The sequence below is a fragment of the Phodopus roborovskii genome, unplaced genomic scaffold, assembly GCF_943737965.1.
Source record: "Phodopus roborovskii unplaced genomic scaffold, PHOROB, whole genome shotgun sequence".
NCBI classification, from domain to species: domain Eukaryota; kingdom Metazoa; phylum Chordata; class Mammalia; order Rodentia; family Cricetidae; genus Phodopus; species Phodopus roborovskii.
The window spans coordinates 369052-441140 of record NW_026125791.1 but is presented as its reverse complement, the minus strand read 5'-3'; the positions used below and the strand labels follow the sequence as shown (position 1 = coordinate 441140).

At 37.6% G+C, this 72089-nt stretch overlaps 1 protein-coding gene and 1 non-coding gene across 2 annotated transcripts; both read left to right on the top strand.

Annotated features, from left to right (window-relative positions):
* The first annotated feature begins 43888 nt into the window (after positions 1 to 43888).
* Positions 43889 to 67248, top strand: Cysltr1 (cysteinyl leukotriene receptor 1). Its single transcript, XM_051178658.1, has 3 exons — positions 43889 to 44500; positions 62651 to 62736; positions 65882 to 67248. The coding sequence occupies exon 3, from the start codon at positions 65908 to 65910 to the stop codon at positions 66928 to 66930; it is 1023 nt and encodes a 340-aa protein (XP_051034615.1). The 5' UTR covers positions 43889 to 44500; positions 62651 to 62736; positions 65882 to 65907; the 3' UTR covers positions 66931 to 67248.
* Positions 58028 to 58191, top strand: LOC127217685 (U1 spliceosomal RNA). Its single transcript, XR_007834110.1, has one exon. It is a non-coding gene; the product is annotated as a U1 spliceosomal RNA (small nuclear RNA).
* Positions 67249 to 72089: the final 4841 nt, after the last annotated feature.

Here is a 72089-nt window from a genome sequence, read left to right as displayed (position 1 = left end):
GCTTCTGGAGCCCCTCTTTCTATTTTATTCACTTATTCTGAACAATACAATAGTGTAGTTGGAACAAACATAATCACAGATTTCTCTCTAGTACTGAAACAATAGAAACAATCCAAAATGAAACTCCTAACTTATCAGAGCCAGGGTATCATCCAGTGCTGAAATGATGAAAATGACTACAGACACAAAAATTAAGCAGAATCTTTGTAAAGAAGGTTCCAAATTCAGCTTATGAAGACTGGAATAAATAAATATCTGATATTCAACTGTCCAGATGACATCCCATGCTATCAAACATTAAAGGAGTTCAAGAAACTGTGATCTAATAGAACAATGTAAGGGGCAAGGAACTATTAGATCATAACCAGTATGAGAAAACGTCAGAGAATTTTGAGCAGCCATTTCAAAGAAACTCAATGGGCTTCTAGAAAACATGAACATTTCATTACTTTACCAAAATATTTCACAGAAAGGCAGAAGAAAGTTCAAAGAATAAATGTAAAGTCCTTAAGTTGAAAATTATTTTCATAAAAATTAAAATGCCCCTATCCTCAATGCTCAGGGATCTACATGGAAGAGGAAGTAGAAGATTGTAAGAGGCAGAGGTGAGGAATGAGTCCAAGGAGACAGTGTCCTCCAGACCCAACAGGACTGATACATACAGGAATTCACAGAGACTATGACAACATGCACAGGAACCACATAAGTTCAAACCAATCAGATCACTTGTACCCAGCTATTCCAAACTTCTCTATTGCTCCCACATCCTCTACTCCAGCAAGGATTTCCTTTCACTTTCTTGCTTTCTACAGTTACTCCAATGCTATTGAATGATCCTTTTGTACACTGTAAAAATTTGTCACTCAGATTGGTTTAATAAAAAGCTGACTGTCCAGTAGACAGGCAGGAATTATGGGGGACAACCAAATTAGGAGAATGATGAGAATGATAGAAGAACAAGGGTACAGTCAGAGGAGATGCCAGCCTGCCACTGAGGAAGCAGGATGTGTAAAAAAAGGAGGTAACAAAACACGAGCCACATGGCAAAGTACTGATAAGAAACATGGGTTCATTTAAATGTAAGAGTTAGCTAATAACAAGCCTGAGCTATTGGCCGAGCATTTATAATTCATATTAATTTATGAATCAATTATTTGGGAAGGGGCTGCCAGTTATTTGGGAGTTATTCAGTACAAGAAACTTCTGTCTACACTGCAATGTATGTACTCACAAGAACATGTGACAGCTATCTTTCTGCATCCAGGTTATCTCACACTGTATGATTTTTTTTTTTTGTAGCTCCATCCATTTACCTGAAAATTCATTTTATTTTTCTTTACAGCTGAATAAAGTGCAATATTGTATATGTATCACATTTTCATTACCTATTTGTCAGTTGAAGGATATTTAGGTTTTTGCCGTTTTCTAGCTATTGTGAATAGAGCAGCAATGAACATGACTTAGTGAGTATCTGCAGAGTAGAATGGGCATGTGCCATGGTGTAATATAGCTGGGTCACTTGGAGGATTTATTTTTAACTTTTAGGAATTTGCCTCATTATTTCCATTGTGGATGTACCAATTTGCAATTCTACCAACAATGAATGAAGGTTCCCTTTTCCTGACACCCACTCCAGCATTTGATGTCAGGTGTTCTGTTTATCTTTGTCATTCTGACAGGAGTGAGGTAAAATTTCATGGTTGCCTTCACTAACATTTCCATAACTTCTAGAGATGACGCATGTTTTTAACTATTTCTTAGTCATTTCTTTTTATTCTGAGAACTCTTTGTTCAGGGCCTGTGACCCATTTTTAATGGGTCATTTGTTTCTTAGATTCTTTGTGATTTTTTTTTAATTCTTTATATATTATGGGTTTTAAGCCTCTGTCGGATATAAAGCTGGAGAAGATGCCCTACCATTCTGTGGTCTTCCTCTTCATCCAGTTGGTTGATTTTTTTTTTTTTTTTTTTTTTTTTTGAAGCAGTGTAGAAGCTGTTTCATTTTAGGAAACACCACTTTTCAATTGTTAGCCTCAATTCTTTGTGTGTGTGTGTGTGTGTGTGTGTGTGTGTGTGTGTGTGTGTGTTATTTTAATTTGGAACAAGCTTGTTTTACATAACAATGCCAGTTGCTGCACCCTGCAATCCTCCCCTGTTCCCCAAACCAACCCCCCTTCTGCTCCCCAGGGAAGGTGAGGCCTTCCATTGGGAGTCTTCAAAGTCTGTCATATCATTTGGAGCAGGGCCTAGGACCTCCCAATGTGTCTAGGCTAATGGAGTATCCCTCTATGTGGGATGAGCATGGGCTCCCAAAGTCCATTTGTATACTAGAGATAAATACTGATCTACTACCAGAGGCCCCACAGACTGTCCAGGTCTCCCAACTAACACCACATTCAGGGAATCTGGGTCTGTCCTATGCTGCTTTCCCACCTCTCAGACTGGGGTCCATGAGCTCCCCCTTGTTCAGGTCAGAAGTTTCTGTGGGTTTCTCCAGCCTGGTCTTGATCCTTTTGCTCATCACTCCTGCCTCTCTGCAACTGGATTCCAGGAATTTGGCTCAGTGTTTAGCTGTGGGCGTCTGCTTCTGCTTCCATGAGATACTAGATAAAGGCTCTAGGATGATATATAAAGTAGTCATCTATCTCATAGGGGAAGGGCACTTAAGGTAGCCTCTCTACTATTGCTTAGGTAGTTACTTGAGGTCATTTTGTAGATTGCTGGACATTTCTCTAGTGCTAGACTTCTCTTTAAACCTATAATGACTCCCTCTATTTTGGTATCTCTTTTCTTGTTCTCCTCTGTTTTTCTCCTGACTCAATCTTCATGCTCCTCATGTTCTCCTCTCCCTTCCTCTTCTCCCCTTCTCTTTCTCCTAACTCCCTCTTCTCTCCCCCTGCTCCCAATTTTCTCAGGAGACCTTGTCCCTTTCCCCTTCTGTGAGGGACCATTTACGTCTCTTTTAGGGTCCTTCTTGTTTCCCAACTTCTCTGGTTGTGTGTATTGTAGGCTGGTGATCCTTTGCTATATGTCTAAAATCCATATATGAGTGAGTAAATACCATGTTCATCTTTTTGTAACTGGGTTACCTCACTCGGGATGGTTTCTTCTATTTCCATCCATTTGCCTGCAAATTTCAAGATTCCATTGTTTTGTTTGTTTGTTTTTCTGCTGAGGAGTACTCCATTGTGTAAATGTACCACATCTTCTTTATCCATTCTTCAGTTGAGGGGCATCTAGATTGCTTCCAGGTTCTGGGTATTACAAATAATGCTGCTATGAACATAGTTGTGCAAGTGCCCTTGTGGTTTTAATGTACATATTTTGGGTATTTGTCTAAGAGTAGGATTGCTGGGTCCTGTGGTAGACTGATTCCCATTGTCCCGAGGAACCACCATACTGCTTTCCAAAGTGGCTGCATGAGTTTGCACTCCCACCAGCAGTGGATGGGTGTTCCCCTTTATCCACATCCTCTCCTGCATAAACTGTCATTGGTGTTTTTGATTTTAGCCATTCTGACAGGAATAAGCTGGTATCTCAGAATTGCCTTTTGCATTTCCCTAATGGCTATGGATGTTGAGCACTTTCTTATGTGTCTTTTAGCCATTTTAGATTCCTCTGTTTAGAATTCTCTATTTAGTTCTGTACCCCACTTTCTAATTGGATTATTTGATGTTTTGGTGACTAGCTTTTTGAGTTCTTTGTACAATACCAAAACATACAAATTTGATATGTGCTAAAGAATTACAGAGAAAAGCCTTTGTTTTCTATAATTAGACTATTAAATTTCTATAATTGCATAAAAGTTCATATGTACTAACAGAGAAATTCATAACATACAATATTCCTGAATCTGAGCCAAAGTGTTTCATGCAGCATTGCTGGTGTTGGCACAATGTGATGGTATGAGTAGTACAAAGTGTGATGTTGTGTGTTTAGAACCAAGGCTACAGTGAACTTGTGTGGTACAACATAGGTGAGTGCTTGCCAAAACACCACCGGCCAGTGCACATTCAGAAACCTTTTACTGTTGCCAGATTTTCACAAGCCCAACATTTAGTTATGTAACCACAGTTTAAGAAGATGTGCCTTAATCTTATCTAGAAACGTCCTAACATAAACACACAGAGGTGTGTGGGCTCCTAATCTCCCACACATCTCTCAATCCAATCTAATTGACAACTGAGATTAACCATTGCATGAGTTACAAAATTAACATAGTGAGGAGTTCCTTATGAATAAATAGTTACTATGAGTTACAATGGATTGAGCTCTTAAATTCAGAGACAGAGAATGATTAAACTTTGTTTTTAAATAACAAGACCCAATTAAATTGTGTTTAAAAGAAACTTTGAGCAAGGAGATGACTGGAACCACTAGGAAATAAACTAGGAGGTAGTTGGAGAGAAGTCATACTCTGAAGTGGGTGACTGTAGAAAAGTCCTGAAGTTTCCATTAGCAAAGAAAGAAAACTTTAGAAAATTAGACAGAGTCTGCTCAGGGGTTCAGTCCCAAGTAAGGAGCACTAAGCTTCAAGTGCGGAATGAATTCGGCTTCAAAGGGTGAGAACCATGGCTGAAGACAAAGAGATGGTCTCAGAAAATACACACAGTGCTTTCAATACCAAATAATCTAGAGAGGAGAGGGGGAGAGAAACAAGTAGTTTGTTCAAGAGACAAAAACTGCATAAAGGATAAAGACCACAAGTAGGGGTGTGAATACTCAAAAAACACAGTTAACACTGGTCTCATTACTGAACATATTTGCAGTCCAACCAGACAGAAATGCTGCAGTCAGCATATCACATGGGTGCTGGAAAATCCTCTCTTCTCACCTAAATCAGTGGCAAAAAGTGTTTTTTAAAAACATTTCTACTGAGGCAACAGATGAGTAGGGCAGAGGCAAATCCCTCCCTGCATGGCATAACCTACACTAAAAATCCAGGCCAAGGCTCAGGGGACTATAGTCTGAGAGGTAAGTAGCCTACTGAGTCCTTCTAGCTAGGGAGAAAGGAAAACTGAGTCAGAACCAGGTATTCTATATAACAGAAATCTGGTCTGAGACAGGAGTGAGACTTATCACTTCCCCAAAAAGGAATAAGCAGTGGCAAGTGCTAAAAGGAGGTGCCAGGGTCTAAGTGTTGCCAATGAAAAACTTTGCAACAGTCCTAATCTAATATCCAGTAACAGAACAACAATCTGTAATAACACACTGACAGACCCCAAACCGACACTTCTGGCTACAAGTCAAATAAAATATGGAGTAAAATATCACCTAGTATCTGCTTTCAGTAGAAGACAGCAGCAATATAAGCAGAGAATGAAACCTAAGGTAGCATAGAGACAAACTCCACATGTCTACCCAGCTAGATGACAACAAGAGAGACTCTTCACTGTAGTCTATTTCGTTCAATTTTTATAGGTACTTTCTTTCTTTTTTTTTTTTCCTTCTATTGGTTGGTAATTTTTTTATTTATTTTTTCTTATTTACATATCGATCCCAGTTCCCTCTCTGTCCCTCCCTCCCTCTCTTCCACCCTTCCATGCCCCCGACCACCCTCCCATCCCATTCAGCCCCACTCCATAGGAAGAGTGATGCTTTCCAGGAGGGATCAACAAAATCTGTCAAATCATTTGGAGTAAGGACTAGGCCCTCCCTTCTGCCTCTAGGCTAAGGTAGTATCCCTCCACGGGGAATGTGTTCCCAAAGTCCTTTTGTGCACCAGAGATACATCCAGGTTCTACTGTCAGAGGTCCCTTGGACTGCCCAGGCCTTCTAACTGAGACCCATGTTCAGGGGGTCTGAGTCAGTCCCATGCTAGTTTCCCAGCTATCAGTCTGGGGGTTCATGAGCTCCCCCTTGTTCAGGTCAGCTGTCTCTATGGTTTTCTGTAGCCTGGTCCTGTCCTCCCTCTTTGCATCTGGATTCCAGTTTGGCTCAGTGTTTAGCTGTGGTGTCTGCATCTGTTTCCATCAGCTACTAGATGAGGGCTCCATGATGGTGCATAAGTTAGTGACTAATCTCATTATCAGGGAAGGACATTTATGGTAGCCTTTCCACTGTTGCTCAAAATGTTAGTTGGGGTCATCCTTGTAGGTCTCTGGACATTTCTCTGGAGTCAGTTTTCTCTTGAAATCTATAATGGCTCCCTCTTTTATTCTCTCTCTCTCTCTCTCTCTCTCTCTCTCTCTCTCTCTCTCTCTCTCTCTCTCTCTCTCTCTTGCCTATTCCTCCCCTGAATCAAGAAAAGGGACCATAACAATGGACACTGAGGAAATATAGTTCCTTTCTTCCCCCCTTTGAAACAGGTTTTCCCATAGGGCACAGATTGGCCTAAGGCTTGACCATTCCTTGCCTCAGACTACTGAGTGAATAGCTAGATGGCCATCTGGTTATAGGATGCATATAAAATACTAAACAAATATGAACCCCCCTACTAACTACAGCTTGTGAGGGAGCTGACAACTTTTCCAGCTGAAACACTCAGGAGAGCAGACTCTGCACCTTGCCTGGGCAGCACAGTAGAGCCAACCCTTTTGGAGGAGTGTGGGAGAGGCAGCCCCGAAGTCGTCAGCATGGGCCAGCTGTCCCCACTACTTGTCTGTCATGAGGCTGTATGGGCAAGGGAGAGAGATGCGCCTCATTATCCCTTGCCCTTCATCTCCCACGCAATAGACAAGGGAGTTGACCCTCTCCTTTACCATCTACAGCACTCAGGAAAGTGGATTCTGTTCCTCACCTAGTCAGCACAATAGAGCTGACCCTGATGACAGAGGCATGGATTAGACAGCCCTAAGTGACCCTCCCTCCTCTACTCCCAAACTCTCCCCTCACCTTCCCTCTTCTCCACATCCATTCCTCCTTTCCTTTCAGAAAAAGGCATTCCTCCCAGTGATATCAACCAAACATGACATACCATGTTGCAGTAAGACTAGGCAACTCCCGTCATATTTAGGTTGGACTGGGTGAACCAGTAGGGGGGAAATGGTCTCCAAAACATCTAAATGAGTCAGGGACAACCTCCACTCCCCACTCTTAGGAGTCCCACAAGACTAAGCTACACAATCATAACATATAAGAAAAGGGTCTAGGTAAGACCCATGCAGGCTTCCAGATTGTCAGTTCAGTCTGTGTGGGTCCCTCCTGCTTAGTTGATTCTGTGGGCCTTCTTCTCTTGGTATCCTCAACCCCTCTAACACCTACAATCCTTCTTCTCCCTCTTCTGTACTTTTCCCCAAGCTGTGCCTAATGTTTGCCTGTGGATCTCTGTACCTGCTCTAATCAGTTGCTGGAAGAAGCCTCTCAGATGATTATTGAGCTAGGGACTGACATAAATGAGTATAGCTGGGTGTCATTAGGAATCATTTCATTGATTTTTTTTTTCTGTTTTGCTGTCATGTTTGGTTCTATCCTCAGTTCCTAGCTCTCCAGGCAGTGTCTGTGGTGAGCTTCCCCTTGTGGCATGGGTCTCAAGCTGGACCAGTCATCTGTTGGCCACTCCCACAAGTTCTCTACCACTTTTACCCCTGCACAACTTTCAGGCAGGACAAATGGTAGGTCAAGGTTTTGTAGCTGGTTTGGTGTTCCAGTCCTCCACTGGAGACCTTGCCTGGTATAAAAGGTAGCTGGTTCAGACTCCATATCTCCCATTACTAGGAGTCTTAGCTAGGGTCGTCCTTGTAGAGTTCTGGAAGTTTCCATTGTATATGGCTTCTCCCTCTCGCCTCTCCAATTCCAGTCATTTCTCCCAGTACACTGTCCGTCCATTCTTCAATATTTTAACACAAACATATATTCAAATGACAATTTACTGTATTAAAATCTTGACAACTTTAACAGAAAGCACATGAGATACTTTATATATTGTTAAATCCATATTAATTAAAGTTGGCCCTTTTGTAAGCTTCATTAAGAATAGATAAATATTTTAAATTTAAATAAGTAAATGGTAAAAATTCCTATGATTATATATTGGGAGATATCATATTGTTAACCTATCAATACTACCATAGCAATTCACAGATTTAATGCAATCCATATCAAAATCTCTGAAGACATTTTATCATACTTCATTCTAATATTCATATTAATTCTTGAAGTATGCTAGTCAAAACAATCTTGAAAAGGAACAGTTTCATATTTCATAGTTTCTTATTTCAAACCATGCAACAAGCTGCATTAATTATACCCTGATAATATTGTGATAAAAGTTGACATATAACACAGTCCAGTAGAGTCCAGATATAAGTATTCATATATGCAGTCAAATAATTTTCATCAGTGTAGACATCTGGACAGTCACCTTCCTTCCTAGGACATTAAAAAGGGAATTTATGTACAGATAGGTACAGAATGGAAGACATCCTTTCCTGAACTTCACAGGCACTGCACTCACAGGCCCACAAAACCACACACGTGCATGCACACACATATATGCATAATTAAAGATAAATCAGTCTCTTTAAAGTAAATTATTTCATACAAATAACAAATGAAAATTAATGTCAGTTATGAGTTTATTAATTACTTTGTCAATGTAGTTAGTTTTTGTTGCTGTGAAAATATCCACAAAATATAATTTACGGTCTTCTGGATTTCATGGTTAGTAAATGAAACAAAATGGTAGAGCAGAGAAAGACTAAAGAACTCTTAAAAAAATATGAGCAGGAAGGAGGAGAGGGTGTGGGAACTGGAATTGAAATGTAAAACAAGCTTGTTTCAAATTTAAATTAAAAATTATCAAAAAATAAAGAAATACGAACACAAAGAAGAGTGTGAAAAAGTAGGAAAGTTAAATAAAGAAAATAGTAGTCTATTTGAAATAATACTCTAAGCTATTATAATATCCATCTAATAGGAGTGTCCGGAGCTTTTACATTGCAATGTGACATCATCATGAAATGTGCACCACTCATAGCTGTCCTGAGATATATGCAGTCTACAGACTACGATTTAGACTCACCTAAATGTTTATTGCCTTTATGACTCTGTTTTGGTGTTTTGGTGTATGTTATTTTGCCTAAATTTCACTGTACTATGAGGTCTCCCTTAATTAAAAAATGTGTAATGAAAACAGATAAAGAAGAATGAAATTCTATCGCCAGTTCTGCACCTAAAAAAGCCATTTGGCCTGAAGGAAGTCCCTTACACTTTGGATTTCTGTTCTGACCAGTTTTTTTAGGGGGGGTGGCATTTGGCTTTGATATTTCAGATTTATGGCTTGACTTTATCCTGGATATTGTTTTACTTTAAGTGTGACTGTTGGGGCCATGATGAGCCAAGTGAGCTAAGTTGATGCACTACAGACTTTGGAAAAGTTACCAATAACCATGGCTAAGCTTTATACTTTGAAAACTTGCTCTTGGGTGGGGTTGAGAGATAGATCAATGGATAAAATGCATGCTACACAATCGTGACTACCTGAGTTCCAGTCCCGATAACTCATATTCAAAAGACAAGAAGGAGGGTCTGGAACTCCAGCTCAGAGGGATCTGAGGCTTCCTCTGACCTCTGCACACATATTCTCTCTCTCTCTCTCTCTCTCTCTCTCTCTCTCTCTCTCTCTCTCTCTCTCACACACACACACACACACACACACACACACACTAAAAAACAAAATTCAGAAATGTTTTGAGGAAGGAATGGGAAGAGGTAAATTATAAAACTATTTTATAATCTCAAAACGTAAAAATAATTTTTAAAAAGAAAAATACTTTGAAAAATAAAGTGAAAAGCAATAAAGGAAGATACACATAATTAGCCACATGTCTTCACATGCACAAATGCAGGCTCAGGTACATGTACATGCATGCACACATAATTGGCTCTTAATCTGTGTATTAAAATGGTATATCATGACTTTCCTTAAGTGAAGAATTCTTTTTTCCACTATTTTGTTTCCCATGAAGATAGGGGAATGTTCTTTTGTGTTCTGTTACTTCAGGTGTAGTGGAAATTCCAGGGATTAGCTGGATGCTCCAGCTCCTGTGGTCTCTCTTGAATTTGTAAGTATATTGATAATACAGCATTAAACTGGAACTTATTGACTAATCCTAGAAAATTCTGACATCAGTTGTAACAAAAATGCAATTACACTTCCATAGGTTTATCTGCTCTGGTCTCTCAAGTAACATGCAATTAAGGAAACTTTTCATCTTGGAATCTGCTTGACTTCTATATAAGTGACTTGACTAGTATGTATTTTTTTTCCAAATGTGATCCTATTGGTTTTCTATATAAGCATACTGCACACAGTATTGGAGATTTAATGCCAACTACCATAAATATTGGTCAGAATTACTGAAATAACTTTGTCACAATGTGTAAATCATGCTTAAATAGTCACAAATTAAGGAAAAGAAGGGACAGATTTGTTATCTACAACCTTATACACACAGGATTCATAGCTTTTTCTCTTATTGTAGGCATATGTATATATGTATACATATTATATATATGAAAGAAAATGAGAAGGAATGACTAAAAGGAACAAGACACCAGGGAAATGTACTTCTCTTTGTTCTTAATATAAACTCACTAATTCAATAGGTGCTGACCACAAATGGTCATCTAAATTTAAATTAATATTAAATAAAATAAACAATATCTTATTCTAGCCCCATGCTGTGATAAAATACCATGACCAAAAGCAACTTGGGAAAGAAAGCATTTATTTTTTCTTAAAATTTAGTCAATCATCAAAGGAAGTCAGGGCATGAACCTGAAGATAAGATCAGATGCACAGGCCATGGAGGAGTATTACTTCCTGGGTTAATCCTTATGGCTTGCTCATCCTGCTTTTTTAAACAACCCAGGACCACTTGAGCAGGGATGGCACCATCCACAGTGTGATGGCTCTTCGTATATCAGTCATTAATCAAGAAAATACCCCCCCAAAAAAACTTGCATATAGGCCAATCTGGTGGAGGCATATTCTTAACTGGGTTTCCCTCTTTCCAGGTGACAGATAGCTCTGTCAAGTGACAAAGAAAGAAGAAAAGAGTGACCATCACAATTGACCACTTGTGAACTTGACACACAAATACATCACTATAAAATCATAACTTTTTCTTTCTTGTTTTCTTCAATATTTTGTGCAAGTATCACAATATTAAACATAACATGACTTTAAAAGTCCCACTGCCTTTAAATTTTTGAAACATTTTAAAAGTTCAGCCTCTAGGGCCTGGAGAGATTTCTCAATGGTTAAGAGCACTTGCTGCTATTTCAGATGATTGGGGTTCAATTCCCAGCACCCACATGGTAGTTCACAATAACCTGTAACTCTAGTTACATGCTTGAAGCAGGTACACTTGTGGTACACATATGTACATGCAAGCAAACACTCATACACATCAAAATAAAGAAATAAATCTATTTTTAATTTCAGCCTCTTTAAAATAATCCAATATCTCTGAAAGTCCAAAGTCTCTCAACTAATGACTACTTTCAATAAAAAAAAATAAGTTCTATGCTCCTTATTAAAAGAGGAAGGAACCAGAACACAGTTAAAAGCAAAAGCCAAACCAAAATGTAACAGTAGAAATAACTCAGTGTATGAGATCTAGGGCTCACTCACTGATGATCTTCTGGGCTCCAAAGGGCTGAGATGGTCATCATTGCAGCACACACAGATTACCACATTGTTCAGGATGTCTCCACTCCACACCTGGTGCCCTCTTTAGCATCTCCAATATTCAGGAGTCTCCACTGCAACTGACACAGCTCCTTCACCAATCTTGGCCTTTCACGGTGCCACGCCTTAGTTGTCCTCCATGAGTACTTCAATCCTACAATGCTCATGCTACCGAAATCAGTAACACATCAAAATCTTATACAGATTACCAAGTTTAGTTGACAGCTTGAAATGAATTCCTGGGCCCCTTTGAACAACAGCTCTGTGTGTTGACCCTGACAAAATATTCCCAGATATTTTCAACTTAATGATGCTGATCTCTTCTTAATCATGGCAAAATTCTGGTACCCAGATAACTAGCAGAACTAGAAGAAGGAGGAGGAGGAGGAGAAGGAGAAGGAGAAAGAGAAGAAGAAGAAGAAGTGTGCCACTGGGTGTGAGCTTTGAGGTTTCAATAACTCAAGCCAGTCTCTTCCTACTGCCTGTGGATCCAAATACAGAACTGTCAGCTACTTCTCCAGAACCATGTCTGCATGCCACCATGATTCCCACCATGATGACAATGGAGTTAACCTGTAAAACTGTAAGCCAGCCCCAAGTAAATGCTGGGGTTTTGTTTGTTTGTTTTTGGTAAGAGTTTCCATGGCCATGGTGTCTCTTCATAGAAATAGAACATAGACTAAGACAGGTGTGATGTTTTATGTGTGAACAAAAAAGGAAACAATTGATTTGCCTGAGATGGAAAAAGTTGTTTTATGTCTTGAAAATGCATAGCACCTTTGTACAAAAGATATGGGAAGAAGGAAATTCTCTGTATAAGGAAACAGCATGTGTAGACACACTGTGGTGCTCATTAGCACTCCAGTGATGTGTTTATTATGGTTTAAGCATTTTGTGTAGGAGTAGGAAACTATCAATGATTAAAGCTGAAACTATGAAAATATGAAGAGACTTACAATCCCAGAGGCAACTATGCTTTTCAAAACCTGTCAGTCAAAATTGAACCACAAAAAAATCAGAACACGTAGGGATTACATATTATTCCAGAAAATTATCTTAAACAGTAATTGCAACAAGCTAGACAAGTTCAAAATATATTGGGAAGTCTTAAAATCTTGGAACACAAACAAAAGCTGTAATCAACAGGTTGAATTCTACACACAAATATTCTAACAGCATGAATGCTCTGATAGTATTAGGCATGTGCTACATTATGTCCCCATTGTTCTATGCAGTTCACAAAATCTTGAAGTCATTTGAAGTCATTTTTGTGCATTTTTCTTCATACCATTGAGAAATTCTTCCTATTTCTAACTTCTACCAGAAAGATTTTTGTCTTGTGTATACTTTACCACTGATGAAAAACCTTTCACTTCCTCAGGACAGTAAACCAGAGAAGGAAGGGTCTCATGAGGAGTAGGCCTACTATAAATATGAGTTAGATATGAAAAGAAGAAGCAGCTGTCAAAAATGACCCATTGCTCAATCAATACACTGTGTGTGTGTGTGTGTGTGTGTGTGTGCGTGTGTGTACTGATTCAAAACCTTTGTACACATGAGGTAAATATCCTACCACTAAACAACATTTGTTACTCCTTAATGGTCTTTGATTTAGTTGGCCACTAAAACATCAGCTGATTTATAGACAGAATGTCTATTAAAAATCTTATTCAGATGTAATTTACACTACTTGACATTTTGTTTAAAAAGAGAAAGAAGAAGGAAAGTGCTGTAAGTGAACAATATTTATCAAATGTTACAAAGCATCTAATTTTCTTGTCAATTTAGCCTGAGGTGAATTGTCCTGGAACTAGACAGCTTTGTCACCAATGCTTGCTTTAAGAAAAATTATATTGATGAAATGCAACCTCTATTCTACTAAGGGAAATTTGGCCATTAGTAAAGATTTTGATTTCAATTAGAAGTACAGGATCAAGGCTAACCATTTAAAAGGGATTGAATATTGTTTAATTTCTTGGGAAGTTATTGTCAATGGCAGTGGAATAGAATGGAAATAATTCTCATTTATTTTAGTGCTTCTAAAATATTGCTGCATAGGTTTGGAAGGTTCCAGAATAGCTAAACTATAGGAGAATAAGGAAGCCCTGGGTTTTATTTAGAATTTACATTTACATGAAAATTACATGAATTACATGAATTACAATTACATGAATAATGAAAAATTATTAAAATCTTTCAGGTGATTTCATGTACCTCTTCTCCATTATCATGTGAGGTTGTTTTGTTTTGTTTTATTAAAAGATAATGATTTTGAGGCCAGCCTGGGCTATACAATGCTCAGTCTGAAAAAAAATTAAAAACATGCTCTCTGGATATCCTAATTTGAGACAGCACTCATTGGGAGAGATCACAAATCAGAGTTCCCTGGTTTAACAGTAGTCTGCATTTTAAAGCCTGACCTGACATTGTTGGATAAAAGACAATAATTTCTATAAGAAAGAAAAATACCATCAGTGGACATGTAAAAAGAAAGGAAGTTTACTGGGGTAGAGATTATCTGTTTAAATCTTTAACATCGCCTTCCTTCTGTTAGATTTGGGTCTAGTATTTTCTTGTTCTCAATAAAGCACAAAAGCACTGTTTTTGCTATCTTCCTCCTCTTTTAATATAATAATTTTCAGCTAAAATTTCTAATCCAACACTGATTCTCACTGATTTTATGAGCTGTGTTTTCATTAGTTTCTAGAAATTTTCTAATTTATATTTTAACTGACAGACACAAATCCCTTAGTGTGGAAGGAAGTAGTAAATTACAAATATGATTTCCTTTGCTCTCTCCAATTTGTAAAATGAGACTAAAGGTTGAGTCACTACTTCTCTAAAACCACACTGTACAGAGGTTCCATGGGCACAGGGTGAGTCAAAGTTTCACAGAATTTCTACTACATTGAATGTGTTTGTTTGGCTGCCATCCATCTCTGGTTTCTAGAATTTTTACAAAGGCATTTGGTCCAGTTGTCAGTTATTTTCTTAATATTTCTGTGGGGGTAGGTGAAGTCAGTATCCAGAGCTTACCATAATTCTATCTTGATGATATCAATGTCATCTTATTGGGAATCATGAGAGGAAAAACTCACAAATTCGGGGTTGTTGGGGTCTTATTATTATGAACATTTTCTTCTTTACCATCTGAGTTACACAATGTAAAGAAATAGGTGAGTAAGTACTGTAATCCAATATTTATAAACTTAGGAACAAATAAACTGCATATTTCACCCAAGGGCCTACTCATATGGATATTGTAATGATAGTAACTCAATCAGCAAAATCTATAAGGTTATTAGCACGTCTTTCTGTGTGTTCACAAACTCCGATGCTTGAAGATTACATAAGGAATTGGTACTTTCAGATTTAAAAATACATTGACAGTTGTTCAGATACATCTATATATTGTACATATCTCTTTGCCAAGCTTGGTTCCCTTGGAGTTTCCTTTTTATTTCTCCTAAATTGTCCTTTCGTATATGAGTAATGTGTCATTGACATAAAATATTATTAATTTCTGTTTGTTTCCATCAAAGAACTTTGGGACAAATTTCAAATATCTGAAAAAAATCATTTATGCCTTTCCAGATGTCAACTGCTTCCATGAAGAAATGACTCCACCCATCCTTCCCTCTTTGCGTTATTCAAGATGTGACAGATTTAGCCATGTTTCATAGTTTATACAATATGAGCTAAAGAGAGTGTTATTTGAGCTAGCCATTGGTAGTACATGTCTATAATCCTAGCACTTGGGAAACAGAAACAAGAGGATCACAAGTTATTACTTTTGTTTTTCTTTTTCTTTTTTCGATTTTAATTGAACTTTTGGTTTATTTTCTCTTTTATTTTAAACTTTTTATTCCTTTTAAATACCAACCACAGTTTCCCCTCTTTCCCTTCCTCCTGCTCCCCCCTACCTATCCCTCACTCCACCCCCATTCACTCAGAAAAGGTAAGGCTTCCCATGGGGAGTCAACAAAGCCCGGCACATCAATTTGATGAAGAGCCAAATCCCTTCTCCTGCATCAAGGATGAACAAGACATCCCACCAAAAAGCCAGTTCATGCACCAGTGATAGAGATGATCACAAGTTTAAGGCCAGGGCAGTATCCATAGCAACTTCCAGATCAGCCAGAGATATTTAGTGAGGCCCTGTCTCAAAAAAATGATTAATTCTTTTTTAAACATACTGGAGAAGAAATTTTCATGGTTTATATTTAAATGTAGTCTAAGGAGTTTTTTGTTAGCTATGATGACAAAAGAAACTAGATTTCTCAACAAGATACAGTCAGTTCTTTATTTTAAACAGTTTAAGATTCACATAAGTGTCCTGACATTTCTCTAGGTAATTGAGATAAAGAAAAGGGGAAAAAGAAGGAGAGAGAAAGACAAGGAGAGTTATCACCACAAATGGAGAGTTTTTCATTCCAGCTTGCCTCCAAAAGAGAATAAGAGCCTATGTCTTGCCTTTAATTGCTAGTCCTTTAAGATATTTTCAAGATGTTGTGCTTTGATTTTGCGTGTGTCAAAGCATAATTTGAAGCCAAAGAGGAAGAAACTCCTCCTCACAACCAAGGGAGGGGGTGTTTTGTTTTCAGTACCCTTCTTCCTCTTCCTTCCCAGAATCTGAAAGGCTCTGCAAGACCCATAGCTGACCTCAGCCCAATTGAACTTATCTTAAACTCTTGGCCAAGCTTCTCTTGTTCAAGTACAAAGCTGTTGGCATGACATGTACAAGATTCTGACATTTTTTTTTTCCCTTGTGAGACTTTACTTTCTTTAAAAGAGAGGAACATGTCCGGTTTTAATTTCAGGTTTGAGGAGCAACCAAGGTTTCTGCCTAATAGCTACATCTTTGCTTCCCCGTTATTAACTGAGACTTTATCAAGAAATACAAGTTCAGTATAAGTTATCTTTCCTCCATTCACTCACCTGAGATGGAACCCAGAAACTAATAAGCATTCCCATGAAATATCAATGAAAGGTCACATAGAAGAATTAAGACCTTCCTAAGTCCTGCTTCAAGGGTTAGGACCACTAGAGGCCTGAGTGGAAAGGGGAAAAGCCCCAAGGAGGAAAGCATAAAGGAGAGTATGTCTTATAATTTTTTGGATTTTTTTTCTTTCTTTAAAAGTGTCATTACAGTTTGGAGATGATGATTTAATAAAAGCACTTGTATTGTCATCTGGCAGACACATGATTCAGAGATAGATGAGAAAGCCCAGAAGTTGGAGAAGTACTCCAATGTGCACTCCCCAATGTGCTCCACATCATAGTAGCTTTCGTTTCTGTATCATGCAAGAACAAATGATACCTGCAGTATCATCACCCAGCAGAGGGATGAAGAAAATTAAAAAAAAAGTCTTTGCACACTTCTCTCAACCCTTTGTAATTTAGAGGTCCTAGTTGCTTATCCTGTGATGTGACCAACAGATTCCAAAACATATACACTCAAGTGTATTCATGCACACACACACACACACACACACACACACACACACACACACCTGGTCTATGTCCTGTAGTCTATGTCTCATACCTACTAACCCTTGTTCCCACTGAGTTATCAATTCCTACTTAAAGCATTAGATGGAACCCCTTTCAGAAAGTATATCACACAGGTTTAAGAACAAATAAGCTTTACCACCTCACAAAGTACTGAGAGGTCATAAGAATGGGGAGAAAACAACAATGAACAACCAGAAGTCATGGACTGTCTGATAGATTTGGACCACATTATGCAAGTAAGAATACTACAATAGGCCTATTTCCTCATCTGGGAAAAAAGAAGAAATATGAGAATTATAATACTAAGCAGCAGAGGTAGAATGCTATGTATTTTGTTAATTTCTTAGCTGAATTTTTCTTGTAAAATAAAACATCACTGATTATTATTATGTCAGGGATAAATATCACTGGGCTACATCACTTACCTACTTCCCCATTAGTCAATGAGAACTATTTCTTAGTGAATAATCTATGGGACATCTATCTGTACATCTAAAACAATGTCAGGAGACATCCTGAGGTTGACTTTAAAAACTGATAGCTCTAAACCCTTGCTTCCTATTAAAAAGTAGAGTGAGACATGAAATGATATGGTGATGGGAGATCCAGAAATCAAGGGCTTGAGCAGTTAATTTACCAACACTAGGGAAGTGGTTAAGTAAAGTGAAGTAAATGAATGAGCTGGAACATGCTACATTTTCAAAATAAAGATGATACAGCATTTTACACACTAATATGATGTAATCATGAAATCATGTCAAATTAAAAATCAGCTGAGCTAAAAGCCCTGCTTGGTGGTGCATAGCTGTAATTCCAGAACTGAAGAGGCTGCAGCAGAAATTCAAGAGTTTGAGGTCAATGCTGGGGAAACCCACAGAAACAGCTGACATGAGCAGGTGGGACCTCACAGAACCCAGTCTGACAGATAGGGAACCAGCATAGCTTGGAAGCAGGCTCCCTGAACATGGGTCTCAGTTAGAAGGCCTGGGCAGTCTATGGGACCTCTGACAGTGGAACCAGTATTTATCCCTACTGCACAAATGGACTTTGGGAGCCTATTCCCTATGGAGGGATACACGGGGGAGAACCTAGGTCCTGCTCCAAATGATATGACACTTTGATGATCCCTCATTGAAGGCTTTACCCTTCCTGTGGATGGGGGGGTGAGATGGAGGGTCGTGGGGGGTATTGGAGGATGAGAGCGAAAGGGAACTGGAATTGATATGTAAAATAAGATTTGTATTAAGAAAAAGACAGGGGCAGAACAGGGGAGGAAAAGAAAGAGTATGAGGTTAGTGTGAGCTACATAGCAAGTTCCAGGCCATCTGGAGCTATAGAAATACAAAAAAAAAATCAGCTAAAAAAAATTAACAAAATCCAGAGATTTTAACAGTTTTGTATTAACTTTACACAAGTTAGAGTCATTCTGGAAGAGGGAGCTTCAACTGAGAAAATGTCCCCACCACATTGGACTCTAGGTGTAGGGTTCTCTGCAAATGCCAAGGCCAGCAGATTAGTGGTCTGTGTGAGGCAAGAAGGAAGTTGGGCTTTCTAAAGTCCAACTCCAGACAATTAATTTTAGGTACAGGTAAGTTCAGTACAATTTGGAGAAAGGTTTTCTGGTGTAACACAAGCCCATGTGTACAAGAAGGCATAATTATATCTAAACTTATCAAAGTGCATGTATTATCTTAAGGGTCTAGGGTGGAAGATTGGTCATATAGATAGCACAGAGGTCACCTAGACTATTAACCACCTCCATCCTGTTTATGGGAGCCCCTGGCCATACAGATAGTATAAAGGTCACCTAAGCTATTAACTATCTCAATGCCTGCTTGTAGGAGCGAGCCTGATAGCAGAGAGGTCACATAGACTATTAGCCACCTTTGGTCCTGCTTATGGGAGTTGCAGGAACTAACTATGACCTGGTCCTACAGAAAACTCAAAGGTCACCTAGGCTATTATTAGCTATCTCAATTCCCAGTCTTTTGGGCAGAAAACAAGCTATACATCTCATTCATTGAAGAAACAATGGTGTGTGTGTGTGTGTGTTATTTTTTTCTTATTTTACATATCTATCCCAGTTCCCTCTCCATCCATCCCTCCCTTCTTCTCTCCTTCCCACCCCTGTCCCCCCTGACCACCCTCCTATCCCACCACCACCCCACTCCACATGTAGGGTGATGCCTTCCTGGAGGAATTATCAAAATCTGTCAAGTCATTTGGAGTAGGGACTAGGCCCTCCCTCCTGCCTCTAGGTTAAGGGAGTATCCCTCCATAGGGAATGTGCTCCCAAAGTCTTTTTGTGGTGTGTGTTTAACATTCCTAGTTTCTCTAGTACTTATCTGTGAGTCCAGGGACCTTTGTGCTCCCAACATCTAGGCAAGCCTGTGGTGTATTTTTTTTATTGATGTGGGAGAGCCCAGCTCACTGGGGATAGTACCACACCTGGTGTGGTCCTGGGTGTTATAAGAAAGTGAGGTAAGCAAGTCAGTAAGCAGCCCTGATTCATCAATTCCTGCCTCCATATTTCTACCTTGAGTTCCTGTCCTGACTTCCTAGATGGCAGACTACAAGCTGTGGGATGAAATCAATCCTTTCCTCCCTAAATTGATTTTGGTCATGCTTTTTTATTGCAGCAGTACAAGCCCCATGTATGAGACTACCCTTGGAAGGCTGAAGGCTAATATAAATAATAAAAACACATTTGCTTATACTTGCATTAAAAGAAAAGGCATACTTTTATTGATGGTAACTGAGCAATGAGAACTGAATGGAACAATGAGAACTGAGCAGTTGGAGAGCAAAGATAAAAAGAATTGCCATGATACAAACTAATTTTTTTTGTTTAATTTGTTTTAGATTTGTTTCATTTATATTTTTATGTGTATGAGTATTTGACTAAATGTGTGTATGTATAGCACATGTGTCCCTGGTACCCTCAGAGGTCAAAAGAAGGGGTCAGGTTCCCTGGAACTGGAGTAAGGCACCATGTGGATGAAGTGAACCTAAACATGGGTCTTTTGCAAGAGCAGACAGTACTTTAACCACTGAGCCATCTATCTCTCTAGCCTCTATACACAAATTTGTATATAGAAGTACTCATTTTTCAATTGTGTGGATACCTCAACTATTCAAAATACCAAACAACATGTTTAAAGTTAAATGTGATTTTCACTCTATGCATGACTTTAATTTCTTTTTTGTGTCAGTACACCATCTGCATTTCTCAAATCCTCTCTAATATAAATATATATATATATATATATGTATATATATATATATATATATCTTACATTAAACAGAAAATAACTTAAAAGTAAAGTTAAACAAACATGTAGTTTTGTTTCCATGAGGAAGAAAGAGGCAGATGAGCCCAGGCTGAGACAACTTTTCTCACTAATGGATTACTCTCTTAGAATTATTAACCTTCAAAATAGATGATGCAATCCCTGTACCTGAGTTCCTACAGATCCATGTCTCCTTTTCAGTTTGCATCAGGCTCCATTCTTTAACCTTACAAATATAGCATTAGAATATGTAACAATTATATAATTCTCCAATAAAGTGTGAAAATATCCAAGTAAATTGGAATTTAAGATAAATATATAATTTTAACATGAAATTACACTAAAATTCTCCCTGCTTAACTGAAATTCCAACCTCACTGCATGGCTTTGGGTTTTTCATTTTAGGTTTTGCAAGTCTGCCAACTCCAAAAATGAGCCTACTGAGCAAAGAATGTTGGTCCATAAAGAGCCACAGCACATCATGAAGGATGCTTAAACAGAACCCTTTCATAAGCTTGTTGAAGTGGGGCTAAGGATCATGTGCAGCTAGCAAGCAGTGCTAAGAACTTGCCTTCTAAGGAAAATGGAGCCTCTAATGTTTAGGGCTGTTTTGCTTAGTTGGAAACTCAAGTGTATGGCAGCTTCCAAGTGCTTTTGCCTTCAAGTCATCTGTAATTTTGTTAAAGCAAAATGCCTCCCCATTAGAGACCAGGCAATTCTGCACATTATATGATTAACAAATACTAAGCACTTACGGTATGTTAGAATCAATCTACATAATTTATATTACTGAACACTTTTCTCTTCATTAATTAATGTACATACAGACTTTTACTACCTCTTTTTACATATGAGAAAACAATGTTCATCAACATTAAATAAGTTGACTAACTTAACAGGGCCAAAATGGTAGGTCTGGAATTCAAATCTGTATTTCATGGCCATCTAGAGTCTAGATATTTGACAGCTGTGTACTCTATAGTTTAACTTCTGAAATGATATGCAATCAGAAACAAGAGAGATCCATGTAGCCTGGGGTGTTTAGGAAGCACCCAGTTGAAGGGGCAGGGCTTGTGTGGGAGCTTGAAAACAAAGCAAATTTTAACAGGTGTAAAGAATGAGCAGAAATTGTATTTTCACTGAAAAACAAAAACCTAGCAAGGAAAATAAGAATAAAGGATGAAGCTTCTACCAAATGGGTAAATTTCACTTATACTAACATAGGTATGTAAATATAGCATTACATACAATTTAAGTTTATTTGCTTGAATATTTTAATGATTTGAAGTATTAGAATCAAGATTATTCATAAGGTCATTGTAATTTAGAAGATGAAGGTAATTTGGGTTTTTCCAGATATAAGATAGAAAAAGAAACATCAGTTTTCTGTCTTGTCTTCCAACTTGTTTTGACAAGACACAGTAGTTAAAATTTTAATCTCTTAATCATCTTTCATAAATACTGTGAAATAATCCGTTCCTATAGAGACTAGATTATCACTGAGATATTCTAAGCAATAGCAGAAAGGCTACCTTTAATGCCCTTCCATGATAATGAGATTGAAGACTACCTTATATGCCATCCTAGAGCCTTCATCTAGTAGCTAATGGAAGCAGAAGCAGACACCCACAGCTAAACACTAGCCGAACTAGAGAGGGAGGAGGGATGAGCAAAGGCGTCAAGACCAGGCTGGCGGAACCCACAGAAACTGCTGACCTGAACAAGGGGGAGCTCATGTACTCCAGTCTGATATCTGGGAAACCAGCATAGGACTGACTCATATCTCCTGAATGTGGATGTTAGTTAGGAGGACTGGGCAGTCTATGGAGCCTCTAGTAATGGATCAGTATTTATCCATAGTATATGATAATATGAATGGACTTTGGGAGCCCTTCCCACATAGAGGGATACTTTCTCAGCCTAGACACATGGGGGAGGGCCTAGGTCCTGCCTCAAATGATGTGACAGACTTTGAAGATTCCACATGGAAGGCTTCACCCTCCCTGGGGAGCAGAAAGGGGATTGGCTCGGGTTTGGTTGGGGGAACAGGGGAGGATGGGAGGGTGAGGGAACTGGAATTGACATGTAAAACAACCTTGTTTCAAATTTAAATACAAAAAGGAAAAAATCAATCTAAAGTGTTATACTTCAAAAACTTGAAAAAACAATAACAATTAAAGCAGGTGGGAGTGCAAACTCGTACAGCCATTTTGGAGATCAGTATGGTGGTTCCTCAGGAAAATGGGAATCAGTTTACCACAGGACCCGGCAATCCCCCTCTTAGGCATATACCCAAATGATCCACACCCGTACAACAAAGACATGTGCTCAACCATGTTCATAGCAGCATTATTTGTAATAGCAAGAACCTGGAAGCAACCTATATGCCCCTCTACTGAAGAATGGATAAAGAAAATGTGTCACATCTACACAATGGAATAGTATGCTACAGAAAAAAATAATGAGTCAGGGTAGGAATAGAAGACAGAAGAGAAAGAGAGGGGGAGGGAGAGGGAGTGAGAGGGTGAGAGAGAGAGAACATAAAAGAGAGAGCCATTATTGGTTTGAAGAGAAAACTGAACCTAAAGAAAGATCTAGAGACCTACAAAACAGACTGCAACTAACAATTTGAGCAACCATGGGAAGGCTACCATAAATGCCCTTCCCTGATAGTGAGATCAACAACTAACTTATCCACCATCATGGAGCCCTCATCTAGTACCTGTTGGAAACAGAAGCAAACACCCATAACTAAACACTGAGTCGAACTAGAATCCAGATGCAGAGAGAGAGAGGACAAGACCAGGTTGCAGAAACACATAGAGACAGCTGACCTGAACAAGGAGGAGCTAATAGCCCCCCCCCAGACTGATAGCTGGGAATCCAGCATGGGACTGACTCAGACTCCCTGAACATGGGTCTCAGCTAGAAGGCCTGGCAGTCTAAGGGACCTCAGACAGTGGAACCAGGAAGTTGAGGCAGAATAATCAGGAATTCGGGGCCAACCTGGACTTCACCTTGTCTCAAAAAAAAAAAAAAAAAAAAAAAAAAAAAAAAAACAGCTGAATGTGATGACATATACCTTCAGGAGGCATTGGCAAGGAGATCTCTGTGAGTTTGAGGTAAGTCTGGTCTATATAGTGAGTACCAGGACAGCCAAGACTATGTAAGACCCTGTCTTAAAACAACTAAAATACTTTCCTTATATATTTTATGTGTGAGAGTGTTTTACTCACAATTACTTCTATAAACCACGTGCATGCATGGTACTCACAGAAGTCAGAAGAGGGTGCCAGATCTCCTGAGTCTGGAATTATGATAGCTAGGGAGTCATCATGTGGATGCTTGGAATTGAACTAATGTCTTCCACAGGAATAAGTACTACTAATTGCTGAGCCATCTCTTCCCCCACTACCTTATTGTCAACAACATTGCCATTGAATTGGAGACCTGATCTACGGAAGTATTACAAATCCAGTTAAAAGTCTATAGCTGTAAGGTGCATGGGCCCAAAGGAGTAACACACTAACATTGTTCACTAAATGCTTATGTTATATACATAGACAAGTACTGGAGCAGAGAAGTTTCTTTTTGCAGAAGGTAACAGTTAATATAGACACATATCATAGGATATTTATCATCCCTCCCTACAAAGGTCAAGGAAACACCACAGAAGAGAGAGCAGAGAAATTTAAGAACCAGAAGACCGGGAAGGGTGTCATGAAATGCTGCTGTCCTGATATGACATTGCCTTTGGAACCATGAGCACACAGCAGCTATGGAAACTTTCCATCATGGATAGAGGAAATCGCTGTGAGGTCCCATCTCTTCCTGAGGAGCTAATGACTATCAGTGGCTGACGAAGGAGTCACTTTCTCTAGAAAGTGTAGCCACTGGGAAACTAGGGGAGGAAGAGGAAGAATTCTTATTTCCTATTTAGTTTTCATTTGGCCTATTAAAATAATTCTAATTATCCCCTCTGTGCAAGTAATTTAGATTTCTATTGCAAATCATGTAATCTCGCCTAAGATGCAATTCATTTCAAAATTCCTGCTGAATAAATATTTCTACTAAAATAGCAATAATAGTAATAATAATAATAATGAATATTTTACATTAAACTCTGTAAAGTACTGGGCTGGTTAGGTTGTTTTTTTTGTTTGTTTTGATGGCTTGACACAGCTAGAGTTATCTAGAAAAAAGAAACCTTAATTAAGAAAACTCCTCCATCAGACTGGCCTACAGGCAAGTCTGTGTGGGTTATTTTCTTTATTAATGATTGATGTGGGAAGGTCCAGCCCACAGTGGTCAGTGTTATTCTGGACAGGTGGGCCTAAGTTGTATAAGAAAGCAAGCTGAGTAAGCCATGAAGAGAAAGCCAGTAAGCAGCATTTTTCCATGGTCTCTGCTTCAGTTCCTGCCTCTTGGTTCTTACCTGAGTTCCCACCCTGACTTCTAATGAAGATGAACTTTAAATTGTAAGCTGAGATTAAACTCTTTCCTCTCCGTGTTGTTGTTGTTCACAGTGTTTGTGACAGCAAAAGAAAGCAAACTAAGATGAGTACTTTCACATACATGGTCTAATTTTATTCTAACATACTCTGAGTTTAAAAATCCAGAAGACACACCTACAGTTTAGCCAAGCCATTATCCCAACTGACCACTAGGAATAGCACCAGCATTAAGGGAGATATATACCCACGCCCATAATCTGCAATGACCTACATCTTTGTCTCAGTTCCAGGAACTTAAAAAAAATGTAATTATATTGTTCTTAGCAATCAAAAAGTACCTGAATATGAGGAAAGGAAGTAGAGCAGATACGCAGCACAATCCAAATCAAACATTTTACTATCATGTCACCAATAGTAAAATCTTTGTAATTTTTCACATGCATTCTTTTTCCTAGATACAGTGGTTCATGCTTGTAGTCTCATCGCTGCCTGGGATCAAAAAAGAAATCTTTGATAGCCTTTTCACAATTTCAGATGGAATCTTTTTCTAACCTCTGCTTTCATTCTTAAATACTTCTTAAACAAGGATGCAGTAAACAATTTACTCTTTCTTATAATTAAAAGCATATTCTCAGTAGCTTCTGAGATGTGTAGAGTAACTGGAAACTAGCTCTGATCACTATCACTGTGAACTAGGTTAGGTTTCTCAGGTCTGTGCAGCCACAGCACAATATCATGCCATTGACTACACTGTTATGACTGTCTACTCAGATGACTCCTAGATAGTAGAGACATAGTACAGTGCAGCTTCTAAAAGGTATTTGCCACACTAAAGCTCATTTGTTTAGTTAATCCAAAGCAATCCGTCAATTATTAAGATGGCTTCCATCTGCAACTCATTTCTCAAAAAAGACCATAGTCCCTGCTGAGTGGTGACAAATGCCTTTAATGTCACTATTCCAGAGGCTCAAGTAGGATGTATTGTGTGAGTTTGAGGTAAGATAAAACTGTATGGCAATTTCTAAGCCAGCATGGACTAAATTGACATATTGTCTCAAAAATAAGCAACCCTCCATAACCTGTAGTGCAAAATTGAGACTGTCTTAGTCCACTCTTACCATATTAAAACCTACAACAGAATTTGGGTAGGTTTCCATAAGAAATGCTTATGAAAAAAATATAGAAAGAATTAAAATTTTTGATGGAAAATACACACGCTGATATGAAATATCAAGAAATGCATATCTTTCTATTGGTGAGTTGTACATGCTTTAGTACATTGAGTTTATCTTTCTTTCTTCCCCTGAAGATATCAGTGGCCAATGTAACCTCAGGCACATATAATGGACTAATGACAGTGGCAGTCAGATGAGGAGTGAGATAGACCAGCATACTCTCAAGCTATTTCCTGCTGGAATTTTTTTGCTCCCGTACTAAGTAAGTGTCAAGTGTTTACTGGAGAGATAATACTGCTATGTGGTCTTGCTGAATATGTTAGAATCCACATCAAACTCTAATATAACACTGAAGCCTAGGAAAAGAACTTGAATAGTATTCCAAGCAAAAACAGAAAGAGGAGGAAATATAGCAATAGAGACTAGAATAGTAAAGCATGAAAACTGATTCAGTAACCATACAGAGATGATGGAGATCAAGAAAGTTTAAGGGCATTTGAGGAAGAAGATACAACAGGATATTTTGAGTTTTAAGAAAATACCTACAGATAATCAGCAACTGAGATAAATGAGCAACTGTAGTGAGAATGAAGTCCCACAGAAAGCCAAAAGGTTTTAATGTTATTTTTTAAGCCATCATGTATTGAGGTTTAATAAGGTTCAGGAGAAACAGATAGGCTGAATAGAGGTTTATTCAGGGAGAAATAAATTACAACATAGACAGATGAACACCAGCAGGTTCCCGGTCCCAAGGATGCCTCCGGATGCTCTCCTGTCCCCATGCTGCAAGCAAGAGAGCTCCCAGAGCCCCTTCCTCAGACTTAGTTACATCCACCTCTGTCCCCACCCCCAATGGGCATGGTCTGTGCCACAGATGCGGACAAAGTGATTATCTCACTACAATTCCCCTTTTTGTCTAAAGAAAAGATTTAGGCTTGATACAAAACTATATACAAAACAGTAAATAACAAGGGTGCTCTAAGAAAAGGAAAATCCATAACATACAAACTTAAGACCTACATATCTAGTCCTAGGGTGAAGGCATAACAGAGTTAGTTGTCCTAGGCTGGAAAGTTTAAGTCTAGTACCTAATATGACTAACTAGAAAAAGAGAATAATAGTTGTGATAGTTTAATCTTCAACCTCATCAAAGACCTGAGAAGGAAAATAACAATACTAAGGTAGGCAGGAAGTGCGGATGGGCAACTTCCAAATGGTGTAGTGAGGACAGTCACCCAAGGTCTCACAGTAGCATTGGTACAGCCAGTTTTGGCTAACGCCAAGAGTACCAAGAGTACCTGAAAGACCACAACAAAAGCAGGGAGGTAGAAAGGTGTCTTACTCTGACTTGGCAGGGTTTAGCAGTCTTTTCAGATTTACCTATTATACAATCTTGATTAAGGTTAAAGAGCCAATGGCAACATTCCAGCTTCCTCTCAACAGCATTTACAAGAAAAATGATCGTGCCAGAACCACTTAAATCGGGTTGAGTATTTTTTTTTTCAGTAGTTAAAGAATAGCAAACATTTAATGGATTTGATTATTTATTATCCCTAAGGTATCTGAAAGAACATTGTGTAACCATTGTGTGAGCTGAAAGAATCTCTGTCTATCAAGTACTGAAGTAACTTCTAACCTTGGTAGACCTTAGGATATCTTCAAACAATGGGCACCTGAAGGGATATTTAACAATGAATGCTCTACTGAAATTTCTCAGCATCCTGCACCACCCTTTCCCAAGTAGTGTGTGTGAAGTGCATTCATAGAGCACTACAGATATTTAAGCAGTTGTGAAGAAATATTATCTGGCTTTCATATTTCTCAGTCTTCACAAGTAATGACGGAAATATTGATAAAACATTTCACAAATGAAATTTGGCCATATGCCCCTGGTACAAAACACGATCTTAGTTTCTCTGCCACTCAAAACTACAATGACACTTCGACATTTCCAGTACATAACACAATATGTTACCAGCAAGAACATTTAGAACAAAAATCTACAAGAAGCAACGTGTTTTCTTACACAAGTTGCTCTCAAACTTGTCCATCCTGTTTGGTGAGTTTTCTAGGTGAGCTTCTGTATGTTATCATGCATCTATCATGAAAGGCATCCAGACTTAGAGGTTTAAGAAAATCTTGGCCACAGAAACACTCATTGTCTTTACCTTCTTCTGAGCATATTTCTGGCATGCAACCTTTCTCCCTAGTACATTTTGATTGCTATGCTGGGTGCTGAAGATTATAGGACTTACTGTAATCAGGAGGCTGTTTCTCCAGGCATCAGCATTATAACTGGACAACCACCTTCTTCAGAAAATTCATGAATTACAAAAGGAATCAGACATATGTCATTTTTATAACTGAAGAAATAGCTCTAAACAAATTACAATATGTTCGTATCAGTGTGTGATTTTTGTGTAGATTCCCTATAGAGACCATGATTTCTTTAGTGCCAGTTTCATTGTGGTGCTCTTGGAAGACATGATGGAAGTACCATTTTAGTTTTCTCCACTGACTTCCTGTACACTTGGCTCCGCTGTGTTCTTTGTTTCTTTTAGAAGAGTGCCTGAACATTGTTATCATCCTCAGAGTTAGAAGTTTCTTGAACAGGCCCAGGATAAGAAGTATAATTCTCTTTGATTCTCATTATAAGGCATTACAAATAGTGTTATTGGGGTACTAGCAAAAGCTTCCTTCCTCAGAGTTATATATGATTAAATTATGATTACAGTGCATGCACATCTAAAAGAATTGATACTACAAAATACAACAACTTGTAGGGACCCATTCTAGGACAACAGAGATATGCATAATGATACTGGAAACATGCTCATTGCAGTTTGATGTTTAATAAACTATTGGAAAGAGCTAATGTTGGACAATATTGAACTATTTAAATAAAACATTCTATAGCAATAACACAAAAAATACTGTTAAAATTACATTATGAAGCATTGTTTCTAATACCTGAAGATTACAAATAACTAATTGTTTAGCAGTAAGAGACTAGTCAAATGACTAATCACTCATTCAATAAAACTAAAAGGTACTGTGAGCACCTATAAGCAACCATCCTGGCTGTTGGTAGGCAAAGATCCACAAGGTTTACTGTGAACAAAAGCATAAAAAACAATACATTTAGAATGCCATATTTTGTCTTTTAAAAGGTGAGAGAAAGTGAAATTAAAATATAATTTTGTAATATCTGTGCTTGTATTTGTTTTAAATCTGTGGAAATGTGCACAAAAGTAGTAGTCATTTACCTTAGGTAAAGCAAACAGTAGAAACTAAGTGACTAGGGGAACACTGATAAAAGAGAAGATATGTCACTCAAAAATTCACCATTTTACAGCATTTGAATCTGAACTATGCAACTCTGTTATGTATTCAAAAATGAAAATAATGATAAAACTATACTGGCATATTCACAAGTGAAAATCAGGTGAGAGAAATTTTGTGTTCATTGTACAAGAAAGCAAGAATTTGTGTGATTGTGTTAAAAAGGATAAAAGTGAGATCTGAGGATTTTTTATGAGTTTGGTTTTGTTAGGTTTATTTATGACTGTTTGCATTGTTATACATGTAGATATGCCTACCTAATTCTGTTGAACAGAAAAAAAATTAAGGGCTAAGAATATGGCTCACAGGGAAAAGTGTCTGTGTTGCAAGCGCAAAGAACTGAGTTCAGATCCTTAGGTCCCAGGTAATAAGCCAAGATCCTAAGACACACTATAAATGTTGGGTAATGGCATACTAGTCCAAGTTTGGCAGCTGCAATTAAAGTATCACTCTGGTGAAGGACATTGCCTATGACAAATCAGTACATCGGGCCTGGGGCACACAAAAGAACAAATTTGCTTACTTCAAGGGGACAGGAAGTAAAGCAAAAGTGGATGGAGCAAGCTTGACATTTCCCCTTCATTGGGAACATTTCAGGTCTCAACTTTAGCATTCTGGCCCTGGCCTCCTTTGTTCCTATTCACTACATAATGCAACATTCATTTGGTCCATGTCTGAGAATCCCAGTCTTATCTATTCCAGCATTGCTCAGAGATACAAATCCAAACTCTGATCCTCTCAGACACAAGGCAAGTACAACTGTTAGCCCCTATGAAAATAAGAGATCAAGTCCTTTATTTCCAGGATACAGTGGCCAGAGTAAATATTCTAATATAAAAGGGAGAAATAGAAGCATACCCATATGAGACTGAAATCCAGAAGAAAAAACATGAAATCCTATGTCTCTATGACTATAAAATACCATAGCAGGGAACAAGTGGGCCTCCAAGTATTTGCACAACCTGCCAATGTTTGCTCAGTACAGTTTACATGAACACTCTATTGGGCTGGTTGTGGGTGATGTCTACATATTCCTTCAACAGATGTTCCAAATTCCTTGTGTCTCTGCTTCCCAGGAAGTATTCACTGCTTCTTTGGCTTCACTATCACAGCTACATCATCATGTTGTTAGGTGCTCCTTCAGGGACTATAAACCAGCCACATACACCTGGCCTGCCAGGCTTTTCTTTAAAATATTAGTGGAGGCTTCCCTGATTCCATAACTCCTACATCTTGCATATCTGCAAAATGATAATTACATGGATGGTATCATGGTTTGCTCTTATAAGCCATACCTGAGGATGTTTGAACTTCAGCTTCAAAATCCTCTGAGGGCCTCTCTGGCTGCACATGGGGCATTCATTCCCTGAAAGTTCCCGTGTGAGTACAGTGTCCCAGACCTGTCTTCACACATGAAAATGCCTACAACAAATGTGCATCCTGAGGGCTTTCAGCTCACCTATGATGAGTGTGGTCTTGCCAACTCCTAAGGTACCTTCAATGCAGGAATTCTTTTTTATTTTTGTTTTGCAAAGTTTATTTTAGTACATAGGCTTTTGGTGGGCAAATGCTAAGTTCTTTAGCAACCACATTCCTCTTTGATGCCTTTTTTTCATTTAAGTTTCATACCAAGCATATACTGTATGCCAATCACTGAATAAGAGGTAATGAACATACAAAGCTAAAGCCACTGAAGCTTCTCTCAAGTTCATGGTCTACTGGGAAAGTCAAGAGTTCTAGCAATTAAACACTGTAAGCGCTGTAATGGACAATGTAAAGATTCCTTTGGCATATTATAATGTCAATATATCTTTCAGTATCTTTTGATACCTTTGATTAGTATAGTAGATAGATATGTGAAGACAAAGCATAAGTGCAAACATAGCAGCAATCAGGCAAAATTGGAGAAGTTCAATTAAGATCATTTAGGAGAAGAGCTCTTCCCAGACTGGTGAATGACTAAATGTGAACCAACATCCTACACTGCCACAAGAAGTACAGGCTGAAACAAGCAAGGAAACATTGGCCTGATGACAATATATCATCATAGGAGCCAGACAACCCCAGGTTAAAATCAGCAATCAACTCCTATCCAAAAAGCAGGGAGTCGATTATCAAAACCAGTAAAATGGTAAAAACTAAACAAGAAGACTGACAGAGAATCCGAAGAGGTGAAATGGAGAGGAGAATAGTCCACAGAAATGAATGTAAACGAGTGACATCTGCAAAAAGAAATCATATTTGATTTCAGGCTGCCTAAAACAGCTTCCTCTGCCCTTACCTCATCAGTCAACAAGAACTGGGAAGTGGTGTGCTAAACTCTGCATCTACACATTTTTTCCCCTGGAAAGTGGGCTTGCCATTTCTATTCCTTTTATGGGACTGCTAGCTAGCTCAGTAGACAACTAATATTTTGGGAAACTGTAAACAGATTATTTTCTTGGGTCTGCCATATTAATCATTAAAGGAAAGAATTCTGCACTACTGGAGCACCAGGTGATTGAGCCAAGCCAAGCCCAGCCAGCTCCTTAGCATCCCTACCACTGTGTCTGTGAGGCTCTATATCTGCTCAGTAAGGATGCGAAACAAAGATGCAAAATCATCCTCCATTTGGTTACATAGATCCCTGTAGGCAGAGGGTCTGGGCCTTCGTTGTTGGTACTAAAGCCTGCCTTGAAAGACTGAGAGGTAGTAACAACGCAGTGGAGTCTCAGAACATAATAAAGCTCTCTCAGAACTGGAAAAGGAGAATTGAAGTAGTATCTGGAAGAAATCTAAAACCTTAATAAACATAAAATACCAATCATGATCCACATTAGTTATAGGAATACAGCAAGAAGACAAATGAGTCAACAAATTACATCAGGATTTCAAAGAATTGCATAACCTCTGTAAGATGCTGTGCTTGTATCAAAGACAAATGTCAAATTGTTCATTGTAGACGGGTGAGATGGCTCCAGAGGTAAGGGTGCTTGCCATCAAGCCTGATAACCTGAGTTCAATCCTCAGAAACCATACAATGAGAGGAAAATCTGAATCCCATAAGTTGTCTTCTGACCTCCTCGAAGGCATATTATGGCACAGAGACATGCACACACACACACACACACACACACACACACACACACACACACACACACACCACAAAATAAATAAGTTTTAAAAATATAATTAAACTATATTGGTAATGACTATAAAAAGGATGATCCAGGTATAATAATGAAGTAATTATAATCTCAAATTTTTAATTATATTTTAAAATGCAAGGAAAAATAATGAAGTTAAAATAACAGCAATCCAAGACTGACATCATACACAGTAACAACTCTGCAGGAGTCTTCCTGAAGCACATAAACATAGACTGGAAGCTAATCAGAGCAAATCAAGCCTTTTGAACTTAATCAAAAGGAGTTAGGAGAACATGCTGACCAGACAACTGAAAAAGCAGCAGTAATGAGGGACCATTGAAACAAACAACAGGTTGTAAGGGACAAAAGAAAATATTTCAACTTCAGAAAGCAAAGGCTTATAAGAGACCCTTCAAATTATCATTTTTGAACTTGAAAAAGAATGGCTCATTAAAAGTGTGCCTTTGTTCACATTTGTAGCCAGTAGCTACCTGAGTCTGAGGGAAAGCTGAACAGCTTCCAAGTCTGGAGTTTTGTGCATGGCCCCACATGGTCACTAGCACCAGCTTATAAGTGACTGAACTAGAAATGGGCAGAAAACTAAATTTCAATCAGTACTTCTTTCTCTTTATAGTATGTACAAATACATAAACTAAGAGGCAGCAACAGTGAAATGTATAGTTAATGGCCATAAACTTGATTTAAAATATAATTGAAAAGTACAAACTGAGCCATTTTAAATGGGTGAACAAATGAAAGTTCATCTCATAATAGTCTTTGATTTGCTGTATGAAATATTTCAAAAATGAAACAGGGAATTTTACTTTTAACAGAAAGATTGTCATAAAATACACACATTTCATGGGTTAAATTCATGTTTAGAAAAAAATAACTTTTAGTTCTCATTTAATAAGAAAAACAGATTTAACTCCTTCCTCTCTAGTTGATTAATGTGTAAAGGTTATATAGTTCATGAAGTTGACAGAGTTGACATATTTCTTCTCCGATGACAACTCAACAAGAAACTGATCAATGAATATGGCAGAATATCATTAGGAATCACCATATTGATACCTTTTTTAGACCAATAGTATTATGTTTTACCCTAGGTCTCTAAGGTATCCAACCTCTGCTTCTTAGTCACCCAAGCGATACTAGTTATAGGTCCCATCTTATTGAGTGGGCCTTAAGTCAAATCAGACATTGTTTGGCTACTCCCACAAGTTCCGTGCCACTGTTGCTCTAACATATCTTTCAGGGAGGACAGATTGTAGGTCACATGTCTTGTGACTGTGTTGGTGTTTACATTTCTTCTTTGGTAATCTACAAAATACCTTCCCAAACCAAAGACACTAGAATGTAGGAGTGAAAGTCCCTTATAGGCACCAGCTCAGCTTCCCCATGTTCAATGAGTTCTATGTGTGTTGTTCTTAGCAATGGGGCTCCACTGTCAGTTTGCAGAGAGCAACCCATTGTCTTAGCAACAACCTCTGTTGTTTAGGGATTTCCATGGGACTCCCTTGGTCAACAATTCAATTGAATGAAACACAATCCCATTACTGGAAGCTTCATTTGGTGACAAGAGGTGACCAGTTGGGATTCCATATTCCCCATTACTAGGAGACCTCATTAGGATTGAGTTCATATATTTTGGGAAGCTTCCACTGCACTAGATTTTGCTTCTCGGCCGCTCTGATCCAAGGTTGGTTTTAACACAGTCTCAGGGTTTCACAGTGCAATCAAATATTCCACAACAGTCCTCAACACTGTCCATATGACCAGAGAATCTCCTAAAATAGATGGAAACACAGAGACCCACAAATGGATAATGTGCAGAGAGCATAAGACCTTGGAAACACTCAGTCTTAAATGAGATGCCTTCATCAATTCCTTTTCCTTGGGGCTGAGGGAATCATATGGAAGAGGAGGCAAAAAAAGTGTAAGAGATAGAGGGGATTAAAGACATCAGGGAAACATGCCCTTCTAAATCAAGAGGACTGATGTGCATATGAACTCACGGAGACTATGGCAGCAAGCACAGGGCATGCAGGGGACTGTGTAAGGAGGGTTTTAGTACTAAAGGGGAAAGTGAACACAAGCCCCTGTCCCTAACCCAGAATCTACCAATTGATAACTGCTTGCAAAGGAAAACTTAGTTTTCACTAAGGGAGTCACACAGGCTTTGTGTTTTTATGAGATTTCTGTGTGTGCAAACGTGTGAGTCTCTGCATCTGTAAGTGTTTCATGAGATTTTCCTTTGGCCCTTTTTCTTGTTTGTTTGGCCTATGTCCTATTCCTATTTGTTTTATTTTATCTTATATTGTCATTATTTTAAACACCTGTTAGAGGAGAGTAAGATATGAGGGGAGTTGGGGAGGATTTGGGGGGAGTTGGGGGAGAAGAAACCAGAATATATTGTATTTAAAAAAGCCATTTTCAATACAAATTTAAAAAAAGAAAAAGAAAAGGGTTAGTTAATTCTATGTGGTAGAATCATGGAGGTATATATTACATTTTTTTCATGATCTCTCAGGATTTTATATAATTGAAGTAACATGAACTCATTTCACACAAGAAAAGAACAATTGAAATATGCATTTACACTGAAGAGTTAGTAACTTGCCAGGTCCAACTTCATTTAGTTGAAGTTTCATTCCAACTAAGAAAAGAACTACTAGTTAAGACAATAAGACTTGTTTGTTGAGAATTAGAAAGCCCACTTTTGAAAATAAAGCATATAAACTGTAAATAATATGTTGCACAGAACAAAATAAAAGCAAGATTCAACTATATTTTGGAAAATTTTACTTACTCTTTTAGAAATATCTTGTAACTAGAAATAAGAACAATTAAGCAATAAAAAGAAAATTGTATTGTTGTGTTTTCTTGCTTTAACCAATGTTCAAATTATTGCTATTTAATGTTAAATAATAGTATTATATTAGAATACATTGTAAATTATGACGTAATGAATATGATACAAAATCTAATATATACAATTAGCCTCAGGAACGTAGTCAATCTTGTAAACATTATTATTTTATTTAAAAGAAAATTTGGAATGGGGTGTGGATCTTGGAGAAATTAGGGGGAGCATGATGAAAAGAGACAATTTGATTGGTTGTCTCTGACTCTTTTACTAGCTTTTGGGACCCTACTCCTCATAGTAGGTCACCTTGCTTAGTCTTAATACATGGAGGAGGCTTAGTCTTCCTGAAACTTGATATGTCATGTTGTATTGATATCCATGAAAGACCTGACATTTCCTGAACAGAAACAAAGAAGGAGTGGCTGGGGGAAGGGGGGTGGGTAAAAGAGAGGAGTGGAGACAAAGAACTGGGCAGAGAAGAGGGAGAAGAAACTGTGGCTGAGATGTAAAATAAATGATTTTTTAAAAAGACAGAATGAATTATACTCTTGAAGAGTTATTTCTTTAATTTCCAATAACTCGAAGTTAAAAGTACAGCAGTCTGCATATCCATATGACATAACTCTTTCCCTCTTCTCCTCTTCTTTTACTTTTAGATATTTAAAGCTACACAGTGATTAGTAGTTATAAAAATAACATTTCAATGTAAAAACTTAACATAAAATATTTAAATGAATATGTATAAATGTATAAAGTCTATTATTGTTATAAATTACAAAATATTACCTTGAATTAACTATTTTTGGTTGTTTTTGAGACAAGAGTTTCTCTGTGTAACAGACCTAACTGTCCCAGAACTGGCTCTGTAGACCAAGCTGGCTTCAAACTCACAGAAATCTGCCTATTTCTGACTCCTGAGTACTGAGATTAAAAGTCTACATCACCACCACTTGGCTTCAGTGAACTTTTAAGGTGATATCTCTATACTACTCTGCTCAATTAACTGAGCTACAGAAGGGCATTCACAGACATTTAAATAAGCAACATCACAGAGATAAAATACGGCATTAATGTTCTAAAGAAAATAAATTGCACAAATTGAAGTTAATTATTGCATTCATTTCTGATGTGCCAAAATGAAAAGTGGAATTTGAACTTGATCTGTACAGATTATTCCATAACAATTATTAGGGAAAGATTTTTCAATTGTGAATTTGTAAATTAAGCACAAAAAGTAAATTTCTAAAAACTATTGCTTAAAGGAACCAAAATTAAAGGAATATAAGCATTGCATAGTTGGAAACTAGAAAAGAGGGGAAAAAAGATAGCTCTATATAAAATAGAAGTCAAAAATGAATCTTTTTACTTCCTAATTCCTCAGGACTGTCCCTGTTGGACCAGTGAGTTTAGAGTTAATGTCAGGAAGTTGGCAGACAAAACATCCCCTCCAGCAGACTTTCTTTGGGTAAGAAAGCATCCAAATTGGCTTGCCTGGGTTTTAAGTGCAGCACAGCTCTCTGCAGCCTTCTCCAAACTCAGAAAGGAGGCAGCAGTTATGCAATGTGGGCTACTTATTTATATAGAATGCTCAGCACTTACCGAGTAAAACAGGAAGGAAGGGAAAGACTGACAGCTAAAAACCCAAAAGGAGTCAAACTACAGGGTGTTTTTACATCTTGGGAACAAAAAGGCAAGCTCTTACAGCATCCATTTTGACTGCTCATGGCTGTAGTTCATTTGTTTGTTTGCTTGTTTAAATTATATTGTACTCATTTTGGTGCTAAAGAGAAAGTTCAAAATTATGACAGCCAACACTAAAATGAAAGCAAATAATAATCTCAGAATTATGTGCTCCTAGCTTCAAACCATTTTCACAAACCTCATTTGGTTAACAGTGAGAAAGGGAAAAATTACAGTTCAGACTGTCTTAAGAGATTTAACAAATACAGCCAGGTAAATTTCCACTTCTTATTGGGAATTCTTCACTCTATTTTTCCCGAGTCTCATGAGGAACGCGTTCAACTAAAAACTAGTTATCTTTTAGTAACTGTCTAAGAGCCTTTTATTGCTGTGAAGAGACACCATGACTACAGCAACTCTTACAAAGAAAATATCTAATTGAGTTGGTGGCTTACAGTTTCCGAGGTTCATGACAGGGAGTGTAGAATGCAGGCGGACATGGTGCTAACAACATCCTGACCCGAAAGCAGCATGAAGTCACTGAGAGAAGATTAAGGTGCCTCTGAAAAGAATACAGACTCACATATTTATTAAAAGATAATGATAAAGAAAAATCATTGCTGATTATCTGTAAGCAAATCTAAAAATATACCCTGAAAAACCAAGTACTATGGAAATATTTTTAAAAATCACGACTATATTTTGTATTCAAATGGATGCCCAATATTATCTGAGAGTTCATATGTTCAAACCACCAAGCCTGCACATCCCAAATGTGGAAAAATTCTTAGGACCTGAAACCAGAAGTCATTCTTTGATACACTATCAAATTATGGCTGAAAAGTTTAGAATATAAATAATTGTGATGGAGCAAGAACCATAATGTGAACCAAAAATTACATTTACTCAAAATATAATTTGTGACCAAAAGTATTACATTTAGGCCTCATAACATATGGCTTCACTTTGGAATCAAGTGTTCTCAGGGGCCAAGAAGTTGAATCAGTTATCCAAAATCAGAACTAGCCAATGGTCAATGATGGAAAGATGATTCAGCCCAGATTTACCTCCTCCAGAGTCTAAGTTGTTAACTATGCACTAAAGTAACCAACCTCTTGAAATATAATTTCTCTTTCTACTATCTCCTACTCCATGTTCTGGGGGAGTGTTTCTAAAAAGGAAAAATACACAGTCACTGAAAAATTGATTTAATTAACATTTTTGCCCAAGTCTAATTCTGTTTCCATTTTGGTGCTAGAGATGGTACAAGAAACTTGTGTATGTTAAGCATGCATTCTTCAGGGAGCTACAAAGCCAGCTCTAAGATGTAGGTGCATACTTTGTCTTATTAAACATATTACAAGCTTTTTATTGCAAGCAAAATAATTGAACGCTATGCCTTACATAGTGGATTATATCCTGTTTTTGTTGTTGTTGTTGTTGTTGTTTGTTTGTTTGTTTTTGGGGGTTTTTGTTTTGTTTTGTTTTGTTTTTTGAAAGTCTGGGCTTCTTAACAAGAGAGGTGAAGCTAGGTTAAGGACTAAGCTACAAATCAAATGTTAAACAAATTTTGTTTGTTTTTTAAAGAATTTACTGGCTACTGATGAGATAAAGGAAAGAGGTCAAAGATAATTTATGAGCACTCCCTGGGGGATTCCCCCTGCTACTAGGAAATAATCATGAGATTGTTTTTATAGCTATTTAGAGTTCATGAGGCATTTAACATGCATTATCCCACTTTGGTTCTCATCCTAGTGATGAAGTAACATTACCTCTGCCTTAGTTTTACTCAATATAATTTGGAAAAGTGATAATCATACCATTTAAGTATTTATTATGTCCTAGGTAAACAAAAAAATAAAATAAAACTTGATCTTTACTCCAGCTTTGACTCAAATGAATGGCTTTATTTCACCTTTATACGCTAGTTTTTACAAATTGTGCATCATTAGTCCTTAAGCTACAGTTTCAAGAAAAAGAGAACAGAGACAGAGAAAGACAGAGAATATACAAATACACCTGGCAGATGCTGACATTGTGGTAAACACAGTTCCAGTGATAAAGTAGTTTCTAGGTCCCATTACACTGTCGTGTAATGTTCTCCATGATCCCATGATTCAAAACCTTATAACAAGCCATGCAACATTTGGAGTGAAAGAAGACACTTCGTAAGAAGACAATGAACATTTTTTAAATTAAGAAAATGTATCTGTACTGTACTTTCTGGGCTCTTATTTGCTTTGGGGGAGACAGACAGACAGACAGACAGACAGACAGACAAGACAGACAGACAGACAGACAGACAGACAGACAGACAGACAGACAGACAGACAGACAGAAACAGTAGTCCAGGTTGGCCACAAACTTGCTATGTTGCCTCTGCCTCTACCTCTGCCTCTCTGCCTCTGCCTCTGCTTCTCTGCCTCTGCCTCTCTGCCTCTGCCTCTGCCTCCTTAGTGTTGACATTACAGATACCTGCCCACACCCTCACATGTAATGCTGAGGATCAAACTTAGGGCTTCAAGCATGTGAGGTAAGCACTCTACCAACTCCATACCTTCCTTGGTTGAATTTTAAATTCTGGGAAGTAGGATAACTGGTGGTAGCATCATTAATTCTAATAAGAACACTAAGACTCACATTGACAGGATAGCTTATCCAAGGATAACAAAACTCGTTTTGGGAACGCATGGACTCCATTTCTTTATCTGCCATATAAGAACATTGAGCTAAATTTAGTCTGCAATCAGACAAGGTAACATTATAGCTATTTGCATTATAGTTTCTTCCATGGTTCTGTGTACCACCAGCATTCTACACGAATGGAATCTACATGACCACAAATTCATGACTTATAGGGAAAGTCAAACCCAGATCCAAGTTCTGTGTCTCCTAAACCTAGCTTCTGAGTCACTGTGGGAAACATACTTTGAAATTTCAATATTCCCTCTCTACAACCCCTTGATGAGCCCACCTTCCCAGGAAGATAAACTTGTCAGTTCACCCAGCCCATCATTGCATAATCCAAAGCCTGATTTTTACATACAATGCCCCTATCTAGAGTGGGTGGCATTGCCTGTGAAATTCAGTCCTGCTTCTTCTATTCAGTGGATGATAATTTAAAGGTATCTATGAAAGGACTTTTGCCATGAAGCACATATAAAAAGAATACCTAAATAATGTCAAGTCATTTTGGATATCAAGAGATTTGAGGAGTTACAGACTTGGACTCTCCTAAAATAACTCTCAATAGGAATTTGTAGCAGGATGATTTATCTTTTTTCTCCTTTCATTTTCCTCAAAAAAGAAATCCAAACTTAACAAACATTTAAATGGTTATCAAGCAGATAATCCCTCTAGTTAAAGAAAAGCCCCCAGTCATTTCACAGTCTTTGGCTAATTCCAGCTCTACAGTCACCCCTTGCAGCAAAAGCTAAGATGTAAACTAGTCCAAACTGGCCCTGTGTGTTAACTAGTTTTAGGTCAACTTGACACAAAGCTAGAGTTACATGAAATGAGGGACCCTCAAATGAGAAAATGTCTCTTTAAGATTGGGGTGTACGCAAGCCTACAGGGGCACTTTCTTAATTAGTGATTGGTGGGGGAGGCTAGCCCATTGTGGGTGGTGCAGTTCCTGGGCTGGAGGTCCTGGGTTCTATAAGAAAACAAGCTGAGAAATCCAAGAAGAGCAAGCCAGTAAGCAGCATTCTCCACGGCCTCTGCATCAGCTCCTACCTCCAGGTTTCCACTCTGTTTAAATACCTGCCCTCACTGTTTTTGATGATGTGGGACTGTGAATGAAATAACCTCTTTCTTCCCCAATGCTTTTGTTCGTTATGTTTCATCACAGCAACAGTAGCCCTAACTAAGACACCCTGGTTCCTAATCTGGTGGTTATTTGCAAGTTTCCTGACCACACACACCCAACAGACTTAGATACCAAAATGACCCACCAAATCAACTCATTTCTGTGTCCCCACTGATCACCAGCTAGACACAAGTCCAAAGCATTGTGTAAGGGAAGGTAAAATTAGAGAGATTATAATTAATACAGCTTCTATTTTGCATAACTTTTTTCTTTGTAGTACAATGTGTATGTCTTCCTTTGGGCCTATCAGAGAAGAAAAAGAACTATACAGAGGACTTCCATCATCATACTAGCCAAATACCTTCCTCCTCCCCACACCAAACCAAACCCTTCAAAGCCCACACAAACTCCACCCAGAGTAGTGCTCACAGATATGGACTAAGATAGAAATAGATACACAGTGAGTTAAAATAAAATTGTTTACACTTGACCGAAAGAAGAATATCTGTGTTCTTTGGAAAAGTTGGCCAATTCTTTATATATGACATCATACTAGTGACATCTACCACAAACCAGGTATTAGTTATAATACTTATTCTAAATTACTGTTTCAAGAAACAGTACTCACATCCACATGTGGCTATGCTACTGAGAACATGAATTGTAGCTGGGGTGGGGAATAAATGATAGGTTTTTATGTTTTATTAATTTAAATTCAATTTTAAATAACTGCATGTGGCTAGCAGCTATCACATTGAATAGAATATAAAAATGTGTGGAGAATTAGCTTGGATGATCAGCATTATCTGAACTAAGTGGTCTATGCTATTCTGATCTCCATGATTTTCAATTTCACATACTCTAATGCAGTCACAGTCTCCAAAATTAACTCATTAGAAATAACATCTTAGCACTACTTTGTACTTACAGACTAGGTACTGGAGCAGAAAGAACAAATTAATTGGTGGAGACTGTGTTTCAAAAGCCAGACTGATTTTTCCCATTTTCTGTAAACAAAAACCATAGATGCATCATGCCTTCCTACCGTGTGTGTGTGTGTGTGTGTGTGTGTGTGTGTGTGTGTGTGTGTTAGGGAATCTGTTGATAATGTCACAGACAAGCAACTAGGAGGGCAAACTAAATTGTGAGGGACTGCAGAGAATGTGTATAGACATCTTTTATTTTCTTCATAGTATGTGTGTATATGCATTTCTCATGTTCTTTCTCTGTTTCTTTTATCTTTTTTGTTAGCTTGTTCAGTTCTCTTTTTCTATCCTTGTTTGTTTGTTTTTTAATATATCTGTGTGTTTTCTTAAGATAAGGAGAAAGAAGGAATAGATTTAGAATCACAAGGGGTTGTAGAAGATCTGGAAGGAGTTGGGGGAGGAGGAACTCCCATCATAATATATTGTATGAAAGTAACTTTATTACAATAAAAAATAAGATTTTAAAAAGTGATCCTATGGGGGACGTTTTGTGAGAGCCACTTTTCCTTTGGCCTATTTTCTTATCTGCAACAGAAAAAGCTGAAATGTATTATTTATTAAACAAACCAAACAAAGCAATAAGCTAACACCTGGAGAAAGCAATAATAAAACAGGTATGCCATGTCTGTTTGGATTAAAATTAATATAAAATCTAAACAAGAGCATGTTAAGGGCCCTCCCAGCTCTGAATTTGGAAAATCTCCATAGAAAATCTGGTGGCTTACAGTTATTGGGTGAATACCACATGACTGAAAAACCACTTAACCTTCTACCCAAGTGGAGCTTTATTAACAGATTCCCCATATAACACATATGTGAGTCCCTATTTTCCTCGGCACTCCTTACTTGGTCTTACTTCTCTACTATTTTGTTTTAAGGCAGAACTCCATTTACCCAAATCCCCATTTCAAACAATGTAGGGAGAAAGAAGTGAGGAAACTGGATGGAGAAGAAAGAAAACAATTGTGAGGGTACGAAAGGAGAAATGGAATACAGTTAACTATAGAGAACATGGTAGGAGTCGAGCCGTTATGTAATGCCCCATGGGGCTGAGGGTAACACCGTTCTTCCCATCACTCAGAAACAGAGACCCAACTAAAGAAGTAAACAAGTAGGGGAGCACCCCCTCACCGCCACATCTACAATGGTGCTATCTTACAGCTCTTTTCTTTGATACCAAATATAAATTCCTCTTCTACCAAATGTCAAGATGCTTGTAAACAACTCACACTACAGAAATAGTAAAAAATCCATATTTTATGTCTCTTACAAACTTACTTATGAATGTCTGGGGAGCCCAATTACATTAAAGAAATGCTAAGTAAAATATCAGTTAGTAATCTTCCTGAGAATAGGATTAGAGTCTGGTCTTGAGTTCAAATATTATCTTTTCTTTTAAATGTACTTGAATGACCTTTTCTCCCAAACACCATCATTACCTCCACATCTAAAGATTGTGTGGAAGAGGATGAAAAGTGACTATTAAAGTCACTCTGCTTCCTAAAGAGACAAAATTTGAATGATAGTTTTGTTTTGTTTTGTTTTTCTTGTGGCCCATAACATTAGCCCAGAAAGCCATTGTGGGACTGTCATGTTATGTTGTTATATTATGTAATGTTATGTTATGTTATGCTATGACTACTATCCAGACATTTACAAATCCTTCAAACTACAATTAGGAGGCTATGTTTACAAAGTGTTGATATGTATGTCTATCCCAACTCAGGTCTTTCATAGTGAAATTCAAAGTAGTTCATTTACCTGGTTTACTTCTTAGTCTTTATCAATTTGTTTTCAACATCAAAATCTTGCTTCAGCATCTGCCTAATAAGCACACACAAGTTTAGCATGTCCTTTTTCTCTTAGGACATAAGGCACTAAAAATAAACGGGCTTTTAAAAATTTTTATAGAATCACAACTGTCATGCTGGAAAGAAACACAGAGAGGGGGCTGGAGGGAGGAAGGGAGGGAGGGAAAGTGGGAGGGAGGGTGAGAAACAGAAAGAAAAGGGAGAGAGGAAATGTGTCTTATCTAAAGATCGAGTTTCACATAATGCCAGTTATATTAGCATATACTGCTAGGATTATCTTTTCCCGCCCACAAATAGCATAACCACCCTCCAGTCATAAAAATCAGAGAGAACTAAGCTGAACAGCACACACTCCTTACTTCCCACCTCAGAGCAGCTGCATGACTTCCTGGGAATTCTATTGCAGTAGCTAGAGATAAACACTCATTTTTATACATATAACCTGCAAGTCTCCAGTTTCCATTCTTCCTCCCTCTCTGTTCCTTCCCTTCCCCCACTCTGCACCAGGAAAGCTAAACTGTGGCGTGGTTTAAGCAGTTTGAGGACTAATCAGAAAGAGGAAGAAGAATCGGTATATATTGGCTAGCAAATGTGCCATGCCCTGACCTCTCTCCTCTTGAAAGAAACTTTCCTGAAGTGCAGGCGCCCTGTGAATGGAGTGGACCATCCAGAGTCTCCAGATTTCTTCTGCAGCTCACTATCCAGGGTTAGCTCTCCAGGGAACTGACAGGGTGGATTTTTCTGAAGATTTGCCTCTAACTTCAGGGAGAAATCTCGGACCTCCAACTCTGACGCTTGGAATCAGCAGGTAAGGAAACTGGATGTATGGAGTAAAGTTCAACTGATTTTACCTAACAGCTCAGAGTTTGGGGGTAACTGCTCTGCCTTATCTGCTTTATATTAGGCTGCCACTCTGAATTAGTTCTGCATTTGGTTCTTGGCCAGAGATCTGATCATCGAATCAGCCTGTCAGCAAGTGTCGCTCACTGCCTCTGCTACTGCAGCAATATGGCAAACAGTCAAGGCAACACACCCCAAGACTCCAGCACCTTTATGGTTCAGTCAGAAGTGCAAAATGGGCCTTAAGTTCCCATCTTAAGGTGGCAGTGGAGCTTCTCTAGTGCAGTGGTAGCTGCCTTTAATGTGGAACGAAAGTGTATAGTGACTGCTGCAGGTAAACCAAACAGTTGAAGGCTGACCTAGACTTTTCCCAAGGAAATTTCACATGTTTCAACTTCTCAGCATCCTATAACTGAGGCACGATGTTTCTCCCTCTCCCACATCTTCAGACTCACTCTGGCTCTCAGTCTTCCCTCCCCCGGCTTTGAGAAGTGAAAAAAGAAACTCAAACAGGTTAAGAAATTTCTTTGAAGCAGACTTCCCTGCTAGAAATTGGCAAGTTGACTAAAGACTACAAAAAGAAAGCCCTCTCAGCTGCAGATAAATAGAAGAAATGTTTATGATCTACTTTGTTTTCTTAAATATATATTTACTATTTTTCCTTATTTTACATATCGATCCCAGTTCCCTCTCCCTCCCTCCCATTCCCTTCCACCCCCTTCCATGGCAACCCTCCTGACTACACAGGGAGGGTGATGCCTTCCAGGAGGGATCATCAGCATCTGTCAAATCATTTGGAGTAGGGACTAGGCCTTCCCTCTTGCCTCTAGATTAAGGGAGTATCCCTCCATGGGAAATGTGCTCCCAAGGTCCTTTTGTGCACCAGGGATACATCCTGGTTCCACTGTCCGAGGTCCCTTAGACTGCCCAGGCCTTCTAGCTGAGACCCATGTTCAGGAGGTCTGAGTTGGTATAATGCTGGATTCCCAGCTATCAGTCTGGGGGTCCATGATCTACTTTGTAACTTAGAATAAAACTCACTAGGTTAACACAGAGCTAAGATATCACACAATTTAATCAAACAGTGGGGCAAGAGCACTTTTTTTTTCTTAGAAGTGTCAGTGATATCCACATAGGCTGGCAGGCAACAGCTCTTTAAATCCAGTGAATCTAAATCCCCGACACTACAATTGTTTTGAAATCAAGGAGGCCAAGCTACCATATATTTAGAGGACAACTAACTTAGATGTGTTTGTAGAGTGGTTTAAGAATGGTAGCAAGCATTTTATAATGTTTTATAAAGTACCATGACCATAGTACATTTTAGCTAAAATTTGGGCCTACACAATTTTAAGTTCATAATATCTGTGCAATCAAGTTTAAGTCACTGAAAAATTATTTCCTGTCATTATTTTATAATTAATAATCCATTGTGACTAAAAGCTACCTGTGCCTACATAGGAAGTAAGCCAAATTAAATATATATTTACATTTATCTCTATTAAAAATACTGTTTCCCATTCTCTGCAAATTCTTAGTATGCTGGTTATTTAGGCCCTACCAAAAAAAAATCTAAGCCATAATCTAATCAATCGCAACCTAAAAGTTCAAAGACTGAGGAGGAAAAGCTGAACCATAGCAATATCTTCCTAATTTACTGTTACCCATTTTCACTTCCTATTACCTGTTCCCTCCTAGCTTTAATCAAACTTTTGATGTATTTATAAACTATCTAAGAAGAAAGATTCTTCTACAACCCACAGAATTACAAATGGCAATTTTTTTTTTTTTTTTTGAGATAGGGTTTCTCTGTGTGGTTTTGGAGCCAGTCCTGGTACTCACTGTGTAGACTGGGCTGGCCTTGAACTCATAGAGATCCACCTGCCTCTGCCTCCCGAGTGTTGTGATTAAAGGCATACTCAAGGGACATGTCAAGCTTTGGGGCCTTGATGCCATGAATGATAACTGTAATAATTTGTCAATAGTATAGCTCTCTATGGACTTCTACTTTTGTATTTTGGGGTGAGGGACAATGCTGAGAATTGAACCCAGGCTTCTGAACATGCTTAGCAACTACTCTACCACTGAGCCACATTTCTAGCTTACCTTTTTCTATTTTACTATTTCTTATGTTTCTATCAAAATATCTCAAATTTATTATAATCCAATAAAGCAAATATTGTTCAAGCTCAATACAAACAAAGTCCTATATCAAAAGTAGGTAAGACACAGCCCCTATGCTTAGGGGAAATTACAATGCTGCTATGACCATAAAACACAAAGGGTGTAACATTGTGAGATAATTAAACCAGTAAGTATGGAGGTAAAATATAGACTGCCTGAAGAAGGCTTTAGAAAGGACATAAAACTTAGGACTATGCCTGTGGTAAATGGCAAAAATACTGCAGTGTCTGAATTCCTGTACCAGAAATAGCATCAGGGGTAAGATTAATACCTACAGGATGCACCAAGAATCTTAACCTGGCTACAATGAACTGACTGGGTTATTTATTTAGTTAGAAATTTAAATTCAATTACATAATTTTCCCTTTCCTCCTTCTAACCCCTCAAATACACCTTTCTTTCCTCTCTCTCTTTCTCAAACAGGTTTTTATTTTTAAATAGTAGTAGTAGTAGTCGTAGTAGTAGTAATAGTAGTAGTAGTAGTATTTGGTTTTTTGAGACAGGATTTCACTGTATTGCTTTGAAGCCTGTCCTAGAACTATCTCTGTAGACCAGGCTGGCCTCGAACTCACAGAGATCCACCTGTCTCTGCCTCCTGAGTGCTGGGATTAAAAACATGTACCACAAACACCCGGCTCAGACAAGTTTATTTTTAACTCTTCCACCCATCAATAACTAGCATATTGTCTCATACACATCATGAACACAAAAATGACCATTAAATACTCTAACATAAACAAACATTGGGGATGTCTGCCTCAAAGTCTCTTCCAGCTTGAATTCATAAGTTCTTTGCAGAGTCCCAGTAACTACTCCAAACTCCCATGTCAAATCCCAATAGGGAGAAATATAGACCAGAGAACTGAAAGTTCATCCTAGCTTTGACTTTGGCTTTCAACCAGGTGCTTTCTTTCTAACAAGTTACCAAATATCAGCATATCTTGGTTTCTTTGTATACAAAATGCCCTAAGATAATGAATGATAGGGGTATTTTTCCAAATATGGTTCAATGACAAAAATGAAAGCAACTTTAGAATTCAAGTTAACATTCAAAAGGTTTTGCTTAAAGTGCATTCAATTCAGAAATAGAAATCCATTACACAACTGAATGCATGTAGAAAAGTGTAGCGCTAATTGCTTCCTACTCTCTATACAACAAAGGGCAAAGTCCTTTGGTGTAATCTAGTTCCAGGCATGCCACTAGCAGTTCATGGCAGCAACTGTATGCTTCAGAGTGAATTCTGGGAATAAAGTAGCATTTAAGAAGTATTTGCTTGATCATACTACTTTTTATTAGCCTGCCTTCATTAAATCTGTTGATTATTACAATCAAAAGCTAAGTATTGGGTAGTAGTAGCACATACCTTTAATCCAAGCACTCAGGAGGTAAAGTTAGTCAGGTCTCTGTGAGTTCAAGGACAGCCTAGTCTACAGGGTGCGTTCCAGGACAGGCTCCAAAGCTACACAGAGAAACCCTGTCTCAAAAAAAACAACAACAACAACAACAAAGCTACGTACCAAAATAAAAATTGACATTAAGTTCAGAATGTAATACAAGTACTCCACTACTGTGTCCTAAAACCATTTGTACAACAGGTAGTTAATCATAATGCAAACCATTTTTCTACAAATAAATATATACATTTAGTATACATAAATATGCATCATATATATATATGCAATATATGTGTCATATATAAAATACAAACGCCTTACAGCTGCTTTTACCCCTTACCTCAATGTCATCTGGGTTTCTAGCCATGTGAACACCTATGTAGTACGATTCAAGTACTGATGAGAAAAACTTTTCTAGCATGATCAAAATACCTGAGAGACATAATCATAGTACTCAGCCCTACAAATGAGATTGATTCACAAGTCAGAGTGCCAATTTGTTGGTCTTTAGTAAGGAAATGCAACCGCCATAAAGCTTGGCACATTCGTTGCAAGTACTGACAAATCCTCATGCCTAGAAAAATCCAGGGGAGGAATAAAGGAAGCCATTTAATCCAGTTAGATAAATACAGACATCATAAGTACATTAATCCATATTACAATCGCGGTCCTAAAACATCCTCAAATTACATTTACTTTTACCTTTCAGAATACTTCAGAGATTGGGAGAGGGCTCTTGTTTAAACATAGTTTGCACTGCAACTGTCTTATTCGCTGTGTCCCACCTCCTGCTAGCGCATCGTGGTTGGTTTCCCTTTCAATAAACAGAATGTCATTCTTTTTATTTTAATGCTTGTGGAATGAATATATTCCAAACATTTGAGGTCCCACTTTAACAGAACTGGCGAAAAAGAAGTTGAGATACAGACTTAAGAAGTCTCTAGGCCACTTTAGGTTTGAGTTATCTGTTTAAATTTTGTTTCTTTGATTACTTGGGTTTTGAGTTTTTATTTTTCATCAATTCCCAGTCTATAAAAAGGAGTAGAGACTATAATTTGGCATAACAATTTTAAAGCCTAAGACTGAATAAGCTTTCTCATCTTTCAGATCAGCAGCCTTTGTTCTGGCATAGGATTATGCTTGTGCTGTCTTGAACTAAAACAGGCTAAATGAAGATGAGCTAACAATAACAATACTCAAACAGCTCTGACACAGCCTATGTTCTTGTTCCAATGTTCCTAGGAAGTCTCTGGGTTTTGTGCAGTATTAAGAGCTGCTTTCCATTCCAAGCTGATTAACATTTATGCTTAATCTTAACTTGAATTTTTATTTAATATAAATTATCTCCTTGATAGCAGATAGTTTCCCTTCCAACATTGAGGAGTCCAAATACTAAGAGTAAGAGGTGAAGAGCATGACTGAGAACTATCGGTGAGCAATAGCCACGGTGTTTCAAGGGATTCAAAATTATTGTTAATTGGCACAGAATAGTCTAAGTCCTTACAAAATGTTTAAAAGCATGTAGATTTTTTATAACAACATATTTCTAGCATTCATTTGATGGGTAGAATTACCCACCACCATCACCACATACCCACAATTAGGCGCTCATCAAGGTTTCTGTAGCCTTTCGCATTTCCCTTCTGTTTAAGTATTACATACAGCTTTGATCTGACTACTATGTGCAGTGAGACACACAGTATCTTCAGCTCTGATTGCCACCACCTAAGGTTCTTCAGAACTTCATAATGTCCTGTTTTTGCAGTCCAACTATCCAAGAGAAGAGCTGCCTATCTTCTTTAAAAATGAAGCTTTTGCAAAAGCAACATCTGAAAGCTGTCACCAGTGCAGTCTCAGCATACCATGAGCTGTCAACAGCAATGAAAATTCAGCTAACCATATCCTTGGAAATACAAAGAGGAAAGAAATTACTTATTGGAATGACGAGATAGGCATGCCATTCTGTCTTCTATTATTATAGCAGAAAGCCATGAAATCATAGCTACAGCTTGACTTTATATGGATAAAACCTTATGAAAGATGGGTTATCTTGCTCCAAACAATCAATATGCATTTTTATTACATACTTTTATAAACGCAAACACTGGGATGAGGATTTGAGGTCACAGTGCTTAGGAAAATAATAACTGGTTTTTCTTCTCCTGTCCAAGAGGATTTCACTAGAAACACAAGATTCCTACATGTTGAAATGTACGATATTAAAATATTGATGGTTATATTATTGGTACAGATAATAGGCATAATTATACAAGTACAAAATGAGAGGAGTGAGGGATTAGACAGTCAAAATCACTATCAGAAGATAAAACCTGAATTCATTCTTGTATAAGTAAGAAAAAATAAGACTTTTATTTCTACAGTGTTTTCAGTTTATAAAACACTCATATTTGTTGGCCTTCCTATTAGTTTGTATACTCATCCAACAAATATTAGTGAGTGGTTGCTCTATCAAAAGAATAACAAACCAGAATCCCTGCTCTCCCTGACCTCAGACTTACAAGATCAACACCACCACAGTATTTTTCATGTCACAGTAATAAGCTATATGGAGACGAATAGGGCACATGAGACTTGCTCAAAGTGGGTCTTCACTGAGCTACACCTTCACAGAATATGTTACCTAGAACTTGCCACTGCCCAGCAGAAATACAGGAAGTATCTGTTGAAGGGACTGAGCCCTGAGTCCCAGCCCGCGCCCCCCCCCCACTTCCCTTTCTATTTTGGCCCTAGCCTAGCTACCCCACCCCTGTTGGCAGCCCTCCAACAGCACACACACAGACCATCATTTACTAGAAAGGTAAAGGAAGTCTAAGGAAGCGTTGAACCCCAGACAATTATAAAAATGCATCCAGCTACTGATTTAATCTTTTGATCTCTTCTGTTTTTGATTTTAAAACATACATCATCAGCCTCACCCAGGCTCATAGTCAAACACATCATTGGGTCTTCAGATTCTTATCAGCCTCAGACTTAGCCAGTTTTGAACTCATGGTCCTCTGCAGTTTTTAAATATTTTCAAGTATTTTTTTCAAGTATTTTTAATTCCTGAACATTGTTACCCTCATTCTACTCCAAAAATATGGCTCGTGCTCTACCTCCTAAACACCCACCTTTAGAAGCTAAACACTCTAATATGAAAAAGCACTCAAAACTTTAGTTATCCCTCTGAAACTGACCAGTTAGGAGGAAAAGTAGAAAAACTGAATAAAGAACACTCACTCTCATTATTGGGCTCATTATCTGCCTAAGTAGGTAGTCACGTAAACAAGAGTACTGCCAGAAAAGAATAATTATCACACAGTCATAGATGGTGTACATGAACATGTACATGGATACATTCATAGGGGACAACTTCAAACTGAACCTTGAAGTATAAGCAATGATGTCTCAAGCTCCCAGGATCATCTCTGGCCATGTGTAAATACAAAAAGATATAGTGTTCAAGTGTCTTCAAGTAGACCAGGAATAAAGAGATAAGGATACTGAATTGAGGTGATAAAACAGAACCAAGTATTTCAAAATAAGACTCAACAGGACTTGATGAAAGATAAGGGTGGGGTGGGGTGAAATATGACTACTAGATTCTATGCACTCATAATTAGAAAGCAACTTGTACAATAAAGAAAAAAAAGACAACAGAAGTCACTTTGGGAGGTAACTTGAGCAGTAAGATGGTTGAAGTTTCTAAAAAATCAAATGATCTGTGCATAGAAGTTGAATAGGCAGCTGAAAATGGGAGAGCAAAATTTAAGCAAGTAGTTTGCTGGTTAGAGATTTCTGTCATCCATATGAAAGTTGATAAACACTGCAGAAGAAAAACAAAGAACAGAAAACTGAGCCAGGCATAGTGGTGCACACCTGTAATTCCAAGACTCAGAATGCTAAGATAGAGTCCAGCCTGGGCTACACAGTGAGACTGTCTCAAAAACAAAACAAAAAGAACAGAGATCTTGACCACAATGACAACCTCAATAGACCATCTGCAAAATCCATTGATGATGAGATTAAGAGAAACAATAAGGATGGATGCGGTAGTGTGGAAGCAGAATTTCTCTGGTTGTCATTGATTCTGGTCCAATGCATGCTGGCTTTCTCATTAGCTGCCTGTCTGCCTGCCTGTTTGCTTGCTTGCTTGCTCGCTCGCTCGTTTGCTCGCTTGCTTGCTCGCTCACTTGCTTGTTGAAACAGGATATTGGGTTAATAATTAAGACAAAGGTGGGGCAAGGCGGTTGTGAGACCTGGTGGGAAAGAAACTACGGAAACAGGGTATTATTCAGAACCCCTGACTAGCCCGGAACACTATATATACCAACCTTTCTTTCCTGAATTCTGGGGATGAAAGGTGTGTGCCACTCTGTTGGACAAATTGTGTGTTCTTGAGCAAGTCATCACCACACTATTTCCAACTCCGGGCTTCAGTTTTGGTACATGTTCTACTGAAACATGATCTCAAAGACCCCTCCAACTCAAACTAGTGACAATTCTTAAAATAATGAAGGACAATTGTCTGTACATGAATTACTAATATACGTTTCTTTTGAAAGCATGGCACTGAATCTTACCAGCCATTCATTGTGTTTCTTCTGTAAATGCAAAGGATTTTACTAACCACTCAAGAAAGAAACTGGGGAAGTAGAATGAGAAATTAAATAGCTGAAAGAGGAAATGTGAAGATGCAATCCCTGTTTCTAAGGAACTTGCAATATAGTTGAACCTACTGGCCTCACTTTCAGCTACAGTAAACCATAATTCATCTGCCACACTTAGACAGTTTTTCTTTTTCTTTTGTCAATATTCCTTTTTCAGTCTACATCCTGTTTTGTAAATTTCTCATTACCTACAAGATGAACTCAACTTTTCTAGAATAGTATACAGGACCTTTATTAACTTTCTGTGACCTAGTTCCTACATTATTCCCCACATTGATTTCTCACCTTTCATCCTCATACTCCCGTCAAGCACAGATGCCCACACTTCCAAATATACACACATACATACAAATAACCTGTCATCTTACATTTCAACTCAGTCAAATTTCCAGATCCCCTAAACATGCCAGGCCTTTTCACACAGCTGCACCTCACTCATCCTCATTGCTTGCCCTCCCATTCTCTTTTAGAAGGCCTTTTCTAACATACATTCACTTCTCATTAAGTATTTTATTATGTTTCATTTTCTTTATGGGGGGGTGGTCTTCTAAGACAGGTACTTCCTATGTAGCCCAGGTTGGCCTAGAAGTCACTCTGTAGCCAACGCTGGAGTTGAACTCAACAATCCTCCATACTTTTTCAAGTTTTCGGATTTTGGGCATAAACCACTATACCCTGTTTATCTATGTATCTATATATTTCCATTGCAGCAGCTGCAGTGATACTTGTTAATACATCTGTATCGTTCTCTAGATTATAGAAAAGTCTTCATAGGAAGAGTTTATATATTGTTTTCAAAGGCATAACAGAGAGTATAGATATATTAAATGGCTAATAAAGTGCCTTTTAATATAACTAGCGTATCACCACAAAGGAGTATGCTATGAAGGATATGGAGGATATGATGTAACAGATTGGCTTAAAGATGGTTTGAATTACATCTGATATGGATGAGGACAAAGAATACTTCACGTATGACAATGTGGCATGAGCAAAGGACAAGAAATCAAAAGACAAATGGAGCTAGTCATAAGGCCATGTTTATAAGCTGTCTATATAACAAACAATGAGGAAGTGACTACAAGGTTAAAATGAAATATTTTTGTACTACTGAATAGTTATTCAAATTGAATTGAGAGCTCATTGGACACCCTTGAAAGCATAAGTGCTGGCTTTGTCTTATGCACAAGTGCTTAGTGAAACACCTTGAGGCATCTGAAACATAACCGTGTGCTGTCATGGAGGCTCACCAGACTATTATCATGTCCAGGTTTACAGACTAATTCTTTATGCTACTTCCAGCAATGGTTTTGTCTTTCTGGGACATAAAGAAAATGGGATTTCATTAGATTTTCTCTGGATGCTCTTCTATCTCTCATCATGAGTAAAAGCAAATTCATTGCAAACATTTTTAATTGAAAATAGATTCTTCTCTCATACAATTCATCTCAAACATAGTTTCCCTTTCCTCCACTTTTACCCATCCCCCACTTCCCCAGATCCACTCTTCATCTGTCTCCCATCATAAAAGAGCATGCCTCTGAGAGACAGCAACCAAATACAACAAAGCAAGATACACTAAGACATGGCAGAAGCCTTCATGTTGAGGTGGGACAAGGCAAACCAACAGGAGAAAGAGTACTAAGAGCAGGCAAAAAAAGAGTCAGAGACACATGCAGTCCCATTGTTAAGAGTCCCACCATACACCAAGTTACCAGGCACAACATATACACAGAGGACCTGGCCCCATGCTTGCCGATTCAGTCTCTGTGGGCCCATATGAGTGCTGCTTAGTTGAGTCAGTGGGCCATGTTCTCTTGGTGTCCTCCATCCCCTCTGACTATTATAATGTTCCTCCCTGTCTTCCACAGAATTCCCTACACTCCTGGGGAAAGAACTTGATGGAAACATCCTATTTAGACTCTCTGTCCACATAATTCCAAACAAACATTTTTAATTGTCAGTTGTTTTGGAGTTTTTGGTTGTTTGTTTGTTTGGTTGGTTGGTTGGTTGCTTGGTTGGTTGGTTGAGGTTTATTTGGTTTTTTTCGAGACAGGGTTTCTCTGTGGATTTGAAAGCTGCCCTGGAACTAGCTCTTGTAGACCAGGCTGGTCTCGAACTCACAGAGATCTGAATGCCTCTGCCTCCCAAATACTGGGATTAAAGGTGTCTGTCACCATCATCTGGCTAATTGTCAGTTTTTAAATTACCACATAAAGTGTTAAATATTATTATGACAATTTGGAACAAACTGTAATTTAATAATCCTCCTTTCCCCCCATCTATCTCTCCCACCCTACTGTTACTCTGAGACCCCACTTGTAACTCCCCCACTCCAGTCTCTTTTTCTCTTTCACGGACACCAAATCGTTTCTTACAGCCTCTTTTAGTAGCTTCTTTTTTACTCAGTAGTTGAGATTCTTTCCAATATTCTAACATGTGTTTCAGTTTCATTGGCTTGTTTAGTGTTCTCATTCATCTTGCTGTGTGTGGAAACATAGTTTTCATCCATTTTCTTTTTATTTAAAATTGTTTTCACACAATATTTTCAGATCTTATTCTTCCCTCTCCCATAACTCCTCCTAGATCCTTTCCACTCACTTTAATGTTTTCTTGTGGGGGGGTGTAAGAAAATACCAAAGCAAAACAGGAAGCTCACTAAAAACAAAACAAAGTCTGTTTTGTGCTGGCCAACTACTCCTGGACATGGGGCCTGCTCCAGAGATGGTTGACATCCCAGTGACATCAATTCCAAACAGCTCTTCATTAAGGCTGGCAACCTCCCTTTCCGGGGATGGGACTTTTTCTGGTTTGAACTGTGCAGGTCCTGTGTATGCTGCCATAGTCTCTGTGAGTTCATATGTGTGTCAGTCCTGTTGTGTCTCGAAAAAGCTGTGTCCTTGGAGTCATCCACCACCTCTGGCTCTTACACTCTTATAATGCCTTCTGCATAGGTCTTTAAGCCTTGAAAATGAGGGTTTGATGAATACATACTATTTAAGGCTGAGTGTCCCAAAGTCTCTCACCCTTTGTCGCTGTCCAGTTGTGTATCTCTTTGTTAATTGTCATTCACTGAAAATTAAGTTTCTCTCATGAACACTGAGCAACGCACTGGTCTATGGCTATAGCAACATGCCATTAGGGATCATTTTATTGCTATGTCCCTTATGTCTCATTCTATGATAGTGACTATGATAGTGACTGGTCTTGGATTCTCATGAAATCCTGACACTCTCAAGTTACTCTTTGCGTAGGATTTTATAATAGACTATGCATTAGAGAAGCAAATTTGAAACTAACACATATATAGTTCTTTCAAAATTTATCACTGAGGAGACTTATACTCTTGCTATAGACTATCAAGAGATTCTGAGGTAGAAGAAAGTGTGAGTGTGATGATTATGGTCTTAATCACAACTAAATTTGCATTTCTGATTTATGAACAAGTTGAAGTTTGCATTCCATACCTACCCTCCTCCTTCTCATCCTCCTTCCCCTCTCTCTTCTCCCTCTCAGCTTCCCCCTCCTTTTCTCCACTCCACTATCCTTCTTACTTTTCCTTCCCATCCTCCTTCCTCTAATTAGCACATTCTTGACTGGTATTTAACGAACTGGATAAATGTATTTGCTAGAAGCCTTAGTAACATCGCCTAATTCATTTAAGTTTTTCAAAGTTATTCAGAGTTCTAACTCCACCCACCAGTTGATAACATCTGGATAATTCCATTTCTTTTCTTTTATCCAAGATATGAATAGCACAGAGGTAGATAGGGATAACCCAATTGCTGTGTTATTCCTGGACCAATAAGAACCACGTGCCATATTCAAGTGTGATTCCTGCTACCAATTCAATGACAAACAAAAACATTAAGATGGATAATATATACTGCCTCTCCTAAATAGATTCAGTTAAACTAAATAAAACACATAGATAGACATAAAACTTCTTTTTACTATGCTATATAGTTGTACTATATGTGTGTGTGCTTTGTTATGCAGAGGAGGAATTTTAAACCAAGATAATTGGTTTGTCTGTTTAAGACTAATTTCTAATTAAGATGCTTTAGCTTTAGTATAAACTTATCATGAGACTATGTATAAACATCTTTCTAGAATAAAGCCGAATATAGAGAGTCAGTATCAACCCCTAGCCATTAAAAACTTATATGGATCTCAATACATTTAGTAAAATTAATTAAATTAGCAGTTTGGATTAATTTAGATAAGCTTCAACAGGCATTTCATCTTATTCTGCTTATGATTAGACCAGATGTTTTTAATTATGAGGGCAAAGCCAATTCAGTCTAATGCATGTTAATTCAATTTATAACTTTCATGTGCCATTTATTTACAAAGCCACAGGGCTAACTTCCAATCTACCCTATCCACTAAGAACAGCTAACTGATTAAGTGTACATGAGAGACATATTACTTGTACTACTGTTTTAGCTACACTTGGGGACATACAGTACAGTTCGATACTTCAGATCAACAGTGACCAACAACAAGCAGGGATGGTGAGCTTCCATCTTAGGTTCTTCTTTGGTGGAATCTTGTTACTTTTTCCAATACTTCCTTTAACACCACAAAACCCTGCCTTCACCTTGTAACCTTCAGCAACATTCTCAGGTTTTGCTATTATTTGGGCTCCTTTGTCATATTTTTAAATGTTTATTTTTAATGACTGATTTTAAATATTATTACATTGTCAAAGGGTGTTTTAGTGATTCTCCTCCCACTCATCTCCCTCACCACCCCTTTGCTAATCCTAGCCCCTCCTCCCTGTCTCTTTTCTCCTTTAATGTTTCATGTGTCCTTTTGCCAATCCCCCCTTCTTCCTCATCACCTATTTGTATCACTCTTGATTTCCTTCCTAGTTTCTTAGACTTTACCCAACTACTACTCATTTATACAAACACACACACACACACACACACACACTCGCACGCACGCATGCACGCACACACTGGGGGGGGAGAGAGACATACCTTTGTCTTTGGTTTTGTTATCTCAATTTTTGCATAAGTGACAACAGGGTAGCAGAAATATTGAGCAACTTTCTCAAGATCACACAGCTAAGTATAGATGCATCAATGATCCAAATGTAGAATTTTCCTCTTCAAAAACTACTATATTTTTTACCTCTATGCCTAGTTTTCTTACCCACTTAGAAAATCAAGGTTTGTTTTCTATTTTCTTGAAAAAAAAATAGTGGTTTGTCTTATCTGTAAGAAGTAGTCTTCATACTACGTACCTGACAAAGAAGATACAATGATCAAAAAGGTGGTTTTTCCAGGGCTAGACTCATCCATTGCACTCCGGATGTTCTACCCCCCTGTGATTTCCCCAGTGTTGGAAACTCAACTGCATAATTTGTGGTATTAGGTGACTGTATTGGCATTCTTCCCAGTTAGGATAAAAAAGAACAAGGAGCTTATTATAAATAATAATATAGACTATAACTGAAAACTTCCATTGACAAAATAATGGGTAACTAAAAGACAGTATAACCATGAAATGAAGTAAATTTCAGCCTTAGAAAAGAAGGAACTTTTAACAGCATGGGCATATACTGAGGGCATTATGCTAAGCAAAGTAAGCTAGTTGTAGAAAAACACTGTATCATTCCACTTACACAAATTACCAAAACAGTCACACTCACAGCATAGAAGAATAAAAGGCAGTTGTCGTGGAATGGGGTACAAGAAGCTACTAGTCAACAAATGTATTGTTTCAATCGAGCAAGGTGAATACATCACATGATCACTTTTTAACACAAAAATATTTATTTTGATTGTATTTATTTCATCAAAAACAGTCTTGCTTTCTTATAAGAACCATATTCAAAGGTAGTCAGATACAGCTGACAACCAGCAAAGATGTCCGAGGGAACTTTGATCACTCTGGAAAAAAGAGCAAGTTTGCTTGCTTCTAAGCATGTGAACTCAAAACTTATCTAAAAACAATGACCTGATTCTGCACTTTGGATCCCAGAAGATTAAGAAATTTTCCAAAAACACACAGGAAATAACAGTTGTCTTAAGTGAAATTTTGGATCTTTACATCACTGATTCCACTTAGTTTAAATAAAACAAATTTAAAAACTTTTTTTTTTAACTTGGGAAGAAAGTGACTCGTTTATCTAGGTTTTAAAGGCCCAAGAACAAATATTGTCCACATTAAGGAAAAGACATACTTTCCCAGCAACCCAAGCTTCTTTCTTATAAACTGTGCAAAGTATATTTCAAGCAACTTCTAAGATCTTGGTAGATAAATAACTGGTCCTAGAACCCTGGAGCCATGTTATCAAGCAAGATGGGCATCTGATACAGATTATAAAAAGGAACAAACAACAATAACTTCAGGGCTTGATGAATTCCAAAGCTAATTGTTTCTCCTTGCCTCGGTATTCCCAAATGTGAAACTGGGCTGACAATGACATTTACTTTGCAGAATTATCTTCAAGGTTATAGAGTGAATGTATGTAATTGTTCAGTGTATAGAGAAAGACAACCTATATGTATGAGTTATTAAAGCTATTTTCATACTGTCAGAACCAGAAGTGTAACTTTGAAAGGGGTAAGCACAGAGAGGGGATCTGTGAGCCCTGGAAAGTAGAGCAACTTCTCATCATAATAGTTATCACTTAGTTTAGAAAACAGCATCATAGAACTAATGTGCTGCCTTTAGAAAACTGGTACATTGTAAATACAGCCAAGACTGCAAACAATTTATGTCCGTGTTCTTCATTGCAGTTATAAATCACTTATATTACATGCTCTCAAGAAAAAAAAAATAGCCCTGATCTTTACAGATGCATTGAGTGATAAATTAGAAGGGACTTTAGAGGTCATAAAATCTAACCCTATTGTATTGCAAATAAGTAACGTTTTGACAGAGAGGAAGTGATTTTCCAAAGATCACTTAATTAATCACCCACCAGAGCCTGAGGTATGATCTGGTTCTGCAGGCACCCCGTCCTTCAAATTTCCAATTGTGGTCTTTCTCCGTACAAGAATTCCCTCTCACTTTAAACACACATAATAAAATTGTACAGAAAAGGTATTAACTCAAATCAACCAATATTTAAAATGTACTATCTACTATGCCCAGCAGGAAATATAAAATTAATAAAATTTGCTTGCTGCTCTGTGCTAGTGGAACTCAAGCAAAAATAATGAGAATTATATTGAGTGATCACAGATGAGAATGACAAAGCAATAAATAAAAATCATCAAAAAAGGCACGAACAACATATCACATCACACCCACATCAAAGTAGAGAAATATTAAATTGGGTTAAGATGGTCTATGAGTTTTTGTTTTACTAAAAACAAAAAAAGCAACCATTTCATTGAGTAGAAAATACCTTTCTGGGAACCACTTAAGTCAAAATAATACATAATTGACTCATACATACATACATACATACATACATACATACATACAAACATGTGTGTGCATGCAGACATATACAAAACTGTAAGCATGTAAGTTGGGCCCTTGTATTCTTACAATATTTCTGAACTCTCTTATTTACTCTGTTAATTCATTCTGTTATTTGCTTTTAATGTATTTAAAGTCTAACAAACAATTACTCTCTCGCTTGTAGGAAAATGCCCTTTCCTATATAAGAATAGAGGTTCTATAAATTTTATTGACTGAACATGAGACAGTTAAAAAAATTAAATGATCTGAATTGGAATCATATATTCAGGGCTGGGAAGTATGGCTCATTGGGTAAGAGCACTTATACAACAGTCAGAACCTGAGTTCAAATCCACTGCACCCATGTAAAAAACCCAGGCATAGCCACACATGCCTATAACCCCAGCACTGGAGGTAGAGGGATAAAGATTTCCTGAGCTTGATGGCCAGTCAATGTAGTCAAAGACACCCCCGGGTTCAATAAGAGACCCAGACATAAGAGAATAAAGCAGAGATTGATAGAGGACTCCTGCATACACCACATACAGCATATGCATATACTACACATGCACACACACACTCACAGAGAGGGAGAGAGAGAGAGAGAGAGAGAGAGAGAGAGAGAGAGAGAGAGAGAGAGAGAGATTGTTGGTGAAGTTGCTGGTAGAAAACGTGCCTAGCATTGGTAAGGGCCTGGGTTTAATACCCAACACACACACACATACACACAAAAATCACATAACTATCCTTTTACTGCAACACCTTTTCTGTATATGGTTAAAAATGGTAGCTTGTAATATTGGCAGAAACTACTATCAGAAACAAGAGTCTGCAAGCAAACTAAAAGAGAAAGAGCTGCAAGTTGTGGGGTCACTGAGTACCGATGCCTGCTATATGCAAAGCAAAAAAGTCTGAGGTAATTCCAGTCCTTTTAAATTCTGGGGTTCAAAGGAACACAGATTGCCCCACACTGGTAACTTGGGGGGGGGAACTACCCTATGTCCCAGACAATGTGACACTTACTCATATGTGCATATACAGGTTAGGCAAGATTATAATTGGACAACCAGCACAGAAATGAATAACTCCTTAGTATACTAAATTTGTAAGGCTGCACTTCTCAGATATGCATTTTTGAAATTCACCAGCTTTCTTTTTGCAAAACTCTAAGGAGAAACTCCAGTTTTGTTTAAAAAATCTATGACAGTGGCAAAATTAATTTTCTTTCAAGATCAGATGAGTAGAATCACATAATTTTATGATGGAAAATATTTTATATGTTTAACATTCATTTAGTGTATCTTTATCAGTATGTTAAGACATGAGAAAAGCAACTAAGGAAAAAAAAAAAACAGTTACTGCCAGTTTTTTAACAAAAGTTTTAGAGCCAGCTGTGAGTAACTCTCAATCAGCAACAGACTCTTGACCAGACTATAGCAGTTTCCAAGGGTTGCCTCCTTACCTGCAGAAAGAGAATAATGAAAGCTGGAGACTCTGTGAAACGTGGTTGTCTAAGAACAGGGTGAACACATTTTATATCTTTGAATTTCCTTTATTTTCTTTTTACTTGCATTTTTTTTTTTTGTCAGTAGATTTCCTTTGGAAAGTTCCAGACCGTGTCTACTTTATAAAAATAAACTGGAAGAAGGTGTTTATTTTATTAACACTGGGACCACACATAAAGAAAAAGTGACAGACTGGGGAATCTTACTGGCAGACAAGAATGAGGAAAGCGATAACACAGCAAAGATTGAGAAGTGCCAAGGGTGCTACTGCGTCAGGAAAGCCTTCCTTTATTAGTTTATGACATATTTGCTGTATCTCATTGATTCACAACAGTACTTTGGCTGGAAGGACACACCCTTGAAGTTTACATATTCAAGATTCTAAAACTATTGCTCTCCAGAACTATATATGTGAAGTTAGTGACCAAATCCAAAAAGTCCTATTATGAGTCTGAGGATCTAGTTCAAGCTCCGTTAAGTCAGTCTTCTTTCAAATAATATTATTCTCCAAGTTAAGAAAAATTTTGTTTGATATTCTAACTCCTATTCCTAGCAAACTAAGTCCTTGGGTGAGAATTTCCAAATTATTCCATCTTTGAACTTTATAATTAAATCTTATAGAGAAAATATAATTTCATAGGAAAAAAATATTTTATAACTTTATATTCATCTTTAGGTGAAAAAGCTGAATGCAGACATCAGCAAACATCTGTAACCACTCATGGTCCCAATTCCGAGTCCCTCTCCCCTTGGGAATGTAAAAAGGGATGAAGGGAAAACAAGGAGTCATGGAAGCCAATGGGCAGCCCTAAATCTGTCAGTATAGCTTTGATGTGCCATCACACTCTAGACCTGTACTTAAGGCTGCTAAGTTCCCATGACCCTTCCGGAATGCTTTTGAGGTCACTAACTCCTTTTTGCAATCTATGATTTCAGCTTGAGTGTACTCTGACGTTGCAACATAAGAACAGAGGCCACAGTAAGAAGGAAACTTTGTGAAGGTACTGCAGTGCCAGAAAGAGGTATGGCTCCAGTTTCAGAATGAACCCTGTTCAATTTGCAATTTTCTCAAGGAAATAATGTTCTTCATCATCTGTGCTGAAATAAAGCCGACACCATTTGTGCCTACTGCTTTCTTTCATTAATCAATTCGTAATTCATTTGCTTTGTGCTAAGGTGTCTTTTATTAGACTTATCACAGCCTCTCCAAACAATTGAGTTATTACTCCTCAGCACTCACTTCCTTCCCCAACTGTGAGCTGTTTGAAGGCAGGACTTGGTTCTTAAGAAATGATTGGCTTCCAAAGGAACTTTCTGTATCCATCTCCTAGGGGGTCACATCATTAGGAAAATCACAGTAAATTATACAAAACCTAATTAAATACTGCTCAGACATTTTATGTCATTATACATGAAATGGCTACTTTACACTAAATGATCTCTACCCCTTTAAAATCTAGTTCTTGTTCAAAGATTCTACAATTTTTATGTCTTAATATAATTAATTGTTTTTGTGTGTAAATAAAAATAAAACCAGAAAACTGAAATTTATAAGGAAGTTTATTCTACTTCAAAGAGCGCTGTGGGTTATTCATTTATTTGTGTACTTTTAATCGTTATGGCTCTATTTGGCATTTTTTTGTTTGAGCAGCTTAGAATTTCAAACTTATTTGTAATTTGCAATGTACGAACAAATAATTTGTGTATCAACAGTATGGGTATTTTTAACCCTTACAATTAAGCTTTATAATTTGGTATCTTAGTACTTTAGGAAGCAATTTGTCTACATCAACTTCTTTAGTTTATGAGGTTGAAAAGACTTTAAATTGTAGTGCAATGAGATGGCCATGCTAAGTTGTTTCAAATGGAAAAATGTACTTTCAAATGATAAAGTTTTTATCATTCCAGTTAACACTGAGCATTTATGGACCAAAATGAGTAACGGGTCCCTTATGAGGTGCTGCCTTATTTATCAACCAGAGAGTCCAGAAGAAAAGATAACACATAGCTGATGTGCCAAACAGAATGAAAATTCTCTACTAGTTCTACCAAGATAGAAATATCTTTGGATGGACAATGAGAAAAGGCATAATCAAGAAGGTGCAATTCAGTCCGAACAATAAAACAGGACAGAAATTGGGTGGTGGGTATGGTTTTTATTTGGTCTGTGTATTGATTGAGCCAAGGTCTCCCTGTGTCCCAACCTTATTTCAAATCCACAATCTTCCTGCATCCGCTGGAATTACAGAAATTTACCACCAAGATGGGCTTGAGAGGGAGCTACTAACTAACTTCCTAGAGGCAATCATTTCACAGTATTTACAGATATCAAATTATCATTTGTGGTGTTGTATATCCTATTATAGACACATTTTTAAAAGCATGTTATGTTGATGTCTCAAATATTGTGAATAAAACTAGAAAGGGGAAAGTTATCTCAAAAATCTCAATAGCACCATCTAGTGCTTCATAGCATAAAATGGCTCAGTTTAAAGAAAATACCTAAAACAGTATCAACAAAAAAGATTAGATTAATTTGGGGAAGTTTCCTTTCCTTTACCCAAATTCAGAGAACCCACAGGAAAAGAAACCTGGAGCACAAATTGAAAACTCATGCAGACATTAGGAATGGTGGGCTGGTTTTTCTCTATAGCCTTAGAATTATTCCTCTTCATTGTTAAAAATTGTATATAAATAGTTCTTGGTGAAAATGTCATTTCAAATGCTAAAATAATATAAATAGATGGAATGGCAAGATGTATAGATAACACATCACAAACACCAGGTGAAATTGTTCCTGGCTAGAAACCTGTCAAGCTCTATCCCCCTACAGCAACTATCAGAGCTGCCTCTTTCCATATCTCTACTATGTGGACAAGATCCATCCTATTCCACACTAGTAGCTCTTGAATTCCTGAGCATTCTTCCAGATACCTTGTTTACCAGAAAGCTATATAAAAGTCAACAAACCAGTAAGAGACTACGTATTGAATTGCTTCCTTTTTGACTCGTGCGCAAAAGAACACCGAAGAAATAAATGACTATGTCTATGCTATCCCATCCCTAGCTGTTGCTAATAAGGTAGTTAGCTGCCAGAATGCCCTTGGATAGACCAAATAACAATCTTTTGCTTTGAATGAACTGTGTATGGCTAAACTCGAAGCTTTGAATACAAGTCTGAGAAGGGAATGAGAATGAACAGCTACAATTTCCTCATCTGACAAGTGTATTCCGATTAATTATACCACTTCTTTCCTCAGAGCCTTAAATTATGGAACAGATTTCTCAACTGTAAATTTCACCTCTCTGGAACTTTTTTCTCATCACTATTATAACTTTATGGTCATTATGTTTCTCCTGCTGTGGTGTTCTATGGTTCTAAATAGTTAATGCCAGATTAAGAATTTCTCCTATGAGAGTGAGTTTCACCAACACGAACTAAATTATTTTCCCTGGGTATGACATACATCCAGAAGACGTTACATAGTTCTCTTTTAGGGGAAATCAAGTATTTTGTGCAGATTTTAGGTACTAATTTTTATAAAGCAATACATTGGTAATTAGATGATTGATGATAATAGATGCATACATGCACACTCATATATGTAAAACTAGTATATTTAAAGTTATTTTATGTAAGTAAAATCATAAATTATTTGAATGGAAATTTTATAGATTAATACTACAGCAGTATGATATGAAGGGGATATTTTACCTGGGTCTTGGGAATTAAGAATTCTGTCGGGGTACATAGATGAGAAAGGAGGAAAAAGTTTGCTTCATGTCTGGAGGACCCAGCCTTCCTCCTGGGGGCAAAGTTCAACTGACTCTTTCTTCATAACCTGACAATTGCTTCCAGCTGTGGTGGATGTGCATGTGAGCAGCACTAATTGGACTCCCCGGTTATTTTTTAAAAAGAGAGAGAGAGAGAGAGAAAATGACCATGAAGTTTGAAGGGAGCCATGCTGGGAAGGGCTTGGAGAGTGAGATGGAGGCTGGGCGTGATCAATATACACTGAATATATGTATGAAATTTTCAAAGAATAATAACATTTATTCAATATTTTAATTACACATAAAAAGTATAGAGACACTGGGAAGTGAATTGATGTGCACAACAATATAAAGATCTAGTTTAATTGACAAAATCTTTTTCACTTGTTGTAGGCACAAAGCAAGCATTCCTAGAGAACATGGATGGATCTGAAAATATGACAGTATCTTCTGCCAGTAATAACACATGCCATGATACGATCGACGAGTTCCGCAATCAAGTGTACTCCACAATGTATTCTATGATCTCTGTTGTGGGTTTCTTTGGCAATAGCTTTGTGCTCTATGTCCTCATAAAAACATATCATGAGAAATCAGCCTTCCAAGTATACATGATTAATCTAGCCATAGCAGATCTACTTTGTGTATGTACATTACCTCTCCGTGTGGTCTATTATGTTCACAAAGGCAAGTGGCTCTTTGGTGACTTTTTGTGCCGCCTCAGCACCTATGCCTTATATGTTAACCTTTATTGTAGCATCTTTTTTATGACAGCCATGAGCTTTTTTCGGTGTGTTGCAATTGTTTTTCCAGTCCAGAATATTAATTTGGTTACACAGAAAAAAGCCAGGTTTGTGTGTATTGGAATTTGGATTTTTGTGATTTTGACTAGTTCTCCATTTTTAATGTCCAAATCTTACCAAGATGACAAAAACAATACTAAATGTTTTGAGCCTCCAAAGGACAATCAAACTAAAAAATATGTCTTGATCTTGCATTATGTGTCATTATGCTTTGGCTTCATTATCCCTTTTGTCATTATAATTGTCTGTTACACAATGATCATTCTGACCTTACTAAAAAATTCAATGAAGAAAAATCTGCCAAGTCGTAGAAAGGCTATAGGAATGATCATAGTTGTGACAGCTGCCTTTTTAATTAGTTTCATGCCATATCATATTCAACGAACTATCCACCTTCACTTTTTACACAGTGAAACTAGAGCCTGTGATTCTGTGCTAAGGATGCAGAAGTCAGTGGTCATAACCTTATCTCTAGCTGCATTGAATTGTTGCTTTGACCCTCTCCTATATTTCTTTTCAGGCGGAAATTTTAGGAGAAGACTGTCTACATTTAGAAAGCATTCTTTGTCCAGTATGACTTACATACCTAAGAAGAAAGCTTCCTTGCCAGAGAAAGGAGAAGAAATATGTAAAGAATAATTCAAATCCATTTCTACATGAGTTTTATTGTGATCAAAATACCAGAAGAAAAATTTGAATATCCATATCACTCTCTTAAGATGTGCATTTATGTATATGTATACAAATATATGTAATCTATCTTGTCCTATGATATGTATTTATACTTAGTTAATTGTGAGATTTAGTATTGTTTTATACTTTCTGCTTTTTTATTAGCATGTTGAAAGTAATAGCATTCATTTGCAGTGATTTTTATATTATAGTAGAAGCTTTGCTCTTAAAACAGACCATTGAAAACAGCTTGGTTGTGACGAAAATATGATATTCATCGGCAAAGTTTTGTGGAAGTTCGTTCTGTTCTTAACTCTGAATTCCAAAAGTCACATTACCTCAGGAGTAATAAATGATAATAGAGATGAAAAAAATGAAAACCGTGAATGGAGCTCTGTCTGCATCTGCCACATGTGAGCTATGTCTAGTTCATTTCTACTGCTACAACTCCTGGGGAAATAAAACAGTATGCAATGAAGAGAGGCCTCTAATGATCAGAAATAACTAGAACTCATTGGTTTCTGTTGAACATATCTGAAAACTAGCAGTACCTATACTTTTGCTCTATATTGTTTCCTCTTTCTTGAGACAAATATCAAATATATTTGTCAAATGGCATCAGGTCTCATTCTCTACATTTCTGCTTTGGCACAATCAGCATAGTGCCGGAGAAGGACACAATCCTGGAATCCAGGACACTTGCATGCTAACCTGGTCTCTATTAATAGTTATGTAACTTTAAGCAAGTTCCATAAACACAGAACCTCAGCTTTCTCAGCTGTATGAAGAGAATGGCACTTGTTTTACCTTTCTTGTGTGCATTTGCAGGATTCAAATGCGACTAGATATGCTAAAATTTTATCCTAAAATATACAGTAAGATATCATTTTAAAGTATTTAGAAGGGGCTGTTAAATATGCTGATTCGAATTTATTGTATCAATTCTCAATTTTGGAAGAATTAGAACAAAATATGGCCACAGTTAAATTCTGTCACATATAAATAATCATGTTGCTTACTTATTCTACATCCAAGCTTTTGTCTATGTTTGCATTTCACATATGTACCTATGCATACCATGTAGATATGTCACAAAACCTTCAGTCACCTGCAAACTCACAGTGAATGTATTATTCTTTTATGAATTATGTCTTAATAGCCTATACCATACAACTCACTTCTTACTACTTTTCCCAGTTTTTTTTTCCCATGCATTTCCCAGTGTTTTCTCCCAATGGGAAGTGTTCCATGTAGAATTATCAATTCTTTGAGGTTACAAATTACATCATTACATGGAGGTATCTAACATTTAATGAATTCTATATTTTATATACTGATGTGGTTTTTGAGTTTGAGGTTTTTTTTTTTTTTTTAACTTTGCTTTGTTAGGGTTTTTCCCGAAAGCATTGTTTCTTTGTCTGTTTGATTTATCAGTGGTTGCACACCTGCCCTCACAGCATCACACAATGGCACAGTTACTTGGAACATCAAAGTAGCCTCTCAAAGTAGGGACCAGAGGCACTGAGTTGCAGCCTAGACCCTGCTGAGTCCTTCCTCTGTGACAACTGAGGAAGGGAGGGAGCTTCTGGAAGGGTACTTGGGCCTGGCAGGGTGAGTTGGTACAGCACACTGGGCTGGGAAGAGGCCACCTCTCTCCAAGGACTACAGCATCAGCACCTGCTTCAACACCTTTATCTGGCTGGTCTCTCAGATTTCACCTGCCAGGAACATCTCATCTAAATTGTGTAATCCTTGTAGAAGTTGAACACCAGGTCCAGTTCATAGACATTGTGGAAACATTCATTTAACATTTCCAAGAAATTGTTTATGGCCTTAAGATAGGCCAGATTTTTATCCTTGATGTCCACACAGATGCAGAAATAGAGGCCAGTGTAGTATCAGTAGATGATCTTGAAGTTCCAGAACTCAACAAAGTCGGTGTGCTTGGCATCCCAAATGGTGACCACAGCATGCACCATCTTAATCAACTTCTGCTTCTTGTCATCATCAAAATGCATATGCCACTTGGCCAAATACATCTTGCCTGCCTAGTTCTGGATGAGAATGAGGCATATCATGGTGAGCCCTATCACTAGACTCTGTTTTAAATGCTTTACTTGTATAAATACATTAATAAATACTTTTTAGAGTAAGTACCATTACCATCCTCATTTTGCTAACAAGCTTCAGAACTAAGATTCAACTCAAGCTATTCTGATGCCAGAATCTATGTTCTTAATTTGCTAAATATCTATCTGTGCCACCACTTTCAGGTACAGAGTCTCAGGTATACATGACAAATAGATATATATAACAAACGTCTAGGAGAAAATTACTATATATAATTATGCCCTCCATTACCAATATTGCTGTGCCTTTATTTTTTAATAGAACAGGTATGTTATGCCCTTACCAAAAACAGGTGAGAGATAAATGATAGACAAATGAGAGATATGATGATGATCAACAAAAGACACTTTGAAGTATATGCTTAAGTGTATAACTTATATGAACACATGCCTGTTATTTAGTTTAAAAAATGTCATGAGAATATAGAATCACTTAGAATATTGAAATTAGAAGGAGATTCATATTTGCAATTCCTAATGGCAAAATAAGAATTGCCTATAGCATGAACATTCCAGTCTTCACACACATCCCTTTGGTCATCAGCAGCCTTTTCAAATCTTATAATCTAGCCAGATTAGTTCTCATTATACACATATTATTTCATTCATCAAGTATCGCTTCTGTATTCTTAAAAAAAACATTTCTGATCTTAAGCAAATACTCTGTGTTTTAGTTTTCAGAATAAACATAATTGGTTTCTCCTAATAGCTAGTCAATTTATCTAGGAAATTCATTGCATGCCACCATTGCTATCTTGGAAATTCAGTATTGAATACAGTCTAACTGTCCTGATTCAATGCAGAAAGTTATATTGTTGAAGATTGAATGGGAAATATTAACATCTGTTATTGCTCACTTTCTATACACTATAGGGAAAGAAAAATTATCATACCCTTTCCTGAACACCAATGATTATGTGGGTTTCATGTTTTGTTTTTAATATTCCATGCTTAAAGAATAATAATTGTAAATAACATGGGCAGACATGAATGTTAACTATTAAATACTATCGAACATACAAATAACATCTTCTATCCCATATAAAAGATTATGCTTTCTACAACTTTAAGAATGAATAATGCAAATTAACATCAACTTCTAGTTTTCTTTTTAAAATGGCTTCAAACAATTACAAAGAAAACTGCTCTCACTCTTCAAACTAGTTGTCCTTTTTTTTCCTAGTGTGAAAATTATAACTTGCCAGGAGATTTGGGCTTTTTAGGTTTTTGATCTGGAATTTAGATGCTAAAGAACTTGGGGGGGTTAATGTGATTATTTTTTATTTTAAAATAATTTTTCTCATTTTACATACTAATCCCAGCTCCCACTCCCTCCCCTCCTCCCAATCTCCCCACCTTTCCCCAACCTCACCCCATCCACTCCTAAGAGAGAGTAAGACTTCCCATGGGGAGTCAATGAAGTTTAGCATATCTCACTAAAATTTTATTTTATTGCTTTTCCTTAAACTATTCATGTATATTTTCCTATGCTTTTTTAATTATTTCTTTTGGTTTTTGACATTAGAATTACATCACTTCCCCCATCCCTTTCCTCTCTCCAAACCTTCCTGAATATTGCTCCATGCTCACTTTCACATTCATGGCCCCTATTTTCATTGTATTAATAATACACACACACACACACACACACACCTACTACTTTAAATTTGTTATACCAGCACAATCTCTTACCACATTCTAAATCTTTTCCTCGCTGATAAGTGTAGCTACCACCCCTCTTAAAACTCTCTTTGCCTTAGTTACTTTTCTGTTGGTGTAAAAGGAAAATAAAAACACCATGACCAAGGCAACTTACAAAAGAAAAAGTTTATTAGTCCATGGCCATCATGGCAGGGAGCATGGTAGCATGCAGGAAAGCATGGTGCTGGAGGGTCTATATCTGTACCTGAGAGTCTACAGCTAATGCACAAGCAGGAGGCAGAGAGAGCTAACTAGGAGTGTAATGGTCTTTTTAAAACCTCAAATCTCACACCCCAATGACACACTTCATCCAACATGGCCAGATATCTTAATCTTTCCCAAGTACCATCTAGGGACCAATATTCAAATACATGAGATTATGGGGGTTGTGCTCATTCAAACCACCACACTCTCTTTATAACAAATGTAGACCATCACAGAAAACCACAGCTTGGCACAGTGCAGAGGTCAACAGATCATGGGAAACCCAGCTCCTGCATCTATGATGTAAGAGTCAAAAATACCTGGAAGTCTACTGTAAAACAGACTCACTTAGAAATAGACACATAAACAAGACCAGAACAATGTCAATATCAATGGACAGTTAATGTGGAATGGGGGAAATTTACCAGGTCCCACCTCTAGACAAAGAACTATTGGCTTTTTTCAGGGATTATTCCCCTTATTGGATGTTCAATACAGAGCAGTCAGCCTTAAAACCATGTTTACACAAACATTAAAAGCTAACTCAGCAGGCTGAATGTACAGATATATTTGTGCATATACATACATACATACATACATACATACATGTATATGTGCATATAATGATTGTAATGTAAAAAGATGTTATCTGAGAGGGGAAATATGTGAAGGGTTTGAGGGAAGGTAGCTAGGAAGAGCTAGAAGGAGGAAAGGAAGGAAGGTAAGGATAGAAGTCTATTTCAGTTTAATAACATTAAAATAATTAATTCAAAAGACAAAAAAAACACTTTAGAAAAGGAGAACATTTACTGCTCTTGAAAAATGCCTGATTGGACCCCAGCAGCCACATTGTGGCTCACAATTATCAGTAACTCCAATTTCACAGGATTTGATGCTTCCTCTGGCCTCTGCAGGCTCCTGCACATACATGGTACCTACACATTCATTCAGGCACACATACATACACATAAAATAAAACAAATGTTTTTTTCAAAAAGAAAATAGTGATATCAAAGTAGCGGATATAAAATCAACATACAATGCCAGCAAAAGGCTAAATATGTGAAGATGCCTGCTGCCAAGCTTGATGAT

Bases quoted from the DNA above. Each gene is read 5' to 3' on its own strand.
- Cysltr1 (XM_051178658.1), top strand. From the start codon at position 65,908: ATGGATGGATCTGAAAATATGACAGTATCTTCTGCCAGTAATAACACA.